At 41.8% G+C, this 67,003-nt stretch overlaps 2 protein-coding genes across 2 annotated transcripts; both read right to left on the bottom strand.

Moving 5' to 3' along the window:
- Positions 1-10,186: 10,186 nt before the first annotated feature.
- LOC309593803 (cytosolic phospholipase A2 epsilon-like) lies at positions 10,187-26,910 on the bottom strand (the record flags this gene model as incomplete). Its single annotated transcript, XM_082318881.1, has 21 exons — positions 10,187-10,395; positions 10,912-11,098; positions 11,473-11,639; positions 12,124-12,315; positions 12,963-13,070; positions 13,767-13,904; positions 14,281-14,395; positions 15,094-15,316; positions 15,739-15,875; positions 16,410-16,545; positions 17,225-17,262; positions 17,967-18,047; positions 18,183-18,352; positions 18,550-18,625; positions 19,396-19,438; positions 20,155-20,195; positions 21,682-21,813; positions 22,219-22,355; positions 23,327-23,399; positions 26,146-26,229; positions 26,884-26,910. The coding sequence occupies 21 exons, from the start codon at positions 26,908-26,910 to the stop codon at positions 10,187-10,189; spliced, it is 2,514 nt and encodes an 837-aa protein (XP_082175007.1).
- A 3,353-nt stretch (positions 26,911-30,263) lies between these two features.
- Positions 30,264-65,970, bottom strand: LOC309593802 (cytosolic phospholipase A2 epsilon-like; the record flags this gene model as incomplete). The annotated part of the gene is made up of 21 exons (XM_082318880.1): positions 30,264-30,472; positions 31,626-31,812; positions 34,117-34,283; positions 35,072-35,263; positions 36,466-36,573; positions 38,004-38,141; positions 39,234-39,348; positions 40,835-41,057; positions 42,020-42,156; positions 42,685-42,832; positions 44,752-44,789; positions 45,933-46,019; positions 46,137-46,303; positions 46,734-46,791; positions 47,597-47,639; positions 48,762-48,802; positions 49,939-50,070; positions 50,566-50,702; positions 55,784-55,856; positions 64,525-64,614; positions 65,875-65,970. The coding sequence occupies 21 exons, from the start codon at positions 65,968-65,970 to the stop codon at positions 30,264-30,266; spliced, it is 2,586 nt and encodes an 861-aa protein (XP_082175006.1).
- Between the last annotated feature and the right edge of the window lie 1,033 nt (positions 65,971-67,003).

Raw genomic sequence — 67,003 nt, 5'->3', positions numbered from 1 at the left:
CTTACATAGAACATAACCTCTCTTCTGATAGATCTGACTTGTAGGAGAGCTGTGCATGTGCATAAGTGCAATAGTTTTTTATTACTGAGCTTATATATAAAGTTCTTAAATCAGTCTTTCTTTTTTGTAAGGCATGCCCTATGTACGAACCTGGTTCTTAACAGTGTCACTGTAGTCTCCCATCAAACACTAAAAGACATTGGGACTGCTAAAGCAACTTATCCTTAAATAACTGGCTTTTAAAAATTTTCAGCTGTAGTAAGTTAACGGTACCTTGGTATCTTAATAAAATCAGCAAGTGCTGGTGGGGCATGCCTTTGAGTTTCCTTTTCTTGTCTAACATATGGGACATCATATGCTATTGTCAACTTTAAATTTCCAGTGTTCATTACAGTTAGCTTCAAGGGATAATGTACATTGCAAGAATCTAGTCCATGCATAAAACTGTTGGTCACCAGAGTGCATTTGCTGACTATAGAGAGAGAAACATGGTTTCCCATGAGGACGGTTATTTGAGAGTCCCAGGCAGGATCAGAGGACCCCAATGCAGATGACAGGTTTGCCACTGATCCTGGCAGTTCCTCAAAGCCTTCCCCATTGCTAAGCAGGATCCCTTTTACTTCCTCAGTGCAAAGACAAGCATGGCACCTTTCTGAGTGTGTTGCCTTTTCAGCCAGGAGCAGCATAGCCAGAGCGTTTCAGCAGACATCAGGAGACTGCTTTTCTCAACATGGCAATGGCTCAGGTTTTGGTATGATGAAATTCCTAACTTTTCTGTCATTTTCTATGTTACAGAAGAGGATAGGACAGTGCATTGTGAAATCAGAGCCCACATCTGATGCAGTACTGCAAGAGAATGAAGTCTCTCCATCCTAATTAATGAAGAAGGACAGAAACAGCCAAGAGATTCTGCCCTAAAAGATGCAGCTCCCTTCTCCTCCACAACCTGAGGCAGGTGGCTGCCTCTAGTATGAGAGCCCTGTTGAGAAAACACAAGCTATGGGAACAGGAGATCCTTAGGGAAGGCATACCCAACCAAGGAAAAGCTGCCAGGCACTGTGGGCATTTCCCGTCCCACTTGCAGGCTGAAGAGGAAGAGGAAGCACAGGGTTAGATGATGCACTCACTCCAGCTAATCTTGTGGTGCTCAAATTCCTGGTGCCTCTTTCTTGCATGAGAAAGGACCAGCTGTTGCAGAAGCTCTTGCATCCAGTATCTCTCCACATGTGCAGAAGCCATGTTCCCATTGCCATGTTGACTTCAAGCCTTGTGACCCATTGTGCAATCTGATGAGGTGTGCATGGCAGCGTATCTTGCCCTATATACAGTGTGTTGTCACTGGGAGGATGGAGTGACAGCCTTTCCAGGGCACCTGGTAGGTCATGTAAGCAGTGCTTAACAAACCCAGGCTCTATTGGGAGTCACACGGACACACCACAAACCTGCATTTTGTGCCATCTGAGATTGAGCTATAATCTATGTCTTGTGCCAGCTGCCCATGGGATGTGGTCTCAGTGATGCTACATGCGTGACTCCACACAGCTGCTAACAAAACAAAGCCATTCCTCAAGGAGTCCCAAAGGGCTTCGCAGTTGTCTGGGGAGCCAAGTGCAGGAGAATTTGGGGCTAGTAGGCAAAAGAGTCCAGCTATCGTTCCACATGCTACCACTGAACAAAATACAAACCTGTGCAGGAATCTAGTATGGCCACTTACTGACAAAAGGGCTGATCATGAAGATTAAACTATGTTTACAGCTCCACGTGGAAAGACTTTAAAGAAACAATTGCAAAATATCTTAAGGAAGTGTTTCAGAAATGCGTAAGGAAAGAAACATTCTCCAGGAGATCAAGATAGGCAACTATGTAAGTACATCCTACTACACGCTAAATTAAATCACCATTGCAACATGATACTGTACTAAAACTCACAGACATCAAAGACAAGTGTGACTCTTAGGGCAGGTCAAGAAAACACAGATTAAAGAAAGACAAATTTGTAGTGGCAAACATTGCTGACTATCCATTATAAAAAATGCAAGGGAGCCACATGCTACTAAAGCATGTGGAAACCTGTCTAAACAGCTATTGCATGCAACTCTCACATCATTTTGATATTTTGACCCTATGTGATGCAATGACTAAAACCTGCTCAATTAGATCACATTGCACAGATATGATGTGAAAGGAAAATTATTTATTCCCTATATTTCCACAAGTCCAACACAATGATAAGGTCAGACTAGCAGTTCGTAAAAAAACTTGTGTGATTGACAGAGAGAAATTCCTATTGCTTTGGAGGCTCAACATTGCAGCTTCATGCTAAAAACCAGTGGGAAAGTCAGGGTGGGCTAAAAGATGTCTCTGGGGGCATAACTATCTGATCCTGCTGCAGTTGAGGAAATCTCAGTGGTATGATATGTGCTATCCCAATTTCACAATTTTGGCTGAAAGCCTGACCTCTTTCAGAGGTGATAAGAACACAGCAACTGGATGTGAAAAAGCAACGCACAGTACATGGGAAACTGGGAAATACAAAACTTTCAACATAAATCAAAACTTATAGAACATAGAATAATCATGTTTTCCAAGGGTGACAATAGGAAGCATATATATACATATGTATATATGCAAATATAAAGAGAAAGCAAAATCCTATCAAAAGTCTATACTTATTATGTCATAGAGATAGCAAAATAATTACTCATGGTGCAGCTAAAGTAGGAATGCTAATAAACCGTTTGTGTTCTATGTTGGGAAAGAAGAAACTTTACATGTTTCATTGGCAAATATCATGAACTGCTTTGCAACACATAACCATACAACACATATTAAGACAGAACAGAGATCATTCTTACCAACTAATTCCAGAAGCATAGTCTAGGAGGATTCTTGACTGTCTATGGTTCAGCTATTTTAATTCTTGGGATACTGCAGAACTGCAGAAAATTGAAAGAAACTGAATATTGTGCCAATTTTCAAAAGCAGTGAGAGGGATGTGGTAAGGGGCCAGTAGGTTGGTTACCCTGGCTGCCATTGCAATAGTAGTCACAATATCTGACTAATGAAAAATCAATTATCATGTATTACCACTCTTGGTTCTCTTGCTGTTTCTCAAAATGTGGGCTGGTAGTCATACACACCAAATGCTCCGTCATCCCTGAAGTAGTTAATAGCAATACGTATTTTAAGTCAAGAGTTAGTTTCAAGTTACATGCATTCTTCTGATTTATGTTTCATATGTTTTGTACAGCATTTGCTAATGTATGCATGTTTATATTAAATACAAGTTTCAGCACACAAATCAGTTATACACTGAAGACTGCACTCCACCACACAAGGGAGTGTTTTCCCCAAAAAAGATTGATGACGTGTAATTAGTTAGCCTTAGGACAGTCATTAACTAGTACAATTTACTGTCTGGACAGCAGATGGTTCCACCCAGTCAAATTCCATACGTGTGTGTGTGTGTATGTATATATATACACACACATATATATGTGTATATGTGTGTGCGTATATATATTTGTATATGTATAAAAACACCTGGGGAGATTTGGAGTAAATATGATGTCTGAAACTCTTTCCATGAAAGCAGAAATAAGGGACCTACCTGACTTGCATATGAACTGAATGCCCAGCTGTATGGTTCAGTAAAGAGCTTAAGAACTATATAGCTGGGAAATAAAAGCACAGGAAAAAAGGACAGGAAAGCCGTTGGGAGCTGATCTTAATAAAGGTAGATATAATTGTGCATTTCTTTTTCTTTTTCTTTTTCTTTTTTTTTTTAAATCTATTTCTATTAAGCTTTGTGAAAGCCTTACTTGTATTTGGATTACGCACAGAAATTCATCTTTAATTTCACTATCCTAGTTAGGTACCAGAGGTGATGCCAGTGTACTGCCAAAACTGGTGTGTGCTGTTCCTATGGATGCATTGATCTGGCAAACCAGAGTACTGGAGCTGTCTTTCAGCGACCAGAATGTAATAATGATGTAGAGGATGTCAAAGCTATTACAGGATGTTCCATCAGTAAGATGCATGGGATAGTAAAATGGTGATGCAAGGTGACTGCATGGAAAAGAAATCTTTCTGGGGTTAGCATTAGCCAGAGGTTCCCTGTAAGGTGATGAGCAGTTGTGGTACACTCTGAGCTACCTTCTAGAAGCCAGTCAGTATAAAATAGTGTTTTTTTAAATACGAAGAAACTGATTTTATTCTACCCTTCAATTGCAGGGCTTTCTATTTATAGTCTATTGTGCAAAGAGAGTAAGATTTTTTATGCAAAGACTGAAAAAAAGTATATATTACTAAGGTTAAGAATTTGTTAGCTAACTGATTTCAGAATTAGTCCTCAATGAGAAATATCACTGAAAAAAGTTTTCTTCTGAGGAATTTTTAAGTGTTTACCAGTCTCAAACTCTATTCAACATTTTCATGAGTGATTTGGAAATAAACATGACATCCTGACGGGCCAGATTTGCAGTAGAACAAAGATTGATGGAGTGCTGAATAATACTGAGGACAAGGCAATCATACAGAACGATCTGACCTGCTTGATAAACTGGCCTGATTAACCGTAGTTAATTTTAACACACTGAAGTGTGAAGTTATGATTAAAGGAATGACGAATGTATGTTATGATTCACTCCCCCTTACAAAAAGGAAGACCGTAGTGTGGAAAACACTAACTCACCAGCTTATGGAAGACAAACAACTCAGCAGAAGTTTCTAGTGGCAAATGAGGACAACAGGATTCTGTATATAGAAACTGGGAAGTCCTTTATATATATGAATATAAGAATAACAAGGCAATGCTCATCTCAGCGATAGTGGGAAGGGTACTGGAGTCTGCACTTGATAAAGGGACAATGAAGAGTTGGAGGGAGTGCAAGAACAGAGATACAGCTGGATATAACAAATAAATAAACATTTTTTTATAATGAGAACTTGAAGGGCTGAATCTACTGGTTCGACAAAAAAGACTGTGATATAACCTTAGTATATTTTATAAAATCAACCCTAATAAAGAAACAGTGGTTATGCAATGGCTTTTAAGTTACTAGGAAAAGATTTAACAAGAACTGATGTCTGGGCTCTGGCCAAACTAAATGAGGCTGGAAACAAGGTGCATACTTACTGCTGGAAGATGATCACCCACTAGAACATACTTCCATGAAATGTGGTGACTTCACCATTCCTGATATCTTTAAAAGAAGAGGGACCATTTTTCTTCAAGATAGACTTTAGGCAGCCACAGGTGATCAGGATTAACATTTAAGTAACCGCATGGCACGTAACAGGTCTGACATATAACAAGTCTAACAAGATTCTCTGATGGTACTTCTGGCTTTTATAAGTCTATGGGAAGAAATAAGATGAATAATCTAGTACAAATACAAAACTGTATTTGCTGTTTTATTTTGTTCTTCTACAACCTAATAGGAGCTAACCAGAGCTAAACAATTCAAGAGCTCTGCACAGGGTTATAAAATGGACTTATTAAAGAAGTGCAAGCTGGTAGGACCATTTAGCAAGCAACAGTGGGAAAACCATGCCCCAGAAAACTGTCCCTCAATGTTTTGCTAAAGGCTTATCATTATGTACTTGCAAACAAGCATTGCAAAGGCAAAGGATGCAAAGAACCTAAATATCCCTCCAGGCTTAGCTTTAGCCTCCAAGAGCTTCGCAGGCCTTCTTCGCCTCTCCTAAGACCTTCCAGTCTTATTTACTGCAGCCTACTGTTGCTCCTTGCTGAACCTCCTGTTTTGGTTTCACATGTGAAAGGTGTAAAAACCCTACTTCAAGCTTGTTGAATCTTGAGTTACGCCTGACTAAGGAAAACCATGCCCCAGAAAATGTCTAAAATGAGACATTTTGCAAATGACCACAGTCATTTAAAAGATCCTATCCATTTGGGGGACATCCTAAAAGAAAAGGCAAGCACAAAACCACATGGGAGATACCCAGCTCCCCACAGTCGTGTGAACGGCTGAAGCTGGTAGCACTAGTGATACTCTGTAGGGAAATTACGTCTGGCCTGTTTGTAGCTGTAAGAACCATACCTTGAAAGGTTCACACTGACTGTGCAAAGGAAGTGAACTGGTCATGAGAAAATCAGTCCAGGCTGACTACAAGAAGACCAACTTTCAGAGTTTCATTCTGGAAGGATAAATGCAAAATGAAGAAGAGCTGAAAGCCAGAACCTGTCCATAATCCATAAAAAATATCTTCTGATAATCTACCCTGGACAAGCCACACTTAAAGCTACAGATTTTCAACACAGAGAAATAAAAGCATGACTATAACCAGAGAGCTCCCTTACAGGAACAAGGCAGGCATTTCACAGACACCCATCCCAGCCACTGACACTTCTTCTCCCCTTTATTTTAAAATAGGGAGCTGCACAGAGCACTTTTGTCCTTGGCTCGTGTGTCATTACAGAAACACTGTGTCCTGCTCCCTCTACCAGGCTCTGACGATGCTATTTAAAGCTTCAGAGTGTCATGACTCAGCCAAGTACACTGTGGATACCTTTATCTACTCATTTGGAAAGTAGAGATAAAATCCTGCACATGAGCCTTGAAATGTGGCTGGAAGCCACAAAGACCACCCCCGCAGCACCCCACCCTGCTACCAAAACATCACCATGTAAACTCAATACAGAGTCCTGGACACCAGGCACAAGTACGAATTGGGAGAGGAGTGGCTGGAGAGCAGCCCTGCAGAAAGGGATCTGGGGGTGCTGGTCAACAGCAGGCTCAATATGAGTCAGCAGTGCACCCTGGCAGCCAAGAGGGCAAACCACATCCTGGGGTGCATCAAACACAGCATAACCAGCCGGTCAAAAGAGGCGATTATCCTGCTGTATTCAGCTTTGGTGCAGCCTCACCTTGTGTACTGTGTGCAGTTCCGGGCCCCACAATTTAAGGATGTGGAGGTCCTTGAATGCATCCAGAGAAGTCCAACAATGCTGGTGACAGGGACAGAAGGAATGCCCTATGAGGAGCGGCTCAGGACTTTGGGTTTGTCTAGTTTGGAGAAAAGGAAGCTGAGGGGCGGCCTCATTGCTCTCTACAGCTTCCTGAGGAGGGGAAGTAGAGAGGGAGGTGCTGATCCCTTCTCCCTGGGATCCAGTGATAGGACACATGGGACTGGCTCAAAGCTGCACTGGGAAAGGTTTAGACTGGACATTAGGAAGCATTTCTTTACTGAGAGGGTGGTCAAACACTGGAACAGGCTTCCTGGAGAGGCGGTCGATGCCCCAAGCCTGTTAGGTTTAAGAGGCTGTCGTGGTTTAACCCCAGCTGGCAACTAAGCACCGCACAGCCGCTTGCTCACTCCCTCCCACTGGGATGGGGGAGAGAACTGGAAAAGTGAGAAAACTCACAGATTGAGATAAAGACAGTTTAATAAGTGAAGCAAAAGCCGCACACGTAAGCAAAGCAAAACAAAGAATTCATTCGCTACTTCCCATCGGCAGGCAGGTGTTCAGTCATCTCCAGGAAAGCAGGGCTTGATCACATGTAATGGTTACTTGGGAAGACAAAACACCATAACTCTGAATGTCCCCCCCTTCCTTCTTCTTCCCCCACCTTTTTACGCTGAGCACGATATCATATGGTGTGGAATAGCCCTTTGGTCAGCTGGGGTCAGCTGTCCCAGCTGTGTCCCCTCCCAGCTTCTTATGCACCCCCAGCCTACTCACTGGTGGGGTGGTGCGAGAAACAGAAAAGGTCTTGACTCTGTGTGAGCACTACTCAGCAATAAAGAAAACATCCCTATATTATCAACACTGTTTCCAGCACAAATCCAAAACATAGCCCCATACTAGCCACTGTGAAGAAAATTAACTCTATCCCAGCCAAACCAGCACAGAAGCATTTGGACAACGCCCTTAATAACATGCTTTAACTTGGTCAGCCCTGAATTGGCCAGGCGGTTGGACTCGGCAACTGTTGTAGGTCCCTTCCAACTGAAATTTCTATTCTATTGTATTCTATTCTGTTCTGTTCTGTTCTATTCCTTCTGTAATCCAAAGAACTTTAACATTGAAATATAACCACAGGTGGTTTTAGTAGGCTACGAATTGTAGATGCTGTACTGTTACATACACTGAGAAACTCAACACAACCTAAGCTTCATCTTCCAACCTAACCTTCTAAAAGTCCTACAGCATAAAAAAAAAAAAAGAAATGCATGCACATGTTGAATAGGCTTTACTTATTTTGAGATATTTGTCACATGCTGTAAAAATAAGATAGTCCTATTTTTATTGTTGCTTTCAGTATTACTTTGGTAATGGTCTGGGAGAAACATAAAATAACTCATTTGGTCTGTAAAGTGTTAGTGTGTTTTATGTTATTAATTCAACCTAGAGCATGGGTTACCTGTAATGAACTTAATCAAAATAAGATTATTCGTGTGTTTGGAAAGAAATACTCTTGCACACTCATATTGCTATGACTGTGTGATCCAGGTTTGCATGTTTTTTAATCTCATGAGGCTATTTCTCTACTGTTTTGTTTGGTTTTTTTTTCAATGAACAAGTAAAGCATCTTAGCCCTAGGGAACAAATCAGGCAGTAAGAGGCATGCAAGAGGAGCTGGCGGATCTTTGCTATGGGTGCAACCAAAGTACTCCTCTGTCTCCTCCCTCCTGGCAACAGTGACAGAAGCCTAAGTTAGACAAACTTTCATCGTGGCACATTTGGCCCAAATGTGCAATTTATGCCATGTATGTGCATGTCTGTGCTGAGTTTGGTGCAGAGCCAGTCCAAGAGAATCATAGAATCATAGGATCATTAAGGTTGGAAAAGACCCTTAAGATCATCGAGTCCAACCGTTAACCTAGCACTGCCAAGTCCACCACTAAACCATGTCCCTAAGCACCACGTCTACGCGTCTTTTAAATACCTCCAGAGACGGAGACTCAGCCACTTCCCTGGGCAGCCTGTTCCAGTGCCTGACTACCCCTTCGGTGAAGAAGTTTTTCCTAATATCCAACTTAAACCTCCCTAGCACAGCTTGAGACCGTTTCCTCTCATCCTATCACTTGAGAAATTACAGCTCAGGAGGCACAGATCCTCCTGCAGCAGATTGCCATGCAGAAGGATGTACTTGCTATAGCAAACCTTTCCAGAGCTTCGAGGGATCTCTATAAGTCTGTACCTTTCTTGTCTTCACAACTGGCACAAAGCTCACAGCAATACTATAGTTAAAATAAATTTTTGCTATCTCAAGAGGGAAAAATAACATTCCTAGAGCAGGATTTCCTCTTTAGATGCCCTACTGCAAAACACAAAATCTTCCTTCTTGCACCGAGACCATATAAAGCCCTTTCTTCCCCATGTGAGTACCTTCTAATTCTTAAGGTGCTGAGCTCATGCAAGACACAGCCAACCACAAGGTCAGACAGAGCTGATGGATTCAAGGACCTGCACATCTTTGGTCTTGTTTTGAAGGGGTTTAAAGCCAGCAGAGTGTTATTCTGTTCAGCTTGTATTTCTATTTACTACACTACTACCGCTCACACCAGGAGTGGGAAGAGGGACGGGTAGCCAAGACGCAGCGAGGAAGTGCACAGAGGAGCTTAGCAGTGGAGAACTTCAACAACACTCTTTTGCTTTCTTGGTTGATCTGGTACCCATGGCCTGTGTCTCCTCTGCCTCTGTCCAAAGCCTCCCTTGGACATGATCTGTGCCCACAGGAACGACATGCGCCTTTCTTTCTCTAAACACTTGCCTACAGTGTGCCATGGTCCCAGTCACAAACCTGGCCCACAGGCTGCTGCTTGCCTCACCACCACCTTGCAAACACAAAACACAAGCTGAGTTAATAAAACGTGTTTTTAATGTGGTCTGCCCTGAACATGTTAAACTCAAACTTTTCAAACTCTTTCTCAAGTCAACAAGCACCATGCTCATTATCATCTTAGCACCCTCTTCGTGGCTGCCCATCCTTTGTACCATACAGTGACTTGTACTCCACTGTTGTGGCTGAATTGCAATGAATTGCTGCAGTGAAATTCTTTGGAGAAAAAAGTTTCTTTTCAGTCTCTTCTTTGTTCATCTGAGATTGCCATTTAGTGGGGTTGAGCAGGAATCCTTTGAAGCCTGCTGGCTGATCATAAGGGAGCTTCAGTCTCTCAGCAGGTTAAGGGACACAAAAGCATCCTCCCTTGTCTGACATTATTTCTTTTTCTGCCTTTTCCGTGCCACTGCTGTGTGCAAGGCTTGCATAATGAGGTCTTTGTTATTCAGGATGTTGTATTCACCCAGCTGAACCAGACGGTCATACACCTTCTCAGTGTATTGAATTGAATATGTTGAATAAGGGGAACAGCAGCCATAGAGATTAACTTCACCGTCTTCCATCTCTGACTCTGAGCGCTTCTGACCTAGGAGGAAGGGGCAACAGATCACTGCTGAGAGATGGGAGTTACTCTGGTCATAAGCAAGCTAACTCTTAACAGAGCAGGGAAAGGAGATGTCTCTCCACAGAGAGAGTTCATAATCTAAATTACTCTTGTGGGTTTAAATATTTTTTTTTAAACAAATAATTCTTTTTCAAACCGTCAGCTCAGTCCCTGACTCAGGTGGATATCAGCTGCTTCACATAATGAGGGGAGAAAAATCGTGATTATTCCTCTTACATGGGTCTACACTGCAGTTCTGAGCTGTACCTACGGCTCATGTAGATACATCAGTTACCTGCAAACTAACTAGCTTAGGGATTAAAGCAGCACAGCCACAGCATCAAATCAGACATGGCTAAAAAAGTAACTTTAAGCAACAGAGAGGTTGATATATTGAAATGAGCCAACAGTGAAGTTCAAGCGTTGGAGTATTAAATATATTCCCTTTAATAGGCTGGCCATGATGTCAACCTTTTTTTAACATGTTTGATTACTTACCTGGTGCTTTGTATTTTTTGAAGGTATCATTAATTAATGGGAAAAATAGCAGAACCGGTGCTCCTGGAGTCTCAGCACCATCAAAGAGGTAACACTCCTTCAGGTTTTTCCTGTCTTCTTCACTCAAGTCCACCCTGGGAAAAAGGATTCCCTGCTCCGAGCAGTACCTACAGGTCTGGTCCAGAGCCTGGATCAATGAACAGAACAGTACTGAGACTTGAAGAGGGTTTCAGGGCTCAGGATTTCTTGGAGCCCAGTAACAAAGGGGGCATTTTCCAAGCTAGCTGTGTGAAAGCTCTGAAACCCCTATTGGAAAGCACTGCGCCATTGGACAGAAGGTTTTTGTTTTCCCTGAGTTCTTAGCACAAAACAGTTGCATCGTAGAAGAAAAACAAATGAGAATATGTACAGCCTATAAATGAAGTATCACACTGCAGCATTAAGCTAAAAATGCTAGTGGTTAAGACTTTTAGCAGGAGCAATATAGAAAGCACCTAAGTGTTAAAATTTTCCAGGTATACAGCTGTTGAAGAAGAAATAGAGAGCTTCCATTCCTCTCACCTGTATCTGGGATCCTGCACTGTAATTTAAATGCAGGATGACATCCACCTTTCTCTCTGGTTTTAAAAGTGGCATGATGCTTGTATTGATGAAAAATCCTGTATCTACCAGAGACAGGAATTCTTCTGATTGCGTCAGCTGGTTGGGAAATGTGTCTAACACAGTATCTAAAAGGAAAGATTTTTCTTGCTGTAAGTGCAATAGTGCAAAACTGGCTAGCCTGTTTTCCACTCTTACACCATGACTACAGAGCCCTAACTGGTTACCATCTTTGGGGAAGGGAGTTTCATCGTATCCCTTCTCTTCTGCCCTCCCAACTCCAGCCACATGCAGTTTTGGACCTGCAGTGGCAACATTAATGAAGGGGGTTTCTTGTGCCTGCTCACTGAGTGTGTCTTCAAACAGAGAAAGGGATAACCACCATCAGTACCTGGTGCCCCTGCCTCAGGAGGTGTGTGCCACAAGCAAATCATTGGCATGGAGCTCAACACCACGCTATGCTACATCCTGGTGTGCCACAACTGATTGATCAAATAGTGATTCTGCCCAAACATGGCCTCTAACCTTGGAGAATGGGCTTAATATCAAACCTGGCTTTTCATTTTTTTCTGTTTGTTGATTCTCTCCCCAGGCACACAAGTCTTCTGTTACCTTTCCATTTGCAGAAGTGCTTGTTCTCCAGGTAGTCATTATGCATCTGGAAACCCTTTAGGAAGTTGTGCTCCTGGGCAATGCAGAGGCGGTCGGTGAGAGCGCTGCGAAGAGCGCTGCCGAGGGGGCCGGGAGGGGTGAACACGCGAGTCCTCAGCTCATGCAGCTTCAGCGGTAGGAGGGGTTCCTCCTCTGCACAGAGAAAGGCTGTTAAATTCTGCCTGCCTAGAGCAAGGTCATCCCCCAAGATGTCAAGGTAATTAATAAAAATCAGTGTTTTCTTTATTTAAAGGCCTAGGATGAAAAGACTTGATAAGCACAAGTGACCAAATGAAAAAGAAATAAAATGCTACTCTTACCAGCCAAATACCATTTCATTACACAGTCCAGACTTGCATAAAAAACAAGACCCAGTATCAGGCAGCAATAAAAATCTGCACCAGACATAATGCACACTTTGGAAAAGGGGAACTCTTGTACTTATTTGTATTACAGTAGCTCCTACTTAATGTAGGCAAAATCTTTTGTGCTTTATTAATCATTTACAGATCAATCTCATTATTCCTGAACATTTTACTCATCTGCCAACATCAGTGTTGAGCCCTCAGTGAGCACATAGATCACAGGACTGGAGATTTTTATATTATCCAATTATGCTTTGCATTATGGGACTTTAAATCCAATTCCTTCCAGAAAGGCAATGTGGCCTTTGAAGAAACACTCCAAAAAATGCCAAATATACTGTGCACTTTTCACATGGCAGATGGGTGTGATGGTTTATCCAACATTAACTCTATCTGACAATAAATACACAGTAAGGAAGAAGTATGATAAATTACCTATATTGTCAATTTTGTCCCGGGTCCACCTGTGCCAAAAATCTTCTGATGAATGGGACAAATTCCAGATATATAACACATTAAATGAAAATAAACTACTCCACATGCCTGTAAAAGGAAAGAGCTTTCTAACTCAAACATTCACATATCAGGAGTCGCAAAACTGTTATCATGAGATGAAATTCATGAGGTTTATGCTTTTCCTTAGTCTGGTTTAAATGGATGATGTGTCATTTTTATTTGGCTGCTGGTTTTAAACCTTATTTTGGTATCCCATTTTTGCTTATGGTACTTAGGGCTGGATATATATTTTAACGAATGGTGAGATTTTTGTGAATTAATATGATTTAAGGAGCTTGGGTTTTCAGAAAAACACTCAAGTATCACACGGTTTGTATAAAAAGAAAGGATGAAAGTTTGCAATCTGATAGATTTGGTGGTGAATTTTACTGATAAGGGTCTAAGTACAACATGATCTTACAGCCTCTGCATTTGTAGGCTTCCCTTTTTGAGAATAAGCCTGTTAACACACCAAGGGATCAGTTTTAACCATGCATTTTTGAGCCTGAGAAACAATTTCTTTGGTTATCCCTTAGGGCACAAGTTCTCACTGTTTTTTGGTCACTTTGAATTTTCTTTTTTACAGTAAACCAAATCCATCATAGTGAGTACTAATTCAGCGATGAGATATTTTTCCTTGCCGGTGAAACTGCCCTGTCAGTCATGTACCAGTGCTTTATTAGTGCTTAGTTTACATAGCTCACAATTAAAAAAAAAATCATTCAGATGTTTCTAAGAGCTTACCTTCTAAGAAGCAGATCCGGGATTCAGGGATCTTCTTCATCAACCGACCCATGAAGAACTCACTGCCAAAATCCTCAGTGCGAACAAAAACTCCGTATTTTTGCAGTCCTACCTCATAAGGGGTGAACTCCACCCATTCTGTGAAAGAAGAGAACAATGTTTTACTACAGCCCCTTAGCTGTACATAAAAATGGTGTTGCTATCATGGGAATGAACAGAGTTAAAAATTAAAATAATTTCTGCAGTTAAGTCTAATATTTCAGACCAATAGCAATGAGTTATAAGCATGGTACAAATGAAAACTCATGAACATGGAAAGTCTTTGGAATATTTTTGAGTCTGTTGCATAGACAGTCAAACTTTTACCTGACCACAAGGACATTATACAAATACACATCAGCTGAGGTTCCAGTCTTTAAATGAGAGGGCTTTTTTTAGACTATCTAAGAAGACTGTCCCAGGATTTACCAGCTTAAGTATAAAGACAAGTGACTCTCAGAAGTCTCATAATTACCTTTGAAATCCAGAGTGCTATAGTTGTTCTTGACATTGACTGCAGTATAGATAGGCAATGGGTTCTGACCACGATCAATGGCCCGTTGCTGATCAGAGAGTCTATGGTTGTCTTTCTGTGATTCCAGAAATATGGTTACACTGAGACGAAAATTAGCACAGGAACGTTTTCTCTGCATCTAAGCTTGTAGGGCATAAAAATTTCTGCCTCTAATGTATAATGTGTGCTGGGCTTAAATTCCGAAATGTTCCAAATTTTTAAAAATTCCTGTAAGCGTTCTGTTACTGAAATATCTGCAGGCATCCAATCTGATGCCAGATTATTTGATGACCCATTAGGATGAAAGTGGAAGGAAATGATGAAGAGCAGAAAGCAATACTTTTGGTATAAACCAGTTTAACGTCTTATGCTGCAAGTTTATGTAAGACCTCTCACATATTTCAAAAGTCTGCAGGTCTGTTTGTTAGTACCTCTCATGGGCATTAAGATAATATGTGTAATTTTGCTATTTCTAAATAAAATACTTGCAGAATATGCCAAAAAAATTCTTAAAATATAATATTTTTTCAAAATGCTGATCTTGGAGTTTCTCAGAAAAACATATCCAAAATCTCACAAGCAAGAATGCTGATTTCCACCGTGGTTGGATATCTAAAAGACTGCTACCAAATGTTTTGGAAACGGCTGTGCATTTGCACACACAGTCTTGTAACAAACTACTTCTTTCAGAACAAACAGGAAAATATCTTCTTTGGTAATTAATTTTCAGAAAATTGTAAGCCACTGTAAATGCTGCTTTATGACATACTGTACCCCATCATGCAACAAAGATTCCAGGACAAGGCCCCAGAGATCTATAAAAGATGTTTTGCGGCCCTCTCTTTTCCGTTGACACAGCTGCTTTTTGTAATACTTCAAATAGTCCAAGGAAAGGGAATTTATTTTGCATTTTGTCATATGTTTTCGAGCCTCGCTGATTTGCTTGTCAAGATCCTTTTGTGACCAGTCAGCATCTCTGTACAAGTTTGACATGGTCCTAGGAAGAAGAAATATACATCGAAGAGAGAAAAAACCACACCAAGGTTTGAAGTAGGCAATTACTACATTTTATGTTTCTATTTTAAGTTCTTGATTTGAAATTAAGTAAAGGTTTCCTGTCTTCAGTTCCCTAAGAAACTATTATGTTCCCTTTGAAGTCACAGTCATTATCCCTGTCAAAATGGCTTGAGCAATTTTCCATAAGCTGTTCTTAGAAAAACACTTGTTTCCATGCTGTTGCAAATTACATGACTTTTCCCCATGAAATGACTTTAATCTGTCAGTTTTGGAAGAAGATTTAAAAAAATAGGACTGCTGAGAAGGTATTATAGGTAGACTACTGCATGTCAGCCCCAGCCTACTTCAGCGCATCGGTGTCATCAGGAAGACTCCAGCCAAGAGCTGCCCAGTCCTGCTTACCATGTAGTACCAGATAAGCCAGTCAGGTATGTGGCACAGTCCAAGACATTGAGTTTCTTGAGCCCCCGCAGACTGCCATAGAGCGCGGTCAAAGATCTCATCCCTCCTCCTGTAGTCATGATGGCCATCACTGGGGTCTGTGCAACACACGAACATGGAGGGCTGGTGTCAGACAGCAGACTGCAGCTGACTGTGGCTCTCAGCAGAGACCTCCTACTACACAAAGCCTGACACCACCACATGTGCCCAGACACAGACTTCTTTCCAGATGATTCAAACGAAAACAGACATTAAGAGAGAAAAAATCAGTTGTAAAGGCAGGAAGTAAAAAGAAATCTCACAGGTTGAAGAGAGGAGGAAGGATTATCAACAATGATAACAAGCACAGCGTAAAGACTGTGGAAGAAGCCATTTCTATATAAGGAATATCTAGGCTGGCTTGCAATGAAGGTGTAGCAGGAGAAGAGTTAAACTCAGGATAGCAACTGCAAAGGACACAAATGGCAGGGTGAGATTAGAGGTATGGGGCAGTATTGGAAGTGTACATAAGTTTGAAGATGAGGAAAGACCAGAAAAAAAAAATCAACTGGGAAGAAAAAGAGGTCATATTATGCTGTTATGCCCCCACTGCTAAGCACTTGCTGGATGTTTTGAATGTTTGCCCTACAGACCTCATGGTCCAGCAGATCCTGTTCCAGCTGCAGGACCTTCTTCAGAGCAGGAGCCACGTACTTCTGCCTTTTGCATAGAAAGTCTTGCTCCTGCATGCAGAGGTCAAACCCTAAACGCACATCAAGGTGGTCTGGGCTGGAGCAGAGATCAGGAAAAAAGAATATTCAATTTTATTATTGGTAGACAAGCTCAGAGTTTCCAATACAAGGAAATAAACCAGACCCACAAAGTACTGCATTTACAGGAGTAATTTTCCTACACTCCCAAGCAGGTATACAATGCTGCATGAAAGAATGACAGAAAAAGGGACTGATAAATTTCTAAGCAGTTATCAAAAGAAAACCTCAGGAAAGACATTCCTGCAGATAATTTCTGAGACATCTGCTGTCTGGATTCTCTCATACTTTAGCCTGCACTGAGAGCTGTAGGAAAAACTTCGCACATTTGTCTTGAAGTAGGCAGCAAAGTTTACCTACTTCATGATCAACAGTACCAGGTGATCAGCTGCACTCTTACACAGTGTTAAAGAAAAGGTTAAAGACTGTGCTGAGCATAACTGACTAGCATAATTGGCTTGTAATATTATTTCTTCTATTTTATGCACCTTTTTCATTATTCATGTCTCAGTATGGATTATCTACATGTATTCTTAATTTTACACATATAGTTTGCTTTTAGCTCACGTGTATTCCACATCACTTGGTCACACAACCTAATGTCCTACTGTGAGTGCCTCCTCCCCAGTAAAGGGCCAAGGGGTGAGACAAGTTCAGCTAAGGACGAGTTAGCCTCCAAGAGTGGCCAAGTCTCTTACCAGTCTTCTGCCTTTGCATATAAATCAAATCCTTTATCCTGGAAAGCAAGAATGCAAACAGTGTAAGCGCAACAACCTGCTTTAGCACCCCTCCCCTGCAGCCCCAGGAGTTTTAGCTTGTGTCATCCTAAGAATGTGGGTACAAATCGGGAGCTCTGAATAACCCAGCAACATATGTGAATTGACTGCAGTGGTTTATTGTCAGGGAAGTGGTTTACAGAGAAAAGTAATAATAATGTGTACCTTAACCATGTCTACTAACTTTCCGTCTCTTAGGCAGCCAGCCAGGCTGCAGCCACACTAGTATTCTACACAGTAGCATCTGCTCCTCCCTTTCTGGGGCTTATACCCCACAACAGCCATGATCCTTTCATTCTATACGGACTTTTTTAACCATGAATCTAAAAGTGCTTTGCAAAGCATGGTCAGCATCAGCAAGAGACTGGCGCTACCTCAGTTAGTTCAGGTGCTCCACTGGTGCGTGAGAAGGGGAAAAGCAGAGCCTCAAAATTTAGCATGAAGTAAGATCAGGATGGAGTAACAAGATCTCCTGTATTCCCACACCCATTCAAACAGAACAAGGCACAACCTGGCCCTATCACCTAAAGACCTGCCACTGTTAGATTGTGGCATTTTTGTCTAGAGGCTTTCATCATCAGAAAGTACCCTGGTAATCATGAGAGGGATGCAGACTTCCACACTTCAGTTTCTCAACCTCTCCCACAAAAGAGCAGGCACTCACCTCTGCTAAGATCACGTTTTTTCCACTTGGAAGGGAATGAAGTTCTACATTTGGAGAGTCTGTATCATACACACGGGAGTGCTGAAAAAATACAAATATATCCAAGTTTATATTGTAAGGAACAATATTTCCACAATGCAAATTAATGTTACTATTTATGGTGCATGTTACTTTGCATGCCATTATTATGTTTTATAAAGTCCAGTTATAACATACAAAGGAGGGAGGTTGTTTCTTCCCTGGTAGTGTAACATCCAGCCTTGGCTGTTTGTATCTGGCATAGTGGAATTTGGCAGGAGAGGAGGAGCTGAAGACAGGATCAGATCCCAGCATAATGTCTTGGGTGCCCTCGTACGAGCCTTGCACTTTAAAGGAGAATTCTTTCTCTAGGGAAGCGACACAAAAGCAGACACAGAGTAGTTTTCTCATCAAAATTGGAAACAAAGGTGCTTACAGAGTCTATCACAAGGCTGTTCTCATGTTTCGGATTTGTTGGGGTTTTTTCATTCTTAAATTAAGTCAATTGCCTTCATAATATTAGCACATCATGATTTAAAAATAGCTGATGGAGAAATAACCTCACTTGATAAAGATTTCTTCTCCTTTTTCTTCTTCTTCTTCTCAACCACCTGGACTTCCAAGCAGCAGATTTTGCGAGACTGTAAGAGACATGAACAATAAAATACGTCATGGCAGGGAGTTTTCCAGTTTGAGATTCTGTTTCCTAGTCTAAGCTCCTACTGATGCTGATAGGAATGCTATACAGGCAGTGCACTTTTTCCCAAGGAAAACATTTTCTCTCAACCATGACCTTGATTTCAGATGCTGGCTGGAACAGGAGTCTTTGAGAAACTGGATGAAGCCAGGGCAAGGCTGGGGGTGCAGCATAGAAGAACAGGGCTTGCAGAAGGGAGAAGGTAAGGGCAAAGTGAAAAACAGCGCTCCCAGGATTCCGACAGACATGCAGAGGACCGATTTAAACAAAAATAATGAGGAAATAAAGCTAATAAATGAGCAGATGGCATGGTCAGAAAGTCCCTGTGTAAAAAGTGCACTTATGAATGCAGGAAATGACGTGTGCCTGGGATGGGACAAACTCCATTGCTTTGGCAATACAAGAATTAGGGAGGACTGATGTCCAAGGGAGAGTTCACTGCTGCACCAATGTCTCAGACCTAAGCCACTTCCATGTGTTGCTTTTGCAACACCAGAGGGATGCTAGCACAGGGGATCTCCCTTGTATTTTAGTTACAGCCTCTCCACAGGTGCCATCCACGAGGATGTGTCATGAGGCGGATGATGAAGTGGGAAACCACAGTGTTTCAGTGCTGGCTTTGCTCAGTCAGAGGGTATGTTGGCCTGATGACTGTGAGTCAAATGAAACAAGTGTGGCAACAGGACAAGAAAGATGACAAAATATAACACTCACCACTAGTACTCCATTAGTAATGATGGTTTCAGGAGGGCCTGATCTAGGAAACAGAAAGAAAAAAACATTTTTAATAACTCAGTATAATTACAGTATAATTCATGAGCCATACCCTTCTCCTGATTTTCCTCTTGCTTATTTTTAGCTGCGTATTGGATTTCAAAGAAAAGTCCCAGGAGACTCGCGGTACAAGTTTCCTCAGTCTACTCTGTCAAGGCACAATCGGCATCCTACTGGCTCATCCGGTTCTGGAAGTCAGCAAAAAAAAAAGTACTGCAGGGCCAAACCATGTAGTGATTTTATGCTGAGCCCCAAGCTGAGGCTGCAGATGGTTTAACGGAATCCAATTTTTAAAAAATTGCAGTTTGTCAGAGGATAGGACAGGAAGGGCTCTAGATCAGAAATCCAGTGCGTTATTCCATGTTGTGCTTTGAAGGGAGGTGAACCCCCCTGCTGATCTCAATGACAAATGCGTAACAGAACAGCAGTCCCAGTATTCTGGTCTTAAATAGTATTCATTACACTAGGCAAAGAAAAGGTTTTAGGATGTCCTCCCTGTCTGCCTGAAGTTCATAGGAGGTCATTCTGGCATGCACCAATTCATTACACAGCTCATAGCCCAGATTCCTCGGGAAACCGTGTTCATCATCAGCATCATTAAGGAATGATGCACTCTGGACAATTAGACTAGATTATTTCATGCGTCTGAATTGCTGTTTCTTTTTGCTGCAGATTGTGTTGCATTTCATGTTTACTCACATATTATCCAATGCAAATCCCACCTCTAACTCCTCTTGTCTCTGAAAAATAAAGAAAGGAAAACGTTTTTGGAACTGGTCTACTGGCAGTTCTTAGAATGCAAGTTCTCACTCTCACAATATGAGGTACATATGCACTATTTGTGACTGGCAGAGCATTTAAAATAGAAGCACCCACCACCTCACATCTGTGTGTCTGGATCCTCAAGATTCTTTATTGATAGGAAGTTTTGGAATGGCTGTGGTACCAGTTTTTAACAATGAAAGTAGTTGGCTTGCCTGCTTCTGCTGGGACACAAGGGACAGACCCAGGTGGAAATGCTGTCTCATACCGAGTCTGCCAGCAAAGAGAAAGAGGATCTGCTGAGGGGAGCATCCGAAGCCTTCTGTTGTAAGGAGGGGAAATGGGGACATGCAAAGCATCTGTGGAAGAGGACAACCGCTTTGTTTGGCAACCTGTTGAGGGCATTGGGGCAGAAGTAAATCTGACATTAAGGCCTGGTTTGTGGGGTGGTGGTGAAGAGTATAATCCCTAGGAGGAAGAAAGCACAGGAGAGAGGAAAACAAAGCTGGGGACAGAAGGGATGATGAAGTGAGATCATGCTGTAGGTTACTTAGTTGCTCAAATTACCTATTGCATTAACACCAAAAAGATATTAACATAGGACAAAAAAATTTACGAAGGCCTGAAGAGTATGAGCTCTAACTACTGTAGCTGTGTAAACACAGTAATGAAAGGCTTGGATATGGCACCTGTAACCACCCAGACAGTAATGAGCTGGATTGCAACTAGCCGAATGTTTCTATTTTATGAAGGGCTAGTGGAAGTCCACACACTGCTCCTCTGATATTTTGCAGAGAAAGAAATGGTCAAATAAGGCATTGAAAGATAATGAATTGCAGAGTGGAGTTTGGGTGTGTGTAGATAAAGCAATTAATCAATTGAATGGTGCATGACAGATGCAGGAGACTGGGAGGGAACTGGAAAAGGAGAGGGACGGACAGAACATACGGGAGGTGGGATATGCGACTTTCAGAGCCTCCCTGGACATTCAAAATAGGAATATTTCTTGTTGCCAAGCTGAGTGGCATGACTTAGACACTTTATTTAAACACCCATGCCACAGTCCATAATTAGCAACTAGTCTGGTTCAACACTTTGTTCTGATCACAGAGTTATTCCTCCTTAATTGCTAGGTTAAGTAACAAGTTACGACAAAAAGCATCATGTACTGGCATGGACACACTCCTTGATCTTCAGTGGGGGCAGGCTCAGCAAAGTGACAATTTTGCAGAGACACCTAAGTTTGTGAGCCTCTGTGGCCACCATCAAACCTTTCAGTGTGCCTAAAGATCCAGGCGTGAAGAGGCTTCCCCACGTCAGAGTGAAAAGCAACTCCCTTTTATGTGGCTGGGCAGTCCATACACAAGAAGGAAAAAAAGAAAGATTTTGCAAATAACATTTTAGACAGAAAAGCAGGCAAACATGTTCTTGCCAGCCTATCCCATTTCTTATTCCAGACCTCACCTGTGAATCACACTTGAAGTGCATGAACACTTGCTCTCCCAGGGAAAGTCTGGCTATATCGAAGTATACCGTGAAGAGGTGGTCATCTTGAGTAACCACATCCTTATCATAGAGTGCCAGCTCCAGCACATTCTGGGAAGGGAAGGGACAGACTTTAAAATGTGTCAGGTTTCAGTCAAAACAGGAGATCCTGGGGACAGCTCTTTTAGTCAGATCTTTGTGAAGAGTGAGAGGACGTAAAGAAAAAGAGCAGGAAGGGAAGGAGGTGGAGGGGAAATCAGCTCCATGTAGCCATCTGCCTACAAGGAGGAATGAGACAAAGTCAGAGACATCTCAAAGGTCATATTCTACCCGTGGCTGAGAGAGATACTTGTCTTTCATGGCATGGAAAACCATCATAAGGATATATGTTATTCTCACATCTTTCTGCATCTTTCCTTGCCTCTTGAGAAAATTATTTATGTCCCCTTTGCAAAAGGATAAAACCTGGCAGTTTCTCCCTAGGTCATGGTTAACAAGGAAGTTCCAGCTCAGTACCTTGACCTGACTCTGGATCCTGAAGTAGAAGGTTTCATTCCAGACTGGATCTTTGCAATTCTTGATGGTTCTAGTCTGAAATTTGTCGGTTGAAGCAGTTGGCAGCCACAGGCTCACATAGCAATCAGTCTGACTTACTGTATGTTAAAAAACACAAACACATCTAAAATGAGGGTTTGCTCTAGAAGAAAGAATGAATTAAACAACAACAATATGAAGCTTTGCTTTCAAAGAGAGACACTATGATACATGATCACATATTTGTCCAACATAAACATTACAGTTTAGATAATAGGAATGGAGAAAAACGAAGAGGGACATGATTCTTCTCTGAATAAACATGATTAGAGATATAATAAATGCATTAAAAAAAGGATTTTCTCTTCCTTCTATGTCATCAAACAATCAGTTTAGCCCAGGATAAAATAATTCGGGACAACCACAGCACCCTATATCTGCAACAGTTAAGGCAACAAAGTGATAGCTTCTATGTTAGCCAGACAGAACATTAAAAAAAAGCCCAAAACACAGAAAAAAAATTATTCTTGATTTCTGCATAAGTAAAGCTATAATCTTCTATTATATTTCAGTTGCAGGCCATCAGAAGCGAACCTACAAAATGTAACAACACCTAACAGGATTTTATCTGTGAAAGCTGGTACACAGGGAATCGGGGTATAGTAATTTGGATTACTTAGCCTTGAGAAAGCTTTGAGTACAAGCTAAATTTGAGATAAGGCTACTCCATTTTCAGTATTTGCTCCATTATCCCAACCAGTATGTGTCCTTTGTAACATAAATATACTCCAGAGGAAAACACAGGAGATCTTTCCACATTTCTTGCTTTCAACAGACTGCAGAGATTTCCCTGCTCCTTTTGGGGATGCAGAAAAATATGTGCAATAGGTAAAGCTGTGACCTTATAGAGTTACCCCTGCATAGAACAGGGCTGGTGCAAACATGCTATGTTCATTGCTGGAACCAGCACACCAGTAAGAGGACTTTCTCCACCCGTGCAAGAAATCTAGAAAGCACTTTTTCTTGGAGCAGGACTAGCTAGTAACCCATGAAGGTTAAGGGGACTGTACAGAGCACTACAGATACTTACAGACATCTGCCTGGTGGATATTTCTTGCTCTTATGACTCTTATAGTTAGTAAGTAACACAGAGATGATTCTGTCTGCAGGAAAAAAAAAACAAACCAAACCCATGCAAAAGACAGGAATGAATGCTAAAGGTAGCTAGCATATTTAGAAGATAGAAATGATGAAGAGAGAGAAATACCTAAATCATGAACAACGTAGTTGAATTTTTCTATGTGACTATGAAATGGCCAATACATTTACTTTCCTACTAATATCTAAATCAAGTACTAGATTGAAAGATGTCTCTACTTTTATAGCATGATATATGGATTTGTATTATTATAGAGAATTTATTTGCTCTCTAACTAAAATCTAGCTGCACAAAGTGGTAAGATTCAGACTCAGCCTGGGAGAAGATTTACTTGTTAAATTTCCAAGGTAGAAAATGAAAAGCTGCCTTAGGCTTTTGGCAAGTGGTAAAATTATCGTCATGGGAATCACCTCCCATCCAGTCATTACACATGTTCAGTCTCCTGGGCTACGGGATATGATTTTCTCATATCCCTGCTCTTTTAAACATACAGTACTCCCCAGAGTTAAATGCTGACCTCTGATCCCCATGCTTCTTTTAATGTCAGAGGAAGAGATCGCTGCTTTGCACTTCCACCATTCTACTCACTACGCATGTGTTTTTCATTTACAGGGACATAACTGCCCCTCTTGAGCTGAGCTCACCTCTGACTTTTTCTTGTGAGAAGTTTTTCTTTAGTTTTGAACCATGTAAACTCTTCGTGTCTGGAGTTTCTTTGCACTGTTTTGCATAAGAAGTGCAAACACGGTGTTTCACGCCTAATAAGAAACTCAGGTTTGTTTCCTTTGGCTTCCCTCTTTCATATTAGCCCATGTGTCCAACATTAAGGCCTCATGCTTGACTTCTTAGCCTCTCATGTTGCTGTGCTGGTCTCATGTTGGAGCCCAAACATGAGTCCATATCCCTTCTCCTTTTACCATAAAATAAACAAATACCATTAATCTCCATTTCCACCTAACCTTTTATTTCTATAGTCATGGAAAGGGGGAAAAGACACAATATGTTGGGATATAAATCAAGAGGAAAAATCTTGCTCCAAAAGTTCTAAAATGCAAAAGGCATTTAGTGCAACTACAGAGCCATGGGCAGGTAGTGGCACCACCTGCTCACTCTACCTATACTGCAAAATGACTACAAGACCGTTGTCAGTCCTAAAGTGGCATTAGCATGAAACTGACCCCATTAGTCCCATTGAGAAGGATGTGTGACACGGGTACTGAGGGAAAGGAGAGCAGGACTTTTGCCCTAGCTGGCCTGTCTGAGCAAAAGAATTTGGTATGTACTGTATTATTAATGTGCTGTGCTTACAGTCCATGAGAAGTGAAGTGCATCAGTATTCACAGGCCCAATGGAATATATGTCCATGAGATGTCTCTCATAATGTTTAACCTGAGTGTATTAATGCATGCAGCTGGGGCTGATGAATATATGTTGTTGAGACTGAGGGTGGTTAGCAAGTAGGTTAATGAAGAAACAGGTAAAATTAGCCTCCAGGTAACCAAAGCACCCCATTCTAGGAAAAGGCACCAACGACATTAGTGCTGTTCACCTGCACAGCAGGTGACCAGGTGGGAAAATCAAGGATGTCAAACCATTGCTAAGGGTCCAAACAGTAGCTGTGGATAAGACCATCAAAGGTGCTTGTATTCATGTCTAAAGCCTAACTCCTAAGGCACAGAAATGAGGCAGGTAGAGGTGGAAAATGTTTAGTAATTACAGAGCCAGTAACTGCTGCTGCCAGTGGCTGGCTTTGGAGAAGGCACTTTCCTGGAAGGGCTCAACTCAGTTTCAGGGATCAGGTCCCCTGGAGCCACCTTCATGGCTTGCGGTGATCCCAAAGAGCCAGGGAGGTAGAGCAGATATTGAACAAAGTACTTAGGCATGTGGATGTGCCCTGTCATAACCAGAGAGCCTTGGCTTAGACGTCACAGAGGTATAACTAACAAATGCCCCAAATCCCGTCAGCAGTGTGAGTTTTGCCTAAAAAATGTGAGAGGTTTGGTTTGTTCTTCTGAACCTGCTGTGATCCCTGCAATGTAGAAAGCTGCGGTTTAGGGCATATTTTCTCATCTTTGGGCTTTCCATTCAACTAATCAACAGAAAGGGTTGGCTGTTCCTTAAACTGTAAGCACACTTCTTGCTCAGCAGCTTAGCTTGAAACAGAACAAAGGAGAGTTATTACTAAATGGCCTCAAACTAGAGACAATAAGCTCAAAAAATCTTTTTCAGCACATCTGGTCCTCTCATTTCCTAGAGGAAAGGTTTAATATAATGTGTCTGAAGTCTCCTGGAAAACTATTTGTTATTTGTAGAGGCTAGATGAAGGATTAATCCAGGAAATCAGGTGTTGAAAATCCACTTCAAGATTGTGCCACAAAGAAAGTGGCACAATTTCACAGCTATTACTACCTACACTGGCAGTAAATTTGCCCTTATGCTTTAGCAAGACATATGTAACAGAAAGCCTATTCAAATCCATGCTTTTAAAGATATTAGTCTTGTTAAAACAGGATTCATTTCCTATGTGCCAAGGACAGAAAACAGCACTAGGACTTTAACATGAAGCAAGACTGCCTAAGTGAAGTGATCAAAACGATAAGGGGGGCGGTATTTCACAGCGGGAGCTGGATGGGTTATGGTAGCTAATTAGACAGTTCAGCAGATGCTGAACCCTATCTGTTCTCACCCAGGCTCCACCCAGCAGGAAAGTCTCTTTTACAGTTTTCTTTTGAAATTCTCCTTTGTGATACCTTTGTAACAGCAGTCCACTGTTCTCCATGAGAATTCAGCTGCATAATTCCTTCTCCTAGCTGACTGGTTTGAGTGATCACCTCCTGCAACAAGAAGGGCCGACATTACCCCTGGAAAAAACATCCTGTCTCTTGAAAGCAATCGTCATCAGGAACTGAGAACTGCAGAACAGCAGTGAAGGGGAGCTCACAGTCAGTGCTGGTTGTAGACCCTCAGCAGGTACAGGTGTTTCCTGCTATGCCCGGTGCCACTGCCTGCGCCGTGCTTGCCCCACTAAGCCTGAGCAGAGGCACAGCAGCCAGGTAAGGTCCACCCTTTGCATGACACACGGGGAGGGAAGGCAGCTCCTGGCCCTGGCTGTTAAAGGAACAGCAAACCTGTCTCCAGTAAACACACCCTGTCATTAATCTTTCACCTTGAAGTACATCTCCATGCTGTTTAATACTTATTCTAAAGTTGCATGTATCATGTCTCTAAAATGAAGAAAACCCCTAAATATACAAAATGCTCCCTTTGTAAATAAACTCTCACTCCCCAAGTAGTTTTCACTTCCTTCCTATGGTTTGCTATCATTTTTTAAATTTTGATAATGAGTTCTTGAAACACTGACTTCCTTCATCCTGTGCAGAGTCATTCACAGTCAACTGTAGGTCAAGAAAGTAGTAACATCTTTGCACTGTGTGCAGCATAACCAGCTGAGATCCAAGATGCCTTGCTTTGCTCTGCACCCTTCTTACCTGAGACAAAATGCCATCTTGCTCCATTGTGGTCGCTGTCACGTACACATCCAGTGTTATCTGTAGCAATGCAATTTCACATCTCCCAGCTTCCACAGACACCAATAGTTCAAATGTCTCACATGCAGGTGAGCAACTATTTTATAAACTGACTCAGAGCCCCACCTCTGCCTGATTTCTTAAACCCAGTTATTCCCCTCCCATTTTCTTATGCTAGGAAGCTGAATCCTGTGGTTGAATAAGTAGGAAAAAATACCTTTGCCTGTACAGTAGGTGGAAGTATGCTTTTTGAGCCACTTTGCCCAATACTGGCCAATGGCAGGTTTATAAGAGAAGAATGCCCTTTTATCTGAGCACTGAACTGTCCAACTAGCAAGACCTCAAAGCCTACAGAAATACATACTCTGCAATAAGATGCAGCAACAGTACATTAATTGGATTTAGGTTATCTGTGACAGTAAGCAGACAGGATAAAAAAGCTAATGAAAAAAAAAAAAGGGACAACACTATTGCTCTCAGACTAAACTGGTTCTTGCAAAAGCCAGTTTAAGGCTTTCTGTACTACATGTCCCTGCAATCCCAGGTCTAGGTGTGCAGAGCAGACACACTTATATGGTGGTTTACATCTACTCAGCCTTGGTCCAGCAGGGCTGGGTCTCTTCTCAAGTCATTGTATCCTTTTCCCCTTCTTTCCTATGGCTTGTTATTATTATTTTTGTTTAGATGAAGAGTCCTGAAGCAATGACTTTCCTTAGCCTAGCACCACTCCCTGTGAGTACTTCTGCACCACTTTCCAGCTCAGACTGACTCTGGCTGTAATGTAGCTGCATTTAAGCACCCATGTGTGACCCAATGAACCCTGCCAGCTAGAGTCAGAACTCAGCACCAACTGCACACCGCCCTCTGTACCGTCCTCGGCACACCTGCAAAGCCACTGCCATGGGCAGGACACCTGCGCCTGCCCCTGTGAACACCCAGCTGACCCCTACACCATCGAAACCGGCACACCTCCCAGCGCACTGGAACAGGATTAAAAAGGGCAGCAAAAGACTGTTGTATGTTCAGCACGTCATAATGAATCAAAATCTCTGGGGGAAGGGAATCCTTTGGCTTCCCTGCTCTCCCAGTGGATTGTCTATGAGCAAAAAGTTACCCATTCCCTGAGCATTCTTGAGCTTACTGGTTAAATATTGCTACCAGCCAGCACAGTTCCCCTTTGCACATTCCCATGCAAAATAATATCAACAGTCATCACAGTCAACTTGGTAGAATAAATTTTTGCCATAGGCTATGTTATTTCACAACACCATGAAGGGTTGTGTCTACATACATAGCATGTTTCCTCTGTGTGCCAGCTGCAATGATGTAGCTTGATGAAATGCATTTTTCATCACGTCACAGAAAACCCTTGGCAGCATCGGCATCTTTCAGTCATAGTTAAAGGCAATGCTTTATTACGACATCTCCTTGGAGGGCTAAGCTATAAACCAGACTGTCCACCAGGACTGGAGTTCTGAGGCTGTCACTCCCACAGTGTCAGTGGCCAAAAAGCTCTCGTAGGGAGGGACCGTGGCTCACTTTGTACCCCTGCAATCTGTCTCTCAGACATTCCTTTATCCACGATGCTCACAGCAAATAATTGGTATGCTCTTGTGCTCTTTGCAGAGATAACAACAGTTTTGTTCTCCTGGAACAAGGAACACACTGTGAACCTGGAGCACATTACTGAAATGCCTGAATATGTGGAGCAAAGCAGAATTTTCATTTTGCAAACAAGCCTTTATTATCCAGTATTGTATACACGAAATATTTGCACGTAAATAACATTTCTTCAGAGCTGAACGTGGCATGAGTTTATGGCCAAAACCTGTGTTTATTTTTTCACACCAGGGATTTCAGGTTCAAATGGAGGCAATTCCCAGGGTTATATGCAGAGCACATAGCACCATATTTCTGACTATGACTAGTGAAACTACCATGGAACAAAAAAAATCCAGCAGAAGTACATATTTGTTCAAAACCTAAAGAGTTTCAAATGTTAATATTTATGCTCTGATCTTTAGGCTTGCCACTTCAGGCTACAGTTGCACAAAAAAGTAAGGTTTAGTTTGACACCATAAATTGTTGGAAAAAGTCATTGTGAACCAATTTGTAAAGATAATTTGTCATTGTTTGTTGCCAAAATGAAAATCCTCAGTGTGCCATTTTGCACCAAGCCAAACATGTTATTTGACTGTAGACGAAACCTGTTATTTTCAGGTTGGGTTCCCTGGGCTGACGAGGTAGGCAGTCTATGAAAAAGAAGCTATGTTTCAAAACAAAGACATTTTGTAAAATATTAACATGAAATGTTTCAACTTACCCAAGCATTTTCCCTGGTTTATTTTAGCCCCAGATTATGACATCCAGTTGATATAGATTTTTTTTCACTGAATAGACTCTGTTCAATATTTTCCCACTTGTCATTAAGACACAAAAATATTTTCATTTTAAGCACTTTTTAATTTAAGAAAGGAAGTTTAATATGAGAAGTAACTCAACTGGGAAAAAAAAATTCTGGGGTGCTTTCTTTTGAAAGCTTCAAAATAAAATGTTAACTTTTTTATATACTGTCTCAACGCAAAACAATCAAAACTGACATAAATTCACAGGAAATTTTGATGTGCTCAAATGACACCTTTCACTTTAAAAAAAATTTTACATGAAAAAATCTTATGCCACTTCCTCTTAAGTTTCTCCTTCCCATCTACATATGATTTATTCACAGCCCAAGAGAGCCCAGGAGGTGGACGCGATTCATAGGGCTGGCTGCATGCACACACTTGTCCCTCTTACATTTCCAACCTCTGCAGCTGCTCTTCAGGACACTTGCAAAACAGAGTTGACCCAGGGATCCAATGCCAGCTTCCAGTCACGTCTCAGGTTTTCTTCGTTTTCCAGGGTTGGATGCACCTTGTGTTACATGAAGAAGAATTGTGGGGAGCAGAAGTTTATACCCCCTTCTTACGGCCTGTAGGTGTGTTGGCTGGGTTGTATTACTGTAGCACTGTGGTGGTAAAAAATTATTTTCCTCTATGTCATACATAATAAGTCAGGCTTAAAATAACATTATTTTTAAAATCTAACAAGGATTTTAGGTAAAGAGTGTTCTACAGACAACCTTAATTTAGGGAACAAAGCATATGTAAAAATTTCCAAGGCAATGTCTTTACCTATAGAGGCCACTTCTTGGGAATGGAAAAAACCCAACAAACCACTGAGCCACCTGGGGCAGTTTCTTTCTGTAGTGCAGAACGGTCAGTGTTCAAAAAGCTATGTCCCTTCTGTGTCCTAGAGCATGAAAAATTCCTCTGAGAAGATAGGGGCAGTTGAACAGGTGATTAGCACATGTTTTGCCTTCTCCTTTGCATCGCTATCTGCAAGGCCTGCATAATCATCTGTGAGTTGTTCAAGATGTTGTATTCACTGAGGTTCAGCAGCCGGCGGTAATTCTCATCGGTATACCTGACCGAGAACATGCAGTAGGGGGAACAGCGACTGGTCAAATCAAGTTGTCCTCCCTCCATCTCTGAGCAACAGCGTTTGACACCTGGAGAGAAAGAGAAGTTGCTGCTGTGACGTATATCTCAGTCAGTGACAAGCTGTCCACAGCAGCCCGAAGAGGGGGATTTTTCTCCAGAAGAAAATTCACAGTGTTTAAATGCACAAATAATGCAGGTCATGTATCCCCACCCTATGTCAAGAGGACATTGTGTGCCTGAAGTGATGAGGGCAGAAGGGAAAAGTGAGGAACGGCATTGTAATGGTAATCTACAGCTTACTCATAAACGTCTGTCTCATTAAAGCCATGGATCAGTCAAGGATATCAGCCTGAAAGGGCACTCCAATAGCCACCACCAATACACTGCCGGTCTTATCCTGAGTGGTTGGGACCTCTACGAACCCCAGCTGAGGGAGGGGAGTTGCTAGTAACAGAATAGAATTTAAGTGAGAAAGGAGTAATAGAAACATATGGAAATTTCAAGTTCCTGCACCAAATGCAGTCTCAGGGGGCCTCCCACCAGGATGCATCTCTGTCTTTCCATTTCTTGTCTCTCTCAAATTCCACAAAAGCAGAATTTTAGACTTTACCTCCCTGCTACCAAGGAGCGAAGCAAAGGCATCCTAGTAACTGGCACTAAAGGAGAGGAATACAAAGCAGGTGGCCTGACAGAAAAAGAATGACGGGCCCTGAGCACAGCACAGAGAGCAAAATGACTCCTGGGCTGATGCTGTACCAAAAGGAGACACACTGATATTGACATTGCAGGAGTTCAGCCTGAAAGCCAGGTTCTTGCTCCCCCACCATTCATACATGACACTATGCCTCATCAAGTGTAGAATGAAATCCCTGGACAACAGACAATATATGTAGGGGGAAATAATCTGTGAGAGCTATACTTTTCCCAGGAAAAAAACTTACAATTAGCTAGCAACGCTTTATGTTACAAATGGGAGAGAGATGAAGGCAAAGAGCATCCAGAAGATAAGGGCTGTGTCTGTCTTCTTAAGGCCACAAGGATGACATGAATGAACATAGTAGCTTTGGCGGGGATGGGGAAAACAAATTTAATGAGCTAAAGTGCTACTCCATGAACCCAGCCAGCAAAGATAGCCAGCAGCAGAGAAAAAGGCTCTGTCTGAGTCAGGGAAACAGGTAATGGTGTCTTTTGTTTAATGCTTTGCCACTACTTGCAACTTACCAGGTGCTTTGTACTCTCGGAAGGTATCATTCACAAGCGGAAGAAAAATCACGATCGGACATCCTGGCAAATCTGAATCTTGGAAGAGGTAGCACTCCTTCAGATTTTTCTTATCTTCATCAGTCAAAGAAATTTTGGGGAATGGGATTTTCTGCTCTGAGTAGTATTTGCATGCCTTATCTAGAGACTGGAGTATCACAAAAATGGTCAGCATTGGAATTCAACTTTGTTGTCTTAAAGCCCCCAAATTGTTATCTAGTATTAAGGTTTAGTGACTCAGATCCATAGGGTGAGCTCCTTCTTATCAAGGGTTACTCTACACATAATTACCACCCATAGTAACCAGAATGCTAATCACAAGCTGTAAACACAATTTAAGAGTTAGAGAATTCATCCAGGACACTGCTTTTTAAAAAATGGAAGCAATTTGCAGAACTTTAGGGTAAAGCATGTAGTTTTAGTAAATGAAAGAGCCTGTGTTTAATATATTGTATAGAATTAATTAGAAAAGAAAACCACAGCAAGGAAATGTTTAAGGTATCTTATTATGTGCTTGGAAGTCAGGAGATAAGAAAGTTAAGTTTGAATGTGCAATTATGTCTCTGCCTGTGCAGGCATTATGGCACAGTGTTAATTGAGATTGATATTTTACTGACAAAGTCTGAAGTACTAGGCTGTACTGTACCTTTTCCCTGAAATGTTTAATACAATATCATGTCCTACTATGTACTGTGTTATTTACTCTGCACCATCTAATAGTGGACACTATCAAATAGGAAACGGTTTCCTACTAAAGTCCTTAAAATTGCAGCAGCCTTTCTTTGTAAATTAATCTAGACAATGTATGAGGCTGAAATGAAACTTCATTACATGCATGCCTCATGCATCATATGGCTTATTAACTGTAGCACAGCTGTTCTCGTTCACAAAAAACACTTAAGCGGGCCAAGATGCTTAATAATGAGTTTCTAACTAACCTCAGTTTCTGAGACATAAAGACCAAACTTATTTTCTGCAAGGCCTTATAGACAGCTAATTAACTTTATCTCCATGAGACTGGAGTTTCTGCAGGAAGATGCTGGTCATTGAATTTTCCTAGTAGCATCTTATTTGTCAGCCCAGAAATTATCTACCTCTGACTCTCCACTTCACCCCTTTAATATTCTAACTTAAGTCAGGAGAAGTTGCTTCCTCATCTTTATGCATATTCCTGTGCAGGGTCTGGAAACCTGCTTGATTCAGCATAAAGCAGAAGATGCTCTTCCCATCATTCTGGAATAGACCGTGCTGATGTCGTCTTGAATAATTCAACATGCTCATAAACCAGCAAGAGAGATTCCAGGAGTGGCAGGAAGAAATAGGAACAATATTAATCATAGAATCATAGAATCGTTTAGGTTGGAAAAGACCTTTAAGATCATCAAGTCCAACCGTTAACCTAGCACTGCCAAGTCCACCACCAAACCGTGTCCCTAAGCACCACATCTACATGTCTTTTAAATACCTCCAGGGACTCCACCACTTCCCTGGGCAGCCTGTTCCAGTGCCTGACTACCCTTTCAGTGAAGAATTTTTTCCTAATATCCAACCTAAACCTCCCCTGGCACAACTTGAGGCCATTTCCTCTCATCCTATCGCTTGTCACTTGGCAGAAGAGATCAACCCCCACCTCGCTGCAACCTCCTTTCAGGTGGTTCTAGAGAGTGGTAAGGTCTCTCCTGAGCCTCCTTTTCTCCAGGCTAAACAACCCCAGTTCCCTCAGCTGCTCCTCATAAGACTTGTGCTCTAGACCCTTCACCAGCTTCACTGCCCTTCTCTGGACACGCTCCAGCACCTCAATGCCCTTCCTGTAGTGAGGGGCCCAAAACTGAACACAGCACTCGAGGTGCGGCCTCACCAGTGCTGAGAACAGGGGGACGATCACTTCCCTAGTCCTGCTGGCCATGCTATTTCTGATACAAGCCAGAATACTATGGGCTGCCTTGGCCACATGGGCACACTGCTGGTTCATGTTCAGCTGGCTGTCAACCAATACCCCCAGGTCCTTTTCCTGCGGGCAGCTCTCCAGCCACTCTTGCTCAAGCCTGTAGCGTTGCATGGGGTTGTTGTGACCCAAGTGCAGGACCCGGCACTGAGCCTTGTTGAACCTCATACACTTGGCCTCAACCCATCGATCCAGCCTGTCTAGGTCCCTCTGCAGGGCCTTTCTACCCTCAAGCAGATCTATACTCCCACCCAACTTGGTGTCGTCTGCAAACTTTCTGAGGGTGCACTCAATTCCCTTGTCCAGACCATTGATGAAGATATTAAACAGAACTGTCCCCAATATTGAGCCCTGGGGAACACCACTGGTGATTAGTACAGTGAAAAATGTAGGGGAATGCAGTAGTAAAAAACTGAACAGCTGAAATAACTAGTGGTTCTAGGCACTACAGGCTAGATATTTACAAGCAAAAGGAGAGACAACACATGGTAACAAGATCCTCCTCACCGACGTATGTGATCCAGTAGTGTAACTTAAATATATGATGACATCCACTTCCCTCTGTGGCCTTAAAAGTGGCGGACTGCTGGTATTGATGAAAAATCCAGCATCTATCATGCCCAGGTGATCGGTATTTTGCATCAGCTTGTTGGGACGCGAGTCTAACACAGTGTCTAAAAGGAAAATATTTCTTGGAATAAGAAATGATCTGTAGCTATTTTGACAGAAAACAGAAATGCAAGGTGGAACTGACCATCCCAGAGGCCTGGTTTAATTATAATTGCCACATTACTGGATTGTCAAATAGGCATGGGAGGGACTGCAAAACGCCACCAAAGTTCCTGTTCTGAAAAGTCTTATATGTTGAGATTCCAGGCGATATATTCCAGTAACTTATCATACTCAGTGCCAGTAAGCTACTTCTAATACTTAACCTAAACGTGCCTTGCTTCATTTCAATCATTATTTCATCTTTAATTCATCATTGATTGGGACAACAAATATTCCCATCCTTTTTTACATTTGGATTTATGCCTCCCTCTCAGTCTCCTCTTCTTTGGACTACAAAGCCCCATTCCTTTGCAACTTTCTCTCATAGGTCATATTTTCTGGGGTATTCCAGTTGCATCTGAAGTTAGAGGCACAGTCTTGCCAAATTAAGCTTTCTCCCATGTTCACTCTGCTCTTTGCTACTTTAAATTTGGTTCTGTTGGCTGCAAGCCTGCCCTCTCAGTCTGGACCACAGGGATCTCAGCTAAAGCACATAAACACATGCTTATATTTAAAAACAGCCTAAAATACCTGACAACACTGAAGTCTTAGTCTCTTCTCTCTGTTCAGAAAAGAAGTGTTCTTTCAGGAGATTTTATTTTCCCCTGTCAAGCCCAACAGGGTTCTTTCTTAAATTGCCCACGCCAAAACTACTTGAAAACGATGCCTGTTAAATATTAGTCCCCATTACCTTTCCATCGACAGAAGTGCTCGTTCTCCAGGTAGTTGTTATGCAGCTGGTAGCCCTTCAGGAAATTGTGGTGCTGGGCAACGGAGAAGCGGTCAGTCAATGCTCCCCGAAGGGCGCTGGACAGGGGCCCAGGAGGAGTGTACATGCGAGTCCTCAGTTCGTGGGGTCTTGTAGGCAACACCGGATCTTCATCTATACAAGGGGACAAAAATTGATGAACTGTTTGTTAATTGATTTTAATTTCTGGTTATCCTGGTGTGTAGGAGATCTCAAGGGTTGTTCTGGGATGATTCACTAAACACACAAAAACTGTTCTGAAGGAGAGGAGTGGCTGCTGGACAAAGCTCTGTTGATGGTCTTAAGCTTTGGCCTGAAGACAGTTCATTAGAAGCGGCCTTTAGTCCTGGAGAAGCGACACCTTAAGGAAACTAAGCAATTCAGAGAATGTCCTGTCAGAAAGTTACATATCCTCACAGGAAGATATCATGAAACAGAGGCAAGCATGGAGAAAATGAGGCTGAAGCATATGCTCCCACTCAGTCAGATGGGCAACAACAGGGCACCATGGGGTTTATTGCAACAGTGACAGCTTCTACCTGATAATCACCCATGGCTAGATGAGCACATGCTTAATCAGTAGAATGAGAGCATCCCAGGAAAACCTGGGGCCTACATTCATATTTAGAAACTATAGGTAGTTTTCAGGGTGACTACATGGCAGCATATGTGGGTGAAAAGTAGAAACGGCACAAGGCGTGGTTTCTTGAAATCACAACCTGCTTTGCCAGACCAGGTGGCTGACGGTGCAGCAGGAGAGACTTGGTGGTTTCCGTGATTGCACTGATGTATTTCTTTATTTTCGGGATGTCTGTAATTATAATTACTATCATATTAAATGATTTAGCAATAAAACCATGGTTTCTGTATTGCTTCAGAAAATACCCTCTGGGCCTCATTTATCTTTGTGCCAGAATGAATCAAATGCAGTAATTACTGTACTGAGTAACAAAATAAAAACCCAGGAAATATTGATTAACCAACTGATATTCACGTTTATTCTCTGCACAGGAAGTAAAAATAACTGTATTCTCTGCCACTGGTTCTTGGTTCTGTATGGCTGAGTGAGAATGGGCAATGCCAAAGCACTTCCTGAGAAATGTGTGACCCCTCTAAAATTTCCCCTTAAGGACAAAGCCTTCTAATCAGTAAGGTTTTAGTAGGTCTAGTAATTACAGCAGCATTTCCCTCTTCCTCTTAGTCTTTACAGTGGGAGGGGAAGTCGCTGTCTCTTAGGAGGATCCTATGATGCTGGCTTCAACATAGTTGACAGGATGATGCACAAAGGCATCCAGAAGACTAAGTGTCCATAAATGAAAGGCTTAATAATTTCTCACCAACTTCTTCTATTCTGTCTTGTGTCCATCTCTTCCAGAAGTCCTCTGAACTGTGGGACAGTCCCCATATTTGTAATAGGTTCACAGAAAAGATACTGCTCCACATACCTGTAAAAGGAATTAGTGAACACAAGGACACATTCTAACAAGAAACTGGCTTTTTCCTTCTATTTTGACCTCCTGGATTAATTTTTGAATGGGATTAATTCAATTTTTTCTAAACTTTTGGGCTGTTAAATTCCTCTTAACTTTCTATGGCATTGGTTCAGGTCATGCTGCCATCAGTTCTGCACCTAACCTACCGCATGGCTCTGCATCACGGTAAAGAGAGAGAAGAATGGGAGAGAAGTAAGGAGAAAAAACACTCCCTTGAGAAGCAAAATAAGAGCCCAGATAATGCAGATTTCACAAAAACATCCTTTCCATCCCTGTCTTCCTTACTCCAACTTCTCTTTTTCTGCACACACTCTCGTCAGCTTTCATGCACCCTGAATTGTTTCACAGTGGGATGAACTGGCTCTTCAGCCATTTGGTTTGTAAGAGAAGATCTCACACTGCAGCATGTAAAGGCTCACAGATGCAGTGGGCTCCTGCTCTACTGTGCACTCTTTTCTCCATCCAGGATTGCCCCTCTTTGCCTCTCCACAGGGGCACTGGTGGCTTTGTTGACAAAACACAATGCCACGATTTCATCTGCCATTGTAAATTTAAATATATGTCCTAATTAGTCTACCACAATTGGACTCCTTAATTTTCAGTGGGGCACAGAAACCAGTACAGCATACACAGTATGTAGAAAATGAATTTCCCAATAGTGGACCAGGCAAAAAGAGCCAGACCAAGAGGTAGTATTTTAAAGATACTCCTTGGGATTATGGACTATTTAATATCATAGCATGTTTACTGAAACCAAGGACCTTCTAAGCAGCACGAGTGTAAGAAGAGATGACTGAAACTGAACTCACACTGCTCTGTGTTCACCTGCCAGTGATTCTGACTCCTTGGTAAAGAGATATTATTACTTTTACACACAACCTATCAGTACAAGTCAGGGACTGACCAGAGAGATTCAGAGTCCCTTTGCTTCTGGTCTCATTTTTTGTCCTGGGCAGCCTGCATCTTTAGTAGATGGGATTCTCTACATGGAGTTGAAGTAAAACCTTGCAGTGGAAGCACAGCTGCAGGTTTCCTGCTGTCTCAAAATTTTCATAAGTTAAAGTGCATTCAGAGATGAATTGGAAGAATAACCCAAGAAGTGGGAACTATTCCTTACAATGAAAGAATTAATGAGCTTTATCTATTCCATCTATAAGACACAATGTTAAAAAGTTTGTGCATACCAAAACAGTGACAAGAATTTGAAAAAATATGTGGGATTTTTTACTGTATTCTTTTGGACAAACTACCACACACCTCCATTTCCGAGCAGGTGATATCATAGCAGTGTTCAGTATGTTAGACCAGAAAAATCCACCCGTTGGTTAACAGCATTGCACCCCTCCAAAGTGCCTCTGTGCCAGGACAATGCAATACATCACCTTGAAGGTAGCAGATCCGGGATTCGGGGAGCTTTTTTAACAAGCGTCCCATGAAGAACTCGCTTCCGAAATGCTCTGTGCGAACGAACACGCCATACTTCAGAAGTCCCACCTCGTAGGGGGTGAACTCCACCCACTCTGCAATACAGGCACAGCAGGACACTCAGAGGGATCTCAGCTGGGTGTGGAGAGAGGGGCAGCTAGAGCGTACATTGGTCTGACTTCTGTTTGCCTTTGCAAAGCCTTGCTTATAAATGATCGCCCGCAGGGCCAGTGTGACAAAGGGGAGGGAGGACCAGTCACGCTGCTTATGGTGGTGCTGCCGGTGGCACAAGGCACATGCTGGGAGAACGGCAAACCTCCAGCTCTTACACACCCTGTGTGCATGCACCAGCCCAGGGTTCTCCAGCATGCACGAGGTTTCGCTCTGTCCTTACACACGCCACATCTAGGTGAAAGTACTTCCACTGTTACCAATACAGTTAATTTAACTTCCCTTGAATAATTTGGTTATGTACAAAGACAGGTACTCAGCTCTTCAGAAATGATTTTTTTTAAGAGGCCAATTATACTCTTTATGTGTGGTACTAAGGAAGACAGAACTAGTCCTTAACTTTCTCAGTTATCCTCTCCAAGTGAAGTGCAGTTGTCTGATATAACTGCAGTGTCAGCAAAGACTGGGACAGAAAGGTCATGAATTATAATTTCCTTTTCATTCAGAAGTGGTTGATTTTTTCACTTCAACCATAAAAAATGTGATCTGAATTTCTTCTCCACCTCTTCTCCTCCTCCAGCTGCTTCTCCTCATGGAAAAAAATAACCAAAACAATAAGCAAAGGAAAAGATTCAATTGGGAGTAGGTTGGATGCTTTCCCAAACTTTATCATAACTATGTGGTCTTTCTTCATGCTGAAACTATAACTGGGCATTGACAAAAAGCAGTATTTAATTCTCAGACAATTCTAATACTTCTTATTCTAGGTGGATCAGATAATATTTCAAAAATGGCCTTTCTGGCAGGATTTCGACTGTGTATGTCTAGACAGTGAAATGCCGATCTCAAAAAGCTCTTGTATTAAAATTCTAAGACATGGAGATAATGGTTATTTCTCCAAAAAGCAACTAACACACCAGGACTGTTTTCTCCAAGTGCTACCAAGCAGAGAAGAGCAAATCACAGGAATTCAGTTGCCAGTTTTAGCCCCACAGGATCTGAAACATCATCCTTACCTTTGAAATCATTGGTGCTGTAGTTGTCCCGGACACTGACCGACACATAGATGGGCAGCGGGTTTTGGCCATCACAGAGTGCTTCTTGCTGCTCTGAAAGTTTGTGGGGGTCTTTCTGGTTTTGAAGAAAAATGGTTATGTGAGAAGAGATGGAAATGACGCATGGTGAATTCGATGCCCCCAGCGCTGGAGGGGCCGGGCGACTCTGCCCGCAGCATGCAGGGTGTGCCATGGCAGCTCCATTGCACAGAACACTGCAGACACCCACCCACTGGTGACAAACCAGTCTCCCAGGGTCTGGCCTGACTTTGTGCATGGGTTCACAAAAAGACAAGGAAAGGGAAAACTACTTCTGCATACATATCTGTACGTACTAGAAAGTACTGCCCTGGCAAGTAGGAGAAGGGACAAGCTGCCCCTTAGCATGAGGAGCATAGTGAGCAGTCCTTGCTCTCCTGGGGCTGAAGGAAGCCCTTGAGCATGTTGGCATTGAGTTTCCTTTCTTAGTACACAACAGCTATCATAGTCCAGCCTTGCAAGGGGACTGGAATTTGGCAGCAAGTTATTTTCATCCCACCCAGCTTCTTTTCTGGAACAACATATTCTCATTGAAGAAGTTTGTAAAAAACATAAAATCTAATGAACTGCTGACAAATTTAAGAGCAGCTAGTTCTGGCAGATTAGGAAGAGGTTAATGGTTATATAGCAATAGTCAGCACTGCTCAAAGGGAAAGATGCTTGGCTAGACTGTGAGGGGGACCTCATCTAGCTGAAATTAAAAGAGAGGCAGCTATTCAGCTTATACCTTTGTTTAATATGTAATATTCCTCTCTGTATGTATTTATTTTCTGTTTACATATATGTAATACTATATATGTACTTATATAAAAACAAATAAATAAAACCAAATGAATGAATGGCTGAGTGACTGCAGCATTTCTGCCCCCACTGGAAGACACTTCTGTTCAATCCTCAACCACTCATCCCTTCCCACTTCCCAAGTGCCAAAGCACGCATCCTTGAACTGTGGTCCAGCTGGAAAGGAGGACTGCTGTACTGTAGGAGTAGAAAACACTTCAAATAACGGAAAAGTAAATTTGTTATTGCTTGTAAAAATTAATATCACTTAAACCAACTACTGTCTGAGCAGTCCTTCTCATCAAAAGTAAAATATGCACTTGCCTCCAGTGTACCTGCAGATCAAGCTACCTGCCAGTGGATGCAAATCACCAAGCACTCCAGCTGTTTCATGCTTGCGTTGAATAGTTTTCACACTGTTGAGATTACTCTGCTTTGCATCTTGAACTCTTTTTGCATTTGTAATCTGCATCTTAGGCAGATTGCCCGAGATTGCCTCCACTTCTATTTCAATACCAGCCAGAGTTCAAACGGCTGCATCCACAACCTAATTTATTAACATATAGAGTGTGTTTCTCCCTAGGCAGACTATTAAAGGAAATAAAAAAAAAACTTGAGAGTTTGTTGACATGGAGAACTCCACTCTGTTTTGAGGTACATTCTCTGAAATGATGGGCTAGTTTCCTCTCCATTCACTAAGAGAAAAATACATGGTTCTCTAAGAAATGAAATATACATCATACCCCATCATTTAGTAAGTACTCAATCATGAGCCCCCAAAGATCTATAAATGATGTCCTGTATCCCTCTTCTTTCCTCTGACAAAGCTGCTTGTTGTAGTACTTCATGCGATCCATAGAGAAACAGCCCATCTTGCATTTGGTTGCTTGTTTCTGGGCTTCACCAATATGTGAGTCTAGGTCCTTCTGCGACCAGTAGGCATCTCTGTATAAATTGGCCATGGTCCTGAAGAAAGATAATACAGACAGCAAAAGTCAAAAGGAGCAAAAAAAGACTTGAAATTTTGTGCCTTTGGGGACAGAGGTTTATATTTAGGGATTCACTTCTGCTCATACATACTCTGGTTTTGCTGCTCCATCCAGCAGAATGAACACTCCAGAGTTTCTATGACAGTTTTAAAGATGGCTCTGAATGATAAGGTATTTTTTTTATGATGTTCTCGATTTTTTTTTTTAAACAGAACTGGCAGCAGCTTAAGGGATAAAATTGTCAGATGTGTATATCCGTACATTTCTGAAGCACAAATTAGGCAGAAAATTATAATAAATTTTATTTGCTTTTTTTCTAGAACCATAAATCCGTTCACACCAGCTGCTGTCGCTTCGCTTTGTATCGCTTAGTGTTAATCTTATGGTATATCTATGCTTTATTTTAATGCCTCTACCAACCTTCCCTATGTGGGACCATCAGATGTTGAGCAGTTGTAGGCCCTGTGAGCAGAGAATAACACTGCCCAGGGGAACTCAGTCCTTTCCCAAACTGATAGGTTGCAGGGGTAAGTGTGCACTGTCCTGCAGTTTTCTCTGTGTGACCAGTTAGAAAGCAGAGCCAGTCTCAGAAGTTACTGGGAACAAAAACAAATGGGACATCAGTGGAGAGATGAAGAGGCGTGATGCTGTGGGCATCAGTTACATCCACAGTAACTGCTTAGAAACCATTTTGACAAGTGCAATTGTCATATACATATTTAACTGCTGCAAATGTGGAGTTGAAAAGCACAATAAAGAACTGCTAATAAAAAATCGGTGCATCAGATCAAGCTGATATTTAATGACCTGTTACTGAGAAACAGCTTGTTTCTACAGTGTTTGAAGAAAATGTCCTGACCTGGTCTGCTTTCAGAAGCTCCCCTCTGCAAGTGTCACCCTCAAAAGGCCTGGTCAAGCCTCCTGCACAAGCTGGCTTACCACGTGGTGCCGGACAGCCCACTGATGTATGTTACACAGTCCAGGAGATTCAATTTCTTGAGTCCCATGAGGCTGCCATATAGTCCTGTCATAGACTTCAGTCCTCCACCTGTCGTGATGATAGCCACAACAGGGACCTGTAGGGCAGAGGAGGATGGGACATTCACACTGACAGCGTTCAACATGGCATCCCAGACTGCAACAGGGTCTGGCCACCACACGCAGCCCAGGTCCTGATCTCAGAGCCCGGGTCCCTTTTCAGAAGGAAAGGCTCCAAAGTGAAGCAATGACTGCTACTGCTGCTTCCCTTTGGATAAACATGGGTTCAGATATCAACCCAAGCCTGGGTTCTTGCCCATCTCCAGGGCAAACAGGGGCACAGATGAACAAGAAGAAACCCTTCTGTGGAGGCAACAATGTATTTTCTCTATGTTTCCCGCTCCTTTGCCACTTTTTTCTTATTTCACATATCTATTACTACTGTATGAAGATCCACATGCCAGCTCCATGAAGAAATACACTCAGTTCAGAGCCAGTGTTGTTAAGCTACCCTCATCAATGCTGTTATTCCTCAGTGTTGTGAGGTTACTCTAAAATAAATGATTTTTTTTTTTTATATTATATACTTTATATTCAAAATCTACACCACCCCAGTACAGACATACTTCATGATCCAGCAGATCCTGTTGTAGGTGAAAAACATTTTTCAGGGCACTTGCTACATATCTCTTTCTTTTCCCCAGGAAAGCCATCTCCTCTGAACATAAGTCAAACCCAAAGCGCATATCCAGGTCTTGGTGGCACGAACAATTACTAAGATAAAAACAGGCACATATTTTACATATTAACACACCCATATCAATCTTAGGACTTCGATCAAAGATAATCTACAGCACCCTTCCCTTCAAACAGGGTGATGCAATGTGACAGGAGCAAGAGAGAATATTCTAACTATTTTTAAAAGTAAGAAAACGTATTTCAATTAGTAAGCTTAACCAGCAGCATTATACCCCGTTATGACTAATTGATGAAGAAACAATGTACAGTATCTACATATGAAACAAAAGATTTAAATGAATATTCTAATCTCCAAAGAATCACGAGTTTAGAGTGCAAATGGTCAAAAGTGAGTGTATTAATTTCCATTTCACGGGATATTTTCTCATTCTAAATGTAAAATAAAACCCAATTTTCAAATGTTGGCATTTCCAACATGAAGGAGAATTCTCATTTTGAGCAACTCGAGTGGGAATGCATCCCCCTCTAGTGGTAAGCATCGCTGGGGAGGAAACTTATCCACCCGCCTGCCAGGCACAGGTGGCCGTGTCACCATGCTTGCTGGAGGAATGACCTCGGTGACATCCAGCCCCTGGATGGATGGAGATGAGTCACTGATTTTAGTGGTGCAGGATTTCACCCCCACTGCTCTGATCTGTCTGCACTTGCACAAGCTGTCTCACGGGTCAGCACTGGCAGTTGTATTTCATATCAACCTTGACTCAAAAGTTGCAAAGCATAATATTCCTCAGAGGAAGATTTAATTTTAATACGTCATTCTTTAAAACTCCACTGTTGTAGCTTATTTCCCTGGGCATTTGTGCTTTTCCACTCACTAACCTCCCTCCTGTCTCTTCCTGCCCTGCACCTACAAGACATCAATGGGCAAGAGATCTGGCATGGTGTCTTCAGGCCAGAGCTACCTGTGGACTCCCTGGCTGGCCAGTTAGCCCTGGCCAGGCATTGCAAAATGGCAGGGTTTTGCTTTTTCTTTCAGTGACAGAACTTCTCTCTTCTACTGACTCCATAATTTCAATGAAACTAGTAATGAAATTTATTTATGAGATTTCACCACCATCAGATTTGGATAAAATCGGTCAAATGATTACAACTGTATTTGAAATGAAGACATGCAAGGGGAATTGAGTTAGGTGGAGCTGCAAAAGCCAGTTTCCATTGTAAATCAAAATACAAACAAACTGCTTTTAAAGTTCTCTGAAAGTAAAAAAAAAAAAATAAGTGGGAAGCAGTTTTCCTGTCCTGGAATAATGCTGGTTTTCCTATTGTCATTGATCACTTGCCTTTCTGAAATGAATGACAGAAAACTCTGTTTGAATTCAAAATTATGTTATTTTTCCTTTTTATCTCCTAGTCATGCACACACACAAAAAAAAAATCAGTTTGTCCAGTTCTGTGTGTTACATATATCTATGGATAACTGAAATATCTTCATGTTTACTGATGAGTATTAGTGAGCATGTCTATAGACATCAAATCAATAACCACATTGTCTACCTTAGTTTCTATTCAATATACAGTATAACTGGACTTAACAGAATACAAGGTTTATCGCAACTGAATACTGACAGTTAAGAAAAAATATAAGTGTTCACAATTTCTGATCAAGTTTAATGTTTACTCATGTCTCTTCTGGATTTTTTTAGTCAGCTTTGTTCTTTTTGTGAATTTCAGAGACTGACATTGATCAAAAATAATATTATGTGGTCAGAAGGGAAGGGATAATGCTAAAATAAATACATGTTTATCAACATCTATTAATTAAAGCCAAATCTTCCTAAGGCTAATTATGTATAATATCCTATGCATGTATTTTATGTTTTATTAAAACCACGATCTAGTTTTCAGACTGAGAATGCCTGCTTGTGTCATTTCCATGTGGCTAAAACAATATCAAAATCAATAACCTCAGTCTTTAGGAATAGAAGATCTCTTACCAGCTTTGTGCTCTCACATTCAAGTCAAACCTTTTCTCCTGGAAAACAAGAATATGTACTGTAATTTTTTAATTTTCATTTTAAAATTTCTTTTTTCCCTTTCTGTCTTGGGGCCAGAGCTTTGGATTTTAGATTTAGACCCCAGCAAGGTCTGGCAATCGTGAAGTTGAATGTCTGAGATCTCAGCATATATTTCCAAAAGCATTCATTTATCTTTAGTGGAACATCCCTACCCACAGATCTCAAATGTTTCCAGGCTACAGAAACCATGAATGGTCTTGGTATAGGAGGTTTCTGAGACTCATGCAGTAGGTCCCATTTCCCATGTTATTCACAAGCTTTCTGCAGCATCCTGAAATACCATTTTTTGTGCATTTCCTGTTCTTTATGCTCTAATACACAACAGACCTTTAACATCCTGGCTACAGTCTCACAGTGAAGAGACTGCAAGTCTGCATTTGCTTCTGCCAAGACTTCACCCTGTCTTAAAATCGTTATTGCAACCTTCATATTAACTGACAAAAAGTGCTCTGTTCTGAGAGGATGTTTTAATGGCCCTGAAATCTGATGTTCTCTTCACAACATAACAAGTAATATTTGGACAAGACTGTCCCTAATAATCTCGACATCTGTAGATGTTTCTTAGCAGAAACACATTTTTTTATAGTAAGGATCCTTTTCTTCTATTAATTTCATTCAAAATTATACAGTACATAGATTTATTTCAAGCAATATTCTCATTACATTCTTAAAAATCCATATGCTATGTCTAATATTTTCAATATATTTTAATATATTGTCCTTTGAAGAACATGGTTTACTAAGGGCAAGTTTATTGACTTTTTCCAAGCTTCTGTCCAAGGAGCAACTTTCAGTTTGGACCCTAAGCAAAGGAGGGGTCAGTGAGTCTTTAGGTAAACAAGCAGAGATCTACATCATATTTTCTGACATCCTTGTTGGTCTCTGTATCCAATACTGGCACATAATGGAGATGAATCAAATGGAGGGACAACCTGCTTCTGTGGAGAAAATAGCTGGAGAAACAAAGCTCCTGTTTGTTCAAGGTCTGAGAAAAAATCAGAACATTTCTGACCCTCTTAGCAGCCATCTGGGACAATATTACGGGGAATGGTTTCTACTTGAGTGACCTTTTATTCCTAACAACTGAAAGTGATGCTCACCTCTGCAATAGTCATTTTCCTTCCCATGGGCAGTGAATTCAGCATCACGACTGGGGAGCCCGTCTCTGTACTGTACTTACAGGTCCACTGGGAAAACAACATGCTTTAGAACAAAAACAGTAATGGGTTTACCCTCTTCCCCTCCTCCCACTTTCTAGAGAGGCCCTCATGGTTGGTTCATCATTAAGGCCACTTCCAACATACAGGGTGGTAGTGCCTCTTCTTTGGCAACATGACATCGAGTGTTGGCTCCGCATATTTGATATAGTGGAACTTGGTGGGACCTGATGGGCTGGCCACTCCATCGGGGCCCAGTGTGATATCCTGCGTCCCCTCAAAGGAGCCCTTCACGGTGAGGGAAAGCTCTTTCTCTAAAAAAGCAAAACAAAGGTAGTGAGAAATGTCGCTATGATTTAACCAGAAAATTGCGCTGGCTTGATTGAAAGCGGGGTGCGGGTAGCAGAGCTGTAGAGTTTGAACCACAACTTTGTCTAGTGGAAAGTGCTCTAAAGGGAGTGCTGGCAGCAAAGGGAAAGGAGCAAAGCGGATGCTATTTTCATAGGAAGGGGATTCTGAATGTTCTTGCTGTTATATAGAACAGGAATTTCAACTTTAATCGGGTCTAATAGACCTTATTTACATATAGCTAAGGGAGTACAAGATGCAGTCATTGAAGTCTGTAAGAACTTAATATGTTTACCTGGTGTTAACTGCACTGAATACTGTACATACTATTTATTCCACTAATACATCAGTAAGCATGCAACTATTGGTAGATATATAACAAAGCAATAACCTTACTTGATTTTTGCTGCATCTTCTCTGCCACTTCAACTTCCAAGCAGCAAAGTTCACGACACTGTAGAAGACAGAGAACAGGAATCTGTGAGAAAGATCATCACATCCCAGCCTCGTTACTGGGAACTGTGAATCACTCAGCTTTTGGACATGTCTAATTACCTGAAATGCCCAATTCCCTGGCATTTCTCGCTTTTGACCAGTAGCCACTGGCTAAGAGAAAGGAAAAGCTTTGGAGGGAGTTGTAGAGCATGCTTCAGTGACAATGACATATAATTAGGCACAGTAAGAGGAAGATACAAAGAAAAACAGGAGCATTTTCAGGATAGTAGCATAGATACAAAGTGTTAAACTGGGAAAAACATAAATGAAAGATACGTTGCTGAGAGATCAAGAGTAAATAGTAGAAAGGGTTTTCTGAAGAAGCATTGCTATTACCATTTTGGGTTGTTTTTTTTTATGGCACTCACTCATGTAATTATGATAGGTCAATACTTAGTACTGAGCTTACCCACTAGGCATGGCTCATCTCCCAGGGGAGGAAAGGTCTGGGCAGGTTATCAGCAAGTGGCTTCACAGTCTTTTTACCATTGTGTTTTGACAGACAGCAGTACATTTTTTTGAGGGTGTACTGGTACCAGAGGAAAGCTCTGTGTGTGTTGTGTGTTGAAATACAGGACAAATGGAAAATAATGGGATATCAACAATGAACAGGGCAACAAAATATCCCATTCTCAAAGTATCTAAATAGAAAAGAGGGAAGAAAGAGAAAGAACTGGCCTACGGGCTTCTCTAACCTCCACACTCCTTTCCCCTTTATATTAAGGAAACACTTATAGAAAATTTCTTGGGAAAAAGATACATACCACCACGACTCCATTGGTAGCAATGGCTTCATGAGGACCAGAACTGGGAAACAAAATAAAAAACATGGATTTTTTAGGTGAAAAAAATGCCCACTCATCCTTGCCCAGGGTGTTGCCCTTTCTCCCTGTTTAGAAGAATGACAGCCAGAGGGACCCCAGCAGGGATGTAACAAGCTCCTTTCCATGCTTGCTTGGACTGAGCACTGCTCTGAGGGGACTTGCCTCTGTACCAAAGCTGAGCAATATGTATCATGGCTACTTTTTTGCAGTGCAGTCTCATGATTATCTATCTAAAATGGAATCTGTGGTTAGGCAGTCAAAATCTTCTCCTCACTATAACATGTAAAGTATACGTGTTTCAGTGGTAATATGCTTATACATCAGCATATCCCCATTGGAAAGCCCAGTTCTGTGTATTTGTTGGTATGCAAATACCAGCAAAGGGGCACAGGACAGTGGGTACCAATTACATGGGGGGAAAAAAAGGTTTCTAGATCATTCAGGTGAAGTCAGGAGATGGTGTGAGGTGACTTGAATTCTGGTCTTTGCTCCCCATTAGTATGAGGGCTGACCTTAGGCTGGTCACTTTATTTCTACTGTGCCTTAGTTACCTTGTGACAACACAGAGACAAAAATACCGATTCATATGGATGGCAGGCTGACCATGCTGGAGGAAAAACCCTGCACTAGAGCTTCCAACACATTGTCATTGCATTGGGCAGAAAGAAAACAGAATTACTAGTGCCAAAACGGTGCTGCAAGGGAAAATCAAAGGAGCCAGATACACTGAAAATCTAACCGGGATGGTTCAACATTAGGAGTCTGTCCAACGCATAAGCTGAAACAGGCATGGAAAGATTGATAGACATGCATGCACACAAGCCCATGCACACACATTCAGAAATTCTTCTGAAATGTCCCCAGCTAGACAAGTCTGACATTGTGGACAGAAAAGACAATGCTGGGAGGTATGTCTTTGGAAGCAACTAAACTACAGAACAAGCTGACCGGAGGGATCAGCCGGGTGTCTGAGACTGCAGTAATGATGTAGGAGAAGTCTGGCACTTTTTCAAAGAAATCCCACAAAACGTGACTTCTAATGCTATTTCTTTGTTTTAGCATTTAATGATTTTTGCATTTTTAAAATAATCTGTATATCACTTACGCAGCCTCCAATTTGAATTCAACCTCTAGCTCCTCCTTGGCCTGAAAGCAAGAACAAGAAATTAAATGAAGTTATCTACATAATGCTTTCTCCCTTGTCTAAACCCAGGTCCCTGGTATGCAATATTGAAGTAACTGATTGCAATGCATAGCCTGTGATAAATATTTCAGACTGGAAGGTCTGAAACAACATTTCAAACCAGATAGTTTGCCAATTCCTTCCTCACCTCCTTCCTTCTTCGAGGTATCTTCAAAAAAACCTGTAGTTTTATCTCTTAGTGTGAAGCTCTGCAGAAAGACAATTTGCAACTTGCTTTGTCTTCTGAATTCTACCTTTTTCTCCTAACTATTCCTGGCACTGTCCTGCTGTGACTTACTGTCCTTGCTATTAGCTTGGAAGTTAAAGATACTTTCCACCCATCACTTTAACATAATAAACAGAGACTGGTATTATTGAGTGATTCAGAGTTACAGTTATGCAACCCCCTGTAAGGCAGTGTTGATACGTATGAGCTAGTTGTGAGTGACCTAGTTTGGGTACCAGAAGCAATCTGCCCATGGTAGCAAGAAGTTGCGTGCGAGGTATTTCACTGATCTCATCCATAGACCTCAAAGGGAATCAAGACTCTTTTTCTCATTTTATAGATGGGAAACTGAGAAACAGTAAATCAGTCATTCAGAGCTCCAAAACTGCACTAATTCCAGTAGATGACTCAGCAGGCTCAGCCCTAGCTGAGATATCACTGCAGAGGACAGTGCTGGAATACACACAGGGGCAACTTCAGCTTTGCCTTTGAGGTGAAAGTAGATACAATCAAAGGGGCAGGGGGTAGTGGCTATGAATTACATGGAAAAAAAAATTACGGATTATTCACCCTGCAACAACTGTGCAGCCTTGGTGTTGCTCAGAGATACCTCACAATCAGGTCCCTTCCCTACCTACCACACCGTTTCAATCATATGCTCTTTAATAATTTATAAAAATACTGGAAGGAGGGGCTCAGGCTCTCACATTCATATTTTTTACCACATTTTTTGTGTTTATATTTTAAATGCAATTCACGTACCCATTATTGGGATAAGTTATCCATGTCGGATTCAGAAAGCTCACCCCAAGATTTTGAAAGTGTTGTATAACTCTCCACTGGTTTCTTAGTTGCTTTATTTTTTGCTCTTACCTTTGCGTTGGGCTTAAAACACAGGAGCACTGTTCTTTCAATTGGAAGTTTAGCGATATCAAAGAGCGCACAGAGGAGATGGTCATCTGGAGTAGCAAAATCCTCATCATACGCTGTCAGCTCCAGCACGTTCTGGAAAACGGGGGAGAAGAGGTTTTTATAGTTTCTACAGTCTGAACATCATTAGCTCTAGGGAAGAAGGAGTGTTGGGGATGTGCTTGAGAAGAAAAGTGGAGAAATTAAGTATCATTGCCCTTTGGAAAAACATACTGTAAATCAAATATTCATTCTTCCCTAGTTCACTTTAATTGCTGTAACATGAGTAATACATTGGCTATACCTACACGACAGCTTAGTTGACTTCCTAATTCTGTATCCATCTTGCACTGATTCATATGAGTCTCCAGTTTCCCTAAAACTTCAACACTGAGCTCAGTTTCTGGCCCTCCTAAACAGCACTATCGAACAGGCACAGGAACGCAGTAATCTCTGCTGTTAAACAATTTGAACAGTCCCTTATCTTGTGCCATCTCTTAAACAATTCCTGGGCACAGTTCAGGAGATAGATAGGATCCACCATACACAAAACCTTCAGGCTGCTTCAAGCAGACACCTTTGGCTCCTTACCTTGACCTGACTCTGGATCCTGAAGTAGAAGGTTTCGTTCCACACTGGGTTGTTGGAGTTTCTCACAGTTTTAGTGCGGGACTTTTCACACGTTGCAGTCGGCAGCCACAATGACACATAGCAATCAGCCTGGCTTACTGGGTAGGGAAAGAGGCAAAACAATTGGTAATGTGGCAAAGTCAGTGGTGCTGCATGACACTGGAAAGGTTACTGCACGATACCAACAGCAAGTATGAGTTATTTAAAGGCAGAATGCCTGATGTAATGCAACTCTTTTCAAGATATCTTTCTGAGAGGGGAAAAGCACAGACCATAAGATGACCTAGAACAGAAGGTGGTTTCTGTTCTTCCTTGCATGACGTACAGACAATAGCAATGTTGTGCATAAAAGAAGAGGGTGAGAATTTCTTCTTCTAGTCCGCAACTTTTTTCAGTTTCTCAACCAACAAGCTTTTCTGTGGCATGTGTGCATGCACACACACACTAACCCTCAGTTGCTGTCTGATGAGACAGACCTGGGACCCTCCTCCACCTTTTGAGAAGCGCAAAAGGTCTCCATCTCTGCATTGCCTTCAGTGATTTTCCTGGTGAGGGTTTGTGAAAGAAGCTACAGAACTACCCCTGTTGTAGGAGACAGCAGAGGCTTCCTCCAGAAGGAGCTCATTGAATTAGACAGTGGATCTTAACTAACTGCCACCTCCAGGAAGAGAGGGACCAAGTCTTTCTCCAGAAATGCACCGGGAGAAGGTTAGTGAAGGATATTTCATCCCATATCTCAAAGGCACCTAAATTAAAGTATATCTCAAATGGCTACAGACAAAAATGCGATGTACTGTGTGCCAGGAGAATGCAATGTTTCTTCATGCAGGTTACGCAAAATACTTCAGCACCTTGAAACTCTCTCTTACACAGTTCTTAACAATAAAATGATCAGATACCATGTAATGCAAAGGGTAACTAACTTTGAGAATGGATGTCCTTTGATATGAGACTTTTGAGAGACACAAGTGATGGCAGCAGTAAATAGAGAAGACCCTTCAGCAGCAGGTAAGAATTCTGCAGGTCGATCAGGGGAACAAGAGCTTGTACGCTGATGTGTGGGGAAAGGGAAAAACTCGCCTGGCTGCAATAGCAGCTTTTTCTTGTCTTCTTTTCTTTCCTTCTCCACCAGGTTTTGCCAGGTGTCACCCTACAGCCATTGGCACTGTCTCAAACTGGGTGGAGGCTGCGTTTTATGTTGTTGAAAGTGTATTTGTTCAAAAAAGCTTGCTGCTTTTCTGTCCAAGTCAGAATGAAGAACTGAAATTCAGAACTGCTTGAGAAATTACATAATGCTGTATGATATGTCAACTGACACCTTAATTATTGCTTTTCTACTTTTTAATGCAGAAACGGAAAAACATTTTTAATTCTGTCAAATTGTTCGTAAAAATTTGTGGAGAAATCAACACATTCCTGCAGAGTCAAAAAAACAATATTCCTCTGATGGAAAAATTTGTCTGGAAAATATTCAGCAGGCCCTAGCCCTCTCCCTCTCCTGCTCTTTTCCACTTTCCATATCTTATTTTGGAAAAAAAAAAAAGTTCTGACAGCAGTTTAACCGTCCTTGTCTGGAGTCATATCTTCTGCTTTAATTCATTTCTACCTTTCCACCACTCTTATCTCTTAGCCTCCTTCCCTGTACTTTCTTCCTGACTGTGTTAGCTGAGAGGACATTTCACCTCCAGCATTCAGGTTTCCTCCTCCCCTCCCTTCCTCTCCCCTCCCTCTGCTGCAGGCTGCCTTCCTGCTCTGTGTTCTAGCCCACAGGTGGAAACAACAGCAATGACCCCAGTAGCATCTGATTCCCTCACACAGATGGCATGATGGGCTTTGCAGACTGATGACTCTGAGAATCATGATTCCCAGGAATGCCTTTTCACTTCAGACATTTTGGTTGCATACTATACTCTTTTGCCTCCTGCTCTCCTTACACCCATGCCCACTTTGCATTATGTCTATACCAGGGTCTTTACCAGTCCTGTTGGTACAGATAAACAATAAGCAGCATCAAAAGCCCCACAATTTAAGAAGGATGTGAAGGTCCTTGAATGCATCCAGAGAAGTCCAACAAAACTGGTGACAGGGACAGAAGGAATGTCTTATGAGGAGCAGCTGAGGACTTTGGGTTTGTCTAGTTTGGAGAAAAGGAGGCTGAGGGGCGGCCTCATTGCTCTCTACAGCTTCCTGAGGAGGGGAAGTAGAGAGGGAGGTGCTGATCTCTTCTCCCTGGGATCCAGTGGTAGGACACATGGGAATGGCTCAAAGCTGCACTGGGGGAGGTTTAGACTGGACATTAGGAAGCATTTCTTTACTGAGAGGGTGGTCAAACACTGGAACAGGCTTCCTGGAGAGGCAGTCGATGCCTCAAGCCTGTCAGTGTTTAAGAGGCTTTTGGACAATGCCCTTAATAACATGCTTTAACTTGGTCAGCCCTGAATTGGTCAGGCAGTTGGATTAGATGACCCTTGTAGGTCCCTTCCAACTCAAATAGTCTAGTCTGTTCTATTCTATTCTATTCTATTCTATTCATAAACAATGCAGAAACACTGCAGTGCAGAGATGATGCATGTTGCAGCAGGCTGCCAGGAGACTGACTGCTAACATTGAAAACATTGGTTGCTCATGCCAAATGTCTCCCCAGTAAGGGCAGGTCGAGTCAGCCCAGCCAGTCTGGCTGCCTTACGCATTTTGCCTTACTTAGGTATATCAGTATCTCTCTGAAAGAGGAACAAAGTGTCTCATCTGCATCTTTTCCTTGCAAAGGAAGTTGCTTGTCTTTATTTCATTTATAGACAGAGTTGATTTAAGAAGCATATTTAAAGCTGCCCTCCTTCTGTCTATAAGACACCACTTTTAACTGCCTACTACTTGTCAAATTCCAGCATTCAGTCTATGTGTTTCCAGGAATCATGTCTGGCTTGGACTGGACATTTCGGGAAAGTCTCATCTGGAAGAGTTTAGCTTTTTTTGAAGAATAAGACAGAAGAAAAAACATTAGGCTTTTTCATATTAAAAAAGAAATGCTTAATCATTTCACTGCCAGGTAATAGCCCTTCTACACCTTGCTCCAGAGTAGAAGAAACAAGCTAATTCTAGAGCAGTACTGCACCTGTTCCACCATCCGTTATTCAGGCAATGTCAGAGTAAGGATCTCCCAAACCAGAGTTTGCATTGGGAATACCGTGTTTAATAACCCTTGCTAGACTTAGGCTCCATGAATAATTTCTTTTTGAATGGATATATTTTAACATCCACACAGTCCTGTGACAATCATTTCCACAGTTCACTTGTATATTCCTCTTATTAAACTTCCTGTTTGATAATTTTATTGGGTGCTCCTTTATTCTTGTATTGTGAAAAATGGTGAAAAATTACTCTTTATTCACCTTCTCCCTCCTATTCCTTTTTGTAGAGACAGCTTCCATGTTGTCCTCAATAATCTCCCTTCCACTCTTAATGCCTGTAGCCTACTTAGTCCCTCTGGATGTAAAAGTTGTTTCAGGTCTGTCATCATAGTGCCTTTCTGCAGCTTCTTTTGTTACTCAGTGTCAGAGGCTTTTGCAGTGGACCTACTGAACATATCCCCCTCAGAGGACTGTATTAGCATTGATTTGGTTCTGTATGACTGTTGTGTTTTGTTTTTTTTTTTTTAATCTGGGAAATTCTATGCAGATAATAATGCTTTGAAGAATTTTGAAACTGCAAAAATAGGTATTCAAGTATGTCTGGAGATCCTAGAAGTAATGATACTGATTTTAAAATGTTTTAAAAGTAATTCTGTATGACTACTGCATGCCTTTATGTTTATCATTGGAGATCAATGACTGTTGGCTATTTGGCTGGCAAAGTACTCTGTTCTACTGATGTGATTCATCATTCTTGTATCTTAACTGTACTTTGAGATACAAAGCATATCAAACAATCCTTAATTATATGCGTAGATGCAGGCAAACTGGTCAGCTGTGTATTTAATGCAAAATATTGATTCAGTTCTGCTTGCACAATCTCTTTCTACAACCTACTTATTTGTGATTTTGTCTTGCCTCCTGACACGCACAAGATCTGAGATGAGTCCTTGATGAAACTTTTCTGTGTTATTGCGTTATTACATGTGTGCCACAGCCATGGACCAGGAGGGAGATACAGGCACAGAGAGTGCGACCCAATGATATGACCAAAGATACCACTAGCATATCCCTCACTCGGAGCCGTGACACAGGGAAGTCCTCTGATATACCTTCCAGAAAAACATGTCACAAACACAGGGTAAGGTGGGAATAGTACTGCATGGTAAATCCAGATCTTCGTCTTTCAGGACATCTTCCCTGGCTCTTCCTGTGCAAGAGGCTATAGTGCTGATGGCTGCTGCTCACAGTGAAACAGAAGAATCAAGAGAGACAGCAGGGTTACACCATTTCCCTTCCATCCTCACCCTAGAGCTAGTTTCAGCATCCTTTCACAGGTTGTCACACAGCCGTATTGATTCAAAAGAAAACAAACTGTTGAATTGTCTATTTTGTGTGAAATGCCCCTCCTTACTGCACATGTGAGTAGTGCATGTCCTTTAACTAAACAGTGGTATTTTCCTTTCCTGCTCACTCACTTCCCACCACTTTCCTGCTGTGTGACTCACACGCTTGCACAACTGCAAGACTGCTGCACGAATGTTAGAAAGGACAAGGCTTCCAGCTCTCAGTCAGCATATTTTTCGACAGTCATTTCAGGGTAACTAATAATGGCATTAGCCTGGTGGTAATGATTTTAGAAAGTTTTTTCTTGTTCATTTCATCTGTGTCAGAACCGAGACTGAGGGGGTGAAAAAGTTTGCTCCTCCCAGCCACAGTTCCCAAGGTGATACAATCCAACGGCACAATGGTCCCTTCCTTTTGAAAACACAGGATGTGGTCTTTTTCATCTACCTGTGTCAGAAACTTTCCTTTCTTTGTGAGAAAATACTTATCCCCAAAACCACATTCAAGTCTTATAACCAACCAGAATGCACAGGAATAACATTCAATGAAACAGCAGCAAGCAGCAAGGGCTGACCTGGTTTATAACAATTAGTTTACATAAACACTGGGTTATTTCAGAAACACTTGGGAAATGTTGCTATACAGTTATAAAAGAAAAATTGTTGCCTGTACCCTGAGATACCACTAAGAATGGAGATACTTACAGGTGTCCACTCGCTGGAGATTTCTCATCCGGATGATCCTTACAGTCAGCAGGTAGCAGGGAGAGGATTCTATCTGGAGAAGAACAGTACAAAATGGAGTATGAATAAGAGGGGGAAAATATCAAATATGCAAACTAATCGAGTGCTACAAAATAATAATACAGTCGGTAAAAATTGTGTCAACCATCTCACTATTCTGCAGATGAAAATCTGCAACATAAGCTTCTGCTATTAAAGAAGTCTTGTTTTAACATTTTATACATTTCATTGTCTTTTTGCTGTGTTGGTCTGAGAGTTTGGATTGTTCATCATAGCAGAAAAGAAAGGGTTAAATCCCTGTCAACTGATACTGTCTGTGAGAGGCTTGCAAAACCCCTTGCTCTGAAATTGCAGAGTTTAGCTCTACAACATAGCTACAGTAAGTCTCTTGAACAGAGTAAATGCACTGGTGAGCACCATGATGGAGTTGTCAAAATACAGGCAGTCTTACTCAAAGTTACAGCCAATCCCTTAGTAACCACCCATGAGGTCCCATCGCATTGAAAAGAGCACTGTCGTCACTGACTCTCACCGGGTAAGCCCGAAGTACTGCTCTCAGAGAGGTGTTTTTGCCTTCTGCTTCAAAACCATAGATTTCTCTTTTTTCCCTTTACAGTTGTACGGGAAAAACAGTAACAATAATCTGAGCTTTTGTAAATCACGACTATGAGACAAACCAATGGCTGAGAATTGTTTCCAGAGGATTTAGGGGGTAAGGAATTAGGTATGGGCTGCCGTTGGGGAAAAACAAAGAACAATACCCCCCTCCAAAAAACCCTTAAGATTGAAAGTGCTTAACATCCTTTGGTCCCTTTGAATGTCTCAGCCATAACCTTCTATAAAACAAGTCTCTCCAGATTTTGGGACTGCAGGGACCTCTTCCTATTTATTATTAGAGGATAATGTGATTTCCTTCTTCTAAGGAAGGCGATTTCCTGCTGGCTTATTACATAAAGCAGTCTCTGGCTCAGACCTATCTGCAAAAGGCTACTCTGACAAAGCCAATGAATAAATCAGCATTTCCTGTGGCTGTGACACACGGTCATTTCCTCACACTCCTAGAAACATTTCCACCTGCATAAGTGGTTACAACAGAGCCCTCCAAATCATTCTTTTTGACAACTGCTATTTTTATCAACTGATTTCCTCTCATTTAGAAGCATCCTTCTATTTCTATAGCACTTCAGAGACTTCCTAGAATGACTGTAAACAAGCAGACAAAATAGATGTTAAAGCAGATAAAGAGAAGCTGGAAGAATCTCACTTAAAACAATATGTGTAATGTTGCCAATTTTTTTTTTTTTTTTTTAAGAGAACAGAGCAAAAAGAACCTTATTTTCAGATGGGAAGACAATTAGGCCTTCTTTGTCACAAGAAATTACTTTTTCAATGTGTGTTTAAAATCCTCTCTTTTCTCTCCTAACACATCATGTTATGTTAAAAAGTTTTTGCTGAGGTCTTAAAGAGGGTTTCTGCTTTTGGCCCTCCTCTATGTGCCTCAAGAATTCTTTGTTTTCTTCTTTCTTTAGTACTTCTTAATAAAATTCACCCTCAGCAATCCATCTACCTTCTATTTCAAGTGTTCTCAAAGAAGAAAAAGTCTAACAGAAGCTGCAAAATTTGCAAACAACAATTGATGGAGGGGTATGTCCTCAGAACTACCCCATGCAAGAACACTGGTTCACATTTCAGAAACAGCATAGCCATATTAATACAGTTCTCCACCCAGTTAATTAACCCTTCTTCTCAGCTGGGTAATTAGCAAAGGCAGATCACTACACTCACATGTTAGGAATGAGCTTGGGCACCTTAGCATATGCCCTAGAAGGCAGAAACTTATTGTTTGGTAGGATCTGCATAAGCATGGGGCAATTCTTGCAGCCATTTATCTCGGGAGATTGTGCAAGGCTCTGCCAGCTCCTGGATCAACTCCAGCTATGCTTCCTCAGGCAAATGACATTGCTTGAGTGAGAACCGATGGATTCAATATTTGCAAAGCAGTTTGAGATTCTTAATTAGGAGACATTAAGGAAGTGCAGTGGGTTGGAGTTTTTTTAATTATTATTACACCATTTCTGCCATCTGATCACCTGTCTCCTGGTTCCCATGTAACGATTTTCTAATGTGTAAGTCAAATTTCCCCATCTGGTGTGGGGAAATCAATTCTGAGAGACAGGTTTCACAAAAAGACTTACCGAAGTCACAAAAAAAAAAATCAGTGACTTCACAGAAGCTACAGAAATCAGGATCTGTGGTTGCCCTGGGGGATAGGCAGATACCACCAGCCAGTTACCTGAGGAAGAGGCAGCAGCCAGGCATTAGCCATCCTGGCAGCCCTGGCACCTGCCGGTGGCCGTAGAGAAGACAAGGAGAGCAGAAATCACTGAGTGATCAGGCCTCACTAGTTCTACTGCTCCCAGGAGGATTTACTGTTTTAATTAATTCCAGTAACATAATAAACAAAAGAAATGTATTTAAATAGCAACAGTGACAACCATAACATGATGTACTAGGGTCTAGTTATACAAACAAAGAAAACAGCAGCTATGCATGCATAAAGCAAAGGACAGAAGTTCTGTTATTCCCTTTACTTAAAACCTGTTATGATCTCTTTAACAACAAAAAGGCTGCTGCTTTGTCATGAAGTTCCACATACAGAGAGGTTTCCAGAACAGCCTTGAATGGTAGAAGACCCCAAGCAGTGTCCTGCCCTGGGGCTAACAAGGACATATTACAACACCCATTTAACACTGTCACATTGTAGCTTTGCTTTCAATAAAATCAATACTGATGTGGTCATTCTGTGACTGTTTCACTGATTGTCAATCTGTTAGCTTGTCTTCAGTTCAGTGCTTCTCAAATTGCACTCATGCGTGCTTCATGCACACGCACATATAACACAGCTGCATGCAATATAGCACACTGTGATGCCAGTGCACGAGCAGGGTGTACACTGCTAGTTTCTCTGTACTCCCAGGGAAGCAAAGTTTTACTGGGATTTTCCAAACAACAGCTCCATCAAATGTAGAGCAGACCTCATAGTCTCTTCCTCCAATTTTCCACCACTTCCCGTAAAAAAGAATAACATGGTATGGTACTTGACACCAAGTTACTATGTTGGTGGAAGTAAAGGATTCCTCTGTCATGTGAATGATTCCAACTTTCTCCCACCTGGGTGAGTAAGAATTTGAAAACAGAAATTTCTCTGTCCTGAGCACTCTGGGGATGCAGGCTGTCTGCATTCCTGGCAGATTTGTGCTTTGCTAGGTCTATCCCAGCCCTCTTTAAAGTTACGCTTATATCCAGATGTAGGTATGTGTGGCATGCATCTTGAGAAGCACTGCTGTAAATTACTCCACTAGTTTAGCTGTATAATACATCCTGTCACATCACAAGTGGCTGTGGATCTCCAAAATGACAATACTCCTTAATGAGACAAGAGTCCATGAGACCAGAGGATAGATATTCTTCTTTACCTTTTTTTTACTTGCTTTTCTCTCAGTACCTTTCTTCAGCCTCTAGGCTTCTTCTTCTAACAGACTCTTCCAGCATGGGCTATTGCTAGTAGCATCTTCCCAGCTTGTGATATCAATGGTATAGACATTCACCACTGCGCCATGCCTACAGTAGACTACCCCAGTCTCACAATTCCACAACAGTACAGTCAAATGTATGCTGGGTCAAGGCATATTTTGGTTTTCAGTGTTAGCTCCTTGTTTTACCATAGATGTTCAATCAGTTGGCAGAATATTGTAGCTGCCTTCCCAAAACAGAGAGCAGTCATCCCACACCACTGATTCAGAGAGGAGAATTTACTCTTGAACCTCCAGGGGCAACCAACACATTCTCGGTCTTGATTGTTGCCCTTTTTTAGATTGGTATTTATTCCAAAACAATCATAAACTAACAGAGAAATGCTAATGAAGAGATCCTGAAATTCATCTTCAGTGTGTGTGAAAACTGTATCATCACCAAAAAGCAGCTGTCCTCCAAGCAGGTGCTCAGCTGTTGCTTTTCTACATGAAATGTGGAATGCCTTCCACCTGGTCTTGTGAGGAGGCAGCCTTTGCCATGCTGGATGAAAACTTGTGATGAGGAAGCAGAGAAAATTATGTGCCACATTGTGCTGGTGTTATTACCTATTTCAGTGCAACTGCACTGCATGCTGTTCCACAAGCCATCCTACAAAGATCAGATGAGATTTAAAAATACCTTGAGAACAATCAATTTACTTTTTCAACAGTTGAAAAAGGCCATTTCTACAGGCCAACCCAAAAAATTTTGTGTTATCTATGAAAACCATGAAAAGAGCTTCCTCTCCACCCACACATTTTTCCTGCATTCACCCAATAATAATGCCTCTATCCGTTTCTATGTCATCTCCTGGCACAGCAGCCTTTCCTGGCAAAGATAGCTTCCCTGCCTTGACTAAGGTCCTCCTGCATTCCTGGCCCAGTGAAGCATTCTGCTGAGATGAAATCACTCACAGGATGTCACCGGGGCACTCCTTTCTTCATCTCCAGGTGCTAATTTAACTAGATGGTAGCCAGGGACCAAATCAAAAGAACTAAAATACCTTGCTGCTTACGATGTATATAGAGCTGGTAATGTGTGAAGAAGTGCCTATCCTGAGCTGTCTGAGAGTCGGATCTTCTTAGAGAATGTGCATCCTCAAGTTTTTTACATTTGTAATCGGGATGCTTCAGGCTGTGAACATCACTCAGCCAAGCCCTGCCCCAGCCTGCTGGAGCCTATCTCCCACTGCTGTGGGATGTGCCAGGGGACCCCACTGTGGCACACTGCCTGGGCTGAGCGCAGTTGGCTGCTGTGTTTTGCCATGTCTCTGAAGCTCTTCCTCATTCTGGACAAACCTGGGCTCCAAGCCGGAAAAGCAGTCACTCTAATTGCTTCCTTCCTTCACCTCCTCCAGGCGCTGGGGATGTGGCACTTCCATCAATGGTTGTGGGGCTGCACAGGGGCTGGGAGGATGCTGAGGATCACTGCTGCCACCGGCTGTTTTTTACAACCCGTATGTTTCATGTTTTTTATTAGTAGCATAACTTCTTCTAATCAGACCACCTTTTCACCAGAATTAGCTGAAGTCTTGGTTGGGTATCGGTGAATTAAAACTCACACAGCTGGATGGAAACACCCCTTTCATGCATATGGTCACAGTAACCCTGGTTTCAGCAGGGAAAATTTATCTGTGCCCACAGGAGCATGACAGGTATATGCAAGGCCACAAGAATTGTGTCCTTCAGATCATTGCTTCCTCATACATATATCTATCATAGGACTCTGAACACTTCTGAGTAATAAGACTGTGCACTTGATACTGTGCTTGAAACACATTTCCAAAAAGCAGAACTTCAAATATTGATCAACACAACATTCTCAGTCCACAGTGATCCCAACTTCTGCAGAGATTTATTATTTGACTGGTAACTCAAGCTAGTTGCATAGCCCTTTCAGTACTGTTAACATTGCCCTCCATCTTCAGTGTTTTCAGATGTTTAACAGCCACATTTTTTCTGATTTTGAAAAACAGGTCCATTTGAAAACATAGAGCATTCAGCTGCATGTTCAAAATTATTTCCATATGTAGAACTGTAGCCAGGGTAGTCCATCCGTGAAAAGACGGAGCCCTCTTATACTGCTTTGCCCTTTCCAACCAGAAGAAATACAAGAGAAAGAAACTAGACTGAACATTAACCACCTGAGTGTTAAGACTCGTCACACCTGATTCCAGATAGCTGTAAAATAGGTGTTTACATCTGACAGCTGTTAGGCATTTCTGAAGTCTCATCCTAAGGTAGACATTACCACAGGGCGTGCATCACACCCCGAAAATCTCTGTTTCTGACTACTGATTCTCAGGGGAATCTAGAGGTCTGCATCAGACACAGATGGTTTACATTTTTTATGTCAAATATGGATAAGACAAATCATATTTCAAAGGTATGATGGGAAGTGGCATCCTTTGACTTTGCAAGGTTTATTTTTGAAGTGGGAGGCATGCTGGACCATGTCATTTCAGCAATCTGTGTTTTAGGCATCCCCATACCATCACTCAGGGTGGCATGGGAGGCACCTGGGCTGAGAACAGCTTCTGCAGCTGAGCAGAGCCACTGCTGGTGCCACGCTCCTGCAAGCACCTTGGGCTGGGGGTGGCTCAGGGGTTGTTGCCTCCTCCTCAGTTGCTGGTGAGCCTGGGGCTGGAGGTGCTCCTGACAGCAGGCATTTGCCCTTGTGGGAGACAGGGACCCCATGTGCAGCACCAGCGAGGACCCAGCCCTCCTGCCTCAGCTCTTGGTTCACATGGTGGAGTCCCACCTTTATCAGAGGCAGCAGCTGCAACCTCCTCCTAACCTCGCCATGCAGTGTGGCAGGTCCCCACTCTTCCCATGATCTCAGGAGCCACTTCCAGCTTCCAAAACCCAGCAGAAGCCAGAGCTCCTGCTTTGCACAAGGGTGAGAGTTTAACCTGCCCCTCTTCTGTTAAAGGGCTGCTGTTCTCACAGCTGCACAAACCCTGCAAGAACAAGGAGCCCTTGCCTGGCAGGGAAATGAGGTACCACGTGACCTGAGGTATGAGGCATCTTAGCCTTGTTAAGACATTGCTCATGCTGAATTTAGAACTATGCATCCAATTTATCCCCTCCCCTTCCTTCACATTAATTATTGTATGAGACCTGCTGCAATCCTTAAATATTTTAATATAAGCACTGATGTCTGAAATACCAGAGCTGGCTCTGCCTGCTGCCTTAGCATGGGGCAAAGTACCAGTCAAGGCCTGAATAATATAGATTTCTTAATGCAGATAAAAATCAACATGTTGGCATAAAGGCACATGCAGTTGCTGGGATATGCTGTGGTATGTTTCTAACAGATGATCCCTCTTAGCAGGCAGAGACCCTCATATTTACATCTTCTGGTAGTTTCAGTGATGAAAAATTTACCTTTGAGAAAAACTGAGCAGAAGATAAGAGCAGGTATGTGTTCTTCACATAAACACATGATATGCTGCAGTAATCAAGTCATGATCATGCAAGTGCATAGGAAAGAGTGCTATGTTCTGATCATAGAAGAAAAAAAACAATGACTATGTAGCCAGATGCAAGAACGACAACTTAGTCCATCACCAATGGATTGTCATGAATTTTTGGAATTTTGAAATGTGAAAAATAATCCTTCAGTGAGAGACAGGGGCAATATAGTGGTCTAGAAGAAGGTTATGGTTCCATACACAGAAGATGATTCTTTTGGTCCACGACCATCATCCCTGCTCCCTCAAAATTTCATGATCCTTAAATGCCTTTGATCTAAGCCTATATCCTGAGCAGATAATGGAAAAACAAACACATCGCTGCGTGGGATTAAGAAATGGAGACAAGAAGTTACCTGTTATATGTATAATTATCATAAGTAATTATAACCCAGGCGTTCAAATCTCTTTGCTTTCCCTCACCATGATTTTGGGTTCCTTACCCCTTGTAAGGAACAAATGTTACAGCAAAGACTGATCAATTTCAATCAAGTCTGATCAACAGGTTTTTGGCCTGTTTTTAGTATCTACAAAGTTCTTCATCCTATACATGGTCCAGAATTTCGGTATCTCCACAGGCTGGAGATACCAGACATTATAAGCTAAATATTTGCAAGATGAAATGCCACAAAGACCCAAGACTGATTGAATATACCCTGAGAAAATACAGTATAATCTTTTAATGCCACAGTTTGGTTTGGGTTTTTTTAAATAAAAATCCTAATACTGGGCAAACACAAAAGCTAAACTTTGAAAAGTGTACGTGAAAAAGTAAAAATACCCTGAATGTGAATAAGAATTTGTTTTAATTTCTGGGTGCCTAAATTGTACCAGGACTATCTGGTAACTAGCTTATCAAAACGCTCACCTGTCTGCCTGTTTACAGTATTACTTCAACTTCCAGATAAAGTTCATTTTCAGCTTCATTTTGTCTCAGTATAACTTGTCTGCATTGATTATAATGCAAATTTCCATAGAATTATCTGGCTCAGAAGCCAGTCTTGGGACAACATTGTTATGAGAGTCACATTTCAGCTTCTCTAGTCCTGACAGGAAACAATGCTTGTACTTACTGCACAGATAGCAAAGTAGCAGAATGAGAACCCCTATCAAAATCAGTAATTATTTCTAACAAAAATAAACCTACGACTGATCTTCAAACAAGAGAAATAGCTCTAGCACATTCAAACATCACTCCTTTCACATGATCCCGTTACAGATTTTTTCTGATGGAGCACAGAAGTGGTGAAAAATCAGGGTTCAATAATCCAGGACTCCCCCATAAATTGTTAAGATAGAGATTGCACTGCCAAAGCCATTAGAGCAGAACATGCATCACTGTTACTTTTGGCCCTTTCAGTTACAAAAAGCATTGTGGAACAGAAAGCTCACCAATGGATTTCTTGTACAAGTAAGCAAGGGATTAAAACAGTAGATATTCTGCATGCTCCCAATAAAATATAACAGAGAAATACAACAAGAAATTCTGAAAATCACAAATATAAGTGGAATAAAATGACCCAAACAATAAACTTAAGGGCTTTTCCCTTGTAAGACTTCAAATGCCATCATTATTTATCTACCTGAGCCTTCTCCCCTTTTGAGCAAAACCAAACCGTCAGCCCTCTTTGGTTCAAAATTCTCTTGTTTGTAATACCTTGAAATCACCTTTGTCTGGTACAGTACTTTCTTCATTTTCTTCTTGCAGTTCACCATCTCCCAAAGAATCGATGTCTGAGTCTTCATCCTGAAGAAAGAAAGAAATAAATTATAAATGATAACATTAAAACAACAACAGCAGCATTATCAGGGTAGATAATTAATTCCTACTTGAAATAACTTATGCTGAAACCCCAATTAGAACAGCTGTTGGTTACACCCAGCTGTGTTACAGCGCTCTGCATAATGAACAAACCACCGTGTCATTCGGCACACACTGGAACAAAATTCATGCCATGGGTACCCTTTCAATGAAGGAAGAGGTGTTTCAGCTGTGAGATATCCAAAAGGTGCCTCTGCATTTATTCTGTGAAAAAAGGTTTGATTTTTGTTTCGAATGTGATCTTTTGGCAAGCTGCTTCTGCTTTCAGGAGTATTAAATCTCAATTTAAAAAATCCCAGAATCTCGTCTCTGTGTTTGAACCCAGAGCATGAAACATGTTGCAATCGCAAAATTTTAAATCTAACATTTCAATTTTTTTCAGGAAATAGAAGTTCCAAAATAATTCTACAATGTAGGGTGCCCCTTTTGAAATGCTTTGTAGAAAAACACCATTAAAGGACAGTTCCTATAAAAAATGTCGAAAGTATTATGTTTCTGTTTCCAGAGTACTTTCTGAAGCGATGTGCCTTTGTCCAGTCAAACAGCACACAGAACAATGTATAACATACCACAGTTAAAATTAACTGCAAATCTTGAAATGACCCAGAGAATGCAAAGCAAAATGGAAAATTCAGAACAAAAATGCGAATGTGGAAATAAAATTCAGTTCCCTATCCCTGTTCTCTATCCTGTCCTTATCCCTTTTCCAATAACAAAAAATGGGGTTATCACATTAATACACATGTCAAAATTTTGCTATTGATACAGAAATATTATTATTTAATAAAAGTAGCATTTAATTATGGAAGAAAAAGGATTTTTTAAGTCTGGGTCTGGATTCAGGCTGACAATTCAGTCCCCTAAAAATGGTTTCCTTCCCTGTTCATTTTTTCCACTTTCTCTTCTTTTTCTGTCCCCTTGCTATGCCGACTTCTCTCATTTTGCCTATGAAGCTGAGATCTTTGGCTCCAGGGGAGTCAGAAGGACTTTTGCCACTGATAGCCACAAAGAGAACATTTCATCTTAAACTCCTTCAGGCAGAGACATTGCCACCTAGTCCCATCAGACAGTAAGTTTGTACAGTAGCTTGTATATAAACACACTCACAAAGCAGGATTTTGTTTTCTGTCAAAAACACGTCAAATGCAGTGGACCTTAAGCAAACTTTTAAAGCCATTTTCTTACCTGTAGTGCTTTTGCATTTGATGGCATCATGGCGTTCCCTGGATTCAGGTAATAGAGTGTTTCTGGCACCTTCACGGGCAACACTTCCTGAGACATGTTTGCAGGATTTACTCCTGTAGGAGTCAATGACAAGTTATTTTATAAAATGACCTGAGGCCCCACCCATCTCATCTCTATAAGTAAAGGACTCCCCTCCCATTGCCGAAGACAGTGGAGCGCCAAGGATGACTGCTCCAGGGAAGGATCTTATGGGGCAAGCACAACAGCCAAAAGGGATGCGGTACCTTCCTCTGGCTGGGAACCTCTCCCAGCCTGTGCTTGCCCCTTGGTTCCTACAATGCTGCCACCCTTTTTCTGTGGTGAGCAGTGTCCCAGGCCATCCAGTCAAGCAGAGAAGCACAGAGGGCACCACCACTGGAGCCTGCTCCTTCAAACTCAGCTCTTCCCCACCTGTGGCACGGGGACTGAGCAGAGAGCGATGGCAGCTCCTGTGTGGGGGAAACTAAGCCCTGGAAAAAGCCTCTGTGTGTAAATAACTACCAGTGACCTGCCTGTGCACAGACACACACTTGTCTGCTTTGGTCAAAGCCTCCATATAGGCAGGGGGACCCGAACTCGCTGCCTGCAAAGGGCCACCCCCCACACACCTAACAGGTTATTGCAGGGACCAGCAGCTTCCAGCTCCTCCTGGGCTGCTCCTGTTTCTTCTTCCCAGAGGAACAAGGTCAAGGCATGGGCACAGGGCTGGATCTTTGGTTTGCAGAGGTGAACAGTAGGTAGGGGAGCAGAGTGAGGGGCATGGAGTAACAGTACCAGATTGTGTGTGATAGGATGACAGGGGAGAAGGAGAGGAACATTTGCAAGGGTTAGCAGAGATCTTGAGCTCAATGCCTACGGCTACAAGCATTACCCAGGACTACTACTGCACCTGGCAGTACCTTAAATTTGACAAAAAGAGCAAGGAAATATATAATAGCTGTGCAAAGCAGATAAGAGTTATGCTTTCATGCATTTTCCGGAGAAAGGCAATTGAACTTTACATGGCAACTCCAGGAAACTCATGTCAAGATGAATGGAATATAGTATCCAGTGGTTTAGTCTTATTAGTTTTATTTTACAGAGATTTTGT

This window comes from Platalea leucorodia (genome assembly GCF_965183815.1).
Source record: "Platalea leucorodia genome assembly, chromosome: 7".
NCBI classification, from domain to species: Eukaryota; Metazoa; Chordata; class Aves; order Pelecaniformes; family Threskiornithidae; genus Platalea; species Platalea leucorodia.
Note: the sequence above shows the minus strand (reverse complement) of the source record. Positions and strands in the feature narration are given on the sequence as shown.